At 54.3% G+C, this 69,481-nt stretch overlaps 1 protein-coding gene across 2 annotated transcripts; it reads left to right on the top strand.

Annotated features, from left to right (window-relative positions):
• Positions 1-10,808: 10,808 nt before the first annotated feature.
• MID2 (midline 2) lies at positions 10,809-69,130 on the top strand. 2 transcript variants are annotated; one of them, XM_083876290.1, is made up of 10 exons: positions 10,809-10,872; positions 25,738-26,459; positions 49,848-49,943; positions 53,431-53,538; positions 55,844-55,992; positions 56,663-56,790; positions 57,740-57,883; positions 61,292-61,453; positions 66,148-66,355; positions 66,529-69,130. In XM_083876290.1, the coding sequence occupies exons 2-10, from the start codon at positions 25,794-25,796 to the stop codon at positions 66,929-66,931; spliced, it is 2,064 nt and encodes a 687-aa protein (XP_083732416.1). In that variant the 5' UTR covers positions 10,809-10,872; positions 25,738-25,793; the 3' UTR covers positions 66,932-69,130. The 2 variants fall into 2 exon arrangements, with proteins under 2 accessions (XP_083732416.1, XP_083732417.1); XM_083876291.1 differs by lacking the exon at positions 10,809-10,872 and adding an exon at positions 11,516-11,533.
• Positions 69,131-69,481: the final 351 nt, after the last annotated feature.

Here is a 69,481-nt window from a genome sequence, read left to right as displayed (position 1 = left end):
AAGGAACTTCTCCACGGAGAACTTTGTCCCAGTGAATCCCCCTGGAAGGAGGTGGCCATGAGGCACAGCTGGATGTTGGTGAAGAGCAGCACTTCCAGCTCCCTGGAATTTGCTACTGAAGAAGGAACGAGCTTGACCCAGATACATGAAATAACACGGTCCCTGACAAAGCACTGCAGCAAGAGCTAGGATTTCACGTTTATTAAAAAAAATAATTTACTTGCTGTCCACAGGTGCACAGCCCAGAACTAGGGATGCACTGGGATAAAACAGAATCAGCTGATGCCCTGCCATGGCTCTGTGCAGCACCAATGCTGCTCCACCTGCCTCTCAGCAATGCATTTTTTTCCCCTTAAATCCAGTTTGGGCAGGAAGCATGGAAAGCATTTGGCATCTCCTGTGCCAGACACCTGACAGCCCTGGATTGGTGCTAGGGACACATACTGTGCGCTGGAGCTGCAGACAAAAAGTCCCTCAGATTAACTCCTCAAACCCCAGATCCTGGAGTTTGCAGCACTGGAACAATGATAGTTCCTGGACATTTGTGCTCCATGTCTGGAAGGGATGGGCTGCCCATGGCACAAAGGATTTCTGAGAGTTTCATCCTGGCCATTCATATCTGGTGTATTCACCCACTGTGCAGATCCCCAGGACACCAACCTCCCCTGACCTGAGTCCACTTTTTATCTTCTCTGTAATGGCTCTTCCCTTAATTAGGAACCATAAATATGATCCTACAAAAATTTATGTTATGCTCCATGTGTGATGCAGGGAGGGCTTTGCACAGACAGATCAGAGTGAGAAGGGATCTTTGCAGGGATTTTAATCCCGGAATGTTTCGGTTCTTTCCAAAGAAAAGAGAGAAAAATAAAGAGACAGAAACATCAACACGTGTCTTTTAAAGCCACTAATGGAAGATTCCCTGAGGCATCCAGTCGAGCTGGAAATCCTCCTGCTTCACTTCTTTCTTGACAGCTTCCTGTCTCTGCATGAGTTTTTAGCCTGGACACCTCTGGTTTTTGGCACTTAAGAGCTGACAGAAACAGCAGGACATTGCTGGGACCCAGTGGGACCTTGGGGCCATGCAGACCCCCAGCTCTGACCCATCTTTTCCCCAGGTGTGCCCCAGGACAGGTGAAGGGTTTCTCTTTTTAATGGTGTAAACTCTGACTTGCACGGCTGTGGTTGGTGATGGAGCCAGCCCGGCTGAGATCTGAGCCCTGTGTGATGCAGCCAGAGGTGCCCACTGAGGCCAGCAGGGAGGGGCAGGTCTCTGCCATCCCAGCACACCTGAGCTGACACAAAGGCACAAACCGTGTCCTGCTCCTGCCTTCCCTCACCATGAACTGTGGGGATGTGCACTGCCAGCTCTCCAAATTGCCAGAGGGCTCATTTTATGCCTTTTTGGCATTTCCTTGGAGGGGTGCGTTGGCCTAAAAAAGTGTTTTTTACAAAAAGTGATCAAAATGTGTCAGAAAATTTGCAGAGATGAGCTTACAGCCTTTTTATACCATGAGTATGGGGCAGACCCAACAGTCCCACGATGCACCCGCGGGAGATGGATACAGAACAGAGCTGTGAGTGCCAGCAGAGCAATGTCTGGCACACTGAGCAGGTGTGTGAGTCCCACCACAAGCAAGTTCATTAGCAAGCGAGTGGCCCATCACTTAGTCACCAGTGTGGTGTCATTGACCTCATGTCCAGCCACAGGGAGGGAGGACACATTGCTTCCAGCACTCTGCTTTTGGAAAAGTGTGTTTGAGCACTGGGAGTCAGGAGTAAAAGCCTGTGGTTGCTCATCTTGGGCGCTGCCAGCCAGGCCCAGACAAGAAGCCTGTTAGTTCTTGTCTAAAGCCAGAGATCTGAATGGAAACCTGAAAGCAAATAGCCCCATCCCTTTGAAAAAATGCCTGGAACAGCATCAGAGTGTTTCCCTCTCCAAGGCAACAGCCACTGGGAAACAGGTATAGCAATAACAAATGGAAGGTGTATCCAAGAGAGAAATAGTTGAGTTTCTTTGCCCCAGCAGCTCTGCCTCACCTCCTCATGAAGCCAGGACTTCATCTGAGGTGGCTGGTGGTACTGGCAGGAGATGCTCAGTCTGCACAGAACCATCAGGGGAGGATCCAATGGTGATTAATGCCTCATATTTCACCCCAGAGGTCCCCAAAGCCTCCTGTTTGGGTGAGTGTTCCAGCACCTTTGATGCTGCTCTGGTTTTGTTCATTTCTAAGCTGCAGTAAAACTCTCAGAGATGGCAGTGGAACACCCCTGGCCCTGCTGTGCTGCTCTGGACTGTGTAGGACGTGCAGGGCACTTGACTCTGTGGGGAGGCAGCATCCCTATCTGCCACCAGGATAGAACCAGAAGATGTGTCTCCCAGGCAGCTGCCATGGGGAAGGATATCATCTTCACGTATATTTCCAATAGTTCTAAAAAATAATTCTGAAGAGGTCTTGGCATCGTCCTCCCTGTGTTTGTGAGAGCTGTACCACAGCAGGGCCCCTGCACCATGTGCAGCCTTTGGTGTGGCCAAAGGGGTGGGGAGTGGGGACATTCCTTTTTATCCACAGGCAGAGGAGCTGCACTGGGGGACCCCATCCAGCAGCTGTGGGATGTGGTCTGTTCTCCTGGTCCCCTTTTCCAAGTGACTCAGCTGATTCCTCAGAGCCACTGGACACACGGGTTCCTGTTCCCCACAGCTGGCATTGCAGCATTGCTCCCTGTTCCTGCCAGGGCTGGGGTTCCCCAGGGAATCCCACATCTGCCCTCCAGCCTTTTGAGCATTGAGGATTTTGGAGAAAGGATTTTACCTGCTGAGGGCAATAGGAATGGGACCACAGCTCCTGGCTGGGCGGCTGCACTAGCGGGAGGAAACGGTGCATGTGGTCACATCACATGTGCTGCCTCTGGAACAGGCTGTGGAGCACCCTCTGCCCAGAGGGGAGCAGGAGAAGCAGGTTGATGCTGTGGAGAGCAGACCTTTAAGCCCTGATGGAGCCACAGACACTGAAGTTAAGTCCTGCATTGGGATATGTGGTTGGTTCTCCAGGCCTGACATCATTCCCAGAGGTGAATGTGCCCTTCAGGAGGCCACAGTGACACCTGCCCAGCCAGGGGCAGAGCACCCACTGCTGCTCATGGTGCAGGGCTGCTGCAGACCCTCTGAGCCCCCCGTGCCCCACACACACAGAGCTGGGCAGGGAGGGACCAGAGGTGCTGGGGCAGGGTGGTTTTTATCCCAAAGTCCCCACGTCTGCCCCTGACTTCACACAGATATGCTGCTGACAGCACAGCAACATTTAGGGATGTACTGCAGGCTTTCCTAGGAAAACACACTTGAAAATCCTAATCTGAGCCTTGTACTCATCTGACCTACTCAGCACCACACGATCTGTGCAGCAAATCATCTGGATACCAAGTAATTACAGCCTGGCGCTAATAAATGAGCGACAAACTCATAATTATCTGCGCAAGTTTTGATGAATGATTTTTGGAAAACACTTCGTGAATCTTGCTAAGTTTGGAAGGACTCGGATCTATCTGTGCCTGGGGGAAGGAGCCAGTGGGAAGGACGATCCCTCCTGGCAGGGGAGGGTTCTGTGGGGCTGTTGCTGATGTTCTGGCTGGCAGGGGAGGGTTCTGTGCCCCGTGAGGTCTTTGGGAAGCTCCAGGTTTTGGTTCTTGTGGAGCAGGGCCTGTGCTCTGTGTGCAGGGAGAGCAGAGGGACAGTGGCAGTCGGGCTGGCCCCAGGGGTGGTTCTGGTGGCCACCCAGTGCATCCCTCTGGTGTCCCGTCCAGCCCGAGGGGCCAGGCAGGCAGCACGGCCCAGGTCAGTGGAGAGGGGCTGGCAGGGTGCTGCTGCCCACCCTAACCCTGCCTGGCTCCCAGCACGGCTCCTCTGTGGCGCAAAGCCAGGAGAGCTGCCTCCCATCCAAAAAGGGGCTTGGCCTCACCTGATCCCGGCCAGAGATAACAGCAGCACCGGGTAGGAACCCAACCAAGGCTGGTTCTGGGGCAAGGAGCCTGCAGGGCTTTGCAGCACTGCTCTGCAGGAGTCCAGGGGCATCCCCAGGGTCTGGGGGAGTCCTGCTGGGCAAATCCCACTGACAACAAGGAGGGAGTGAGGCCACCTTTGGCCAGACCTTCTGCAAATATCCACTCTGCAGGAAGGGGCTTCCTGCCATCCTGGACTGGTGGAAATACCTTTTTCAAACCTGCAAACCTTTGTGAATGGCTATAAAGTCGCAAAAACTCGCCAAGTGCACTGCAGCACCCGTGAGGATTGATCCAGGCACTTCCTGGGGCTGCCTGCAGGAGGCAGTGTGTCTCCCAACGTTCTGCCCAGGAGGAAAATGAATTAAAATTGATTTTTTTTTCCTCACTCTGTCGAGCCAGCAATGTGTTCCCCATACACACCACTCAGCTGGCTGATGGGTGTCTCAGAGGGCTCCTCCCCTGACAGGGCGAAGCACCTGAGGCAGAAGGGCTCTCCAGAAGTCCTCGTACCCCTGATTTGTGATGATTTATCCTTGGCAGTGAGTCAGAAGCCATTAGGATGCATGTGTCTCTGAAGGAGCACATTTCTCCTGCCCCTGAAAGCTGCAATTACAATAATGAGCTGTGTGAGAGTGAGACCAACTTTTCCAGCAGCAGCAGCAAAGCAGCTCCACAAACCCTGGGATGGGACCAGCGTGAGGAGACAGTGTTGGGAAGTCTCCTTCCATCAAACAAGCATCACATCTCCTTAAAACCTTATACTGACTTTCTCTTTGTATCTGTGAGTTTCTGGGAAGGCAAAAAACTTGGTTTACTTTAAGTAGATGGTGAGGCACAACAATCCTCCCATTGCTCCAGGAACTGGAGCTTTAAAAAAAAAAAAAAAAAAAAAAAAAATATATATATATATATATATATATATATATATATATTTTTAAGTGTGAGTTCCCTGCTCTGCAGGAATTTTGTGCCAGCTGAAAACTGAGATCCTCTGATAGCTGCACAGTGGTTTAGACTAGCAGGAGCCTCTCTGGAAAAAAAAGTGAGATAAACCACCTCCACAACAACAGTTCAGAGCTCTTAGATGTGAAGTTTTTACCTTTTATCTCCATCCAAATGAAAAATATTTTTGTTCTGCCGTGTCAGCTGGACGGACCATCCCCAGGGCGTGGGGGCAGCTGGGATGACCACACAGCTCAGCTCAGCTCTGGCCCCATCTCTCTGGGAATGGAGGGCAGGCTGGTGGGCGTTCAGAGCTGGTGGAGCAAACCCACCACAATCCCCAGTAAATGGTCTGAGTAACTAATGGCCCTCCTAATGAGCTGTGTGGTGTTTCCCCTCTCAACTGCTGGGTGAGACTCCCAGCTCTGATCTTGAGCCAGACCTGTGCTTTTAACCTTTCCTTGGGTGAAAGAAGCTTTTTCCACTCGGTGTCAGCCCCCTGCACAGGTTTTCATGGACTGGACTGGTGTCACCATGGCCTTTGCTACAGGAAGTAGCTGAAATTTTGAAGACTCACTTTTAAGGTTCTCTGCATAGTTTTAGCTGCCACATGGGATATCCCTTTGCTTCAGCAGCCCCAGCAGCAATGGAGGGGACAGGACAGCGTATGTGCTCACCTGTGCATGGCTCCATCCTCCACCTCCTCCTCTTCCTCCTCCAGACTCCAATTTCCCACCGAGCCTGAACATCACTTTAGTTTCTGAGCCAGCACCCACCACTCTGCCCCCGAGCCCCACGCCCTCTGAAGGAGCAGCTGAGAGGCAGGCAGTGCACCCTGCAGGACCTGCTGGGCCAGGTGCCTGTTCCACAGGGAATTCCTGTCCTGGTGCTGGGGAGCCACAGCTGGCTGTGTGAGGGGGGTGGAGAGCAAGGGGCTGGAGCTCAGGGAGGCTTCACTTGAACCTCTCATGTTCAGACCCGAGGTCTGACAACCCTGTAATGAGGTGACAACCTTATTCCTGGGTGCAGGGTCTTCTCCCTCCAGGCTCAGCCACATCCATCACTGTCCTTGTCACCTCATGCAGCCTCCCCTGCTCTGCTCACAGCTCTTCCAGCTCTTCCAGCACCTCTCACTGAACAGCAGCACATCACGTTATTCTGGAGATAAGCTTCTCTCTCTCTGATTTTGTTCCATTCTGCGTGGCCTGCCCCTGTCTCATCTGACTGGCTTGTTCCAGCAGGACACAGTGGGGCAAGCTCCACTCTCCGGGCTGCCTAAAAGCTCTTGGCCTCCCTCCCTGCTGGAGAGGGACCAACTCCCATCCCACGTCTGTGTCCAGCTCTCTCCCTGGGTTCCATCCATAAGACAGACTCAGTTCCCAGGGTTAGCTCCCTCCCAGGAGGGCTCCCTGCTCCCAGTGCACAGATAAAAATCTGGGCTTCATCCTTCCCACTGGCCAGATAAACATCTGGGCTTCATCCACTGCAGTCTGGCTCATCCCCACAGCTGTGCCTGGGTGCAGCTCTGCCTGTGCCAGCCCTGGGCAGGGACTGTGGGCAGCCATCCCACGGTGCTGTCCGAGTCCTCACAGCTTTTATTTCACAACCTCCTTAATAAATGCCTGCAACGTGCCTTTGCTCCCCCCTCTGCCTCAAGAACAAAGACGGTGCTGTTTAGGGGCACAAATTATTTACTGAGAGTGGTCAGGGGGCTCAGAACAGCCTCATGTGCCCCACACACAGGGATGGGCTCCTGCTCAGCCGAAACAGGGATCCTGCTCTGGCAAACCTCAGCCCTGCCTCCCCAGTCCCCTGGCAGCACTTGCTCCTACACAGAGGTGCTGCTGTGAACCCCAAGGGGAGATCTGCTGTCATTTGTCTCTCCTGAAATTCCCTCAAGCTCAGCATTCATTTTCTCTCTCACCTTCCAGCTGACGAGTTGTGAACAGGGAGGAGGAATCACTGCCTGGGTGCTACAGGCAAGGGGGTGGGAGAATTTGCAAGCTTCGAGGGCACATTTTTCCTTCTTGCAAAGTCTTTGATGTCCTTTGAGTGCAGATGATGATTGTTGAGGGAATTTTGAGTGCTCTGGAGTGAGCATATTGCTTCTTTCTGGTTATAAGCCTGACCTAGGTCTTACTAAGTGCATATTTTCTTTGGGGTTTTTTAATTTGTTGGGGGTTGTTTGTTTGTTTGTTTGTTTTTGTTTTGTTTTGTTGTTGTGGTTTTTTTGTTGGTTTTTTTTTTTTTGTTGTTGTTGTTTTGTCTTTTTTTTTGTTTGTTTTGGTTTGTTTGGTGGGGGTTTTTTGTTTGTTTGTTTGTTTGTTTTTTGCTAAGGTAGCCTAATGCTGGGGTGAAAAAACTATAGCAGTTTTATATATATATATACATATATATATATATATATAACTATACCTGTTACCTGTCAGTGTGTGAGCCTTAAAGAAAGAGGGAGAATCGCATGAATATTCAAGAAATGCCCTGAGTGAGTGTGAGCTGTGAGCCAGGGAGAGGGAATGTCCCTTGCAGCACAGTGAGTCAGGGCAGCTCTGGTGATTCCACGAGCTGCCTGGGGTTGAGGGAGGCTGGTTTGGCTGCTGAGAGTTTCTTTTTTGCACAGCACAGGGGTTACCTGGAGCATTCTCCAAGCCAAACTGGTCACTGTGGGAGCCCCTTGACAGCAGCCTTGTTTGTTTGTTTGTTGTTTTGGTTTGTTTGTTTGTTTTTTGCTAAGGTCGCCTAATGCTGGGGTGAAAAAACTATAGCAGTTTTATATATATATATATAAAAATATATATATATATAAATATATATATATATATAAATTATATATATATAAATATATAAATATATATATATATATATATATATATATATATATATATATATATATATACATATATATAAATATATATTACCTGGAGCACTCTCCAAGCCAAACTGGTCACTGTGGGAGCCCCTCGACAGCAGCTGAGCCAACCCTGGCCAGGAGCTGGTGAATGCAGGTCTGGTGGAACTTCCCTTTGTGCCATCACAGGGATGTGTGTGCGCAAGGTGACATTCACAAACGCAGCTTGGGAAGTACGTCAGGGGAAGGAGAAATAACCATGAAAAAGCTTTAGAAATATCTGTGCTTTGAGAGCCAATGTTCCCCTTGGATGCTCCATTTAGCAGGTCCTGAAATCAGGTTTGTGGGGAACACTCCAGCAGTGCTGCCCTGCCCCTTGCAGTGTGTGACTGCAGTCTGTGACCTTGGGAGTAACTTCTGCACTTCCTTCTTGTTTTATTTCTTACTGAATTGACTGTTTAGGGGTCAAAATCATGTCATTGGGTGCAAGGCTGGGTGGGCTTGGGCCCCTTTCCCATCTGAGGCTGGTACAGGTGCAGCTCTGGCTTTGCCTGGGGGATGTTGTGCCAAATGCAGAATTACAGATGTGTAACACTGACCCCTGTCTTTCCACCATGAATATGTGACAGCAGGGCCTCACAGCCCAAGGATGGAAGGCAAAAGTGCAGGCAGCATCTCATTCCTCTGCCTGCCTGACCTGGGGGAGTCAGGAGCCTTTTCCTCAGCACTGCAGGACTTTGTGAGCAAATCTGTTCCTGAGCTCTGGCACGGGGAGTGCAAATGGCATTGGCAGTACAGAGACCTGCAGGAGATGGCTGGAAACCTGGCTGGATGGTTCTCACCTGTCAAAGGCTCCTTCCCCTCTTGAGGGTCCTGGGGAGGGGAGGCAGAGCAGAGGATTGATCACAAACAGGGTGACACCAAATCCTGTGACCCCTCTGAGAGAGCTGGGCTGGGCTGGGAGAGCACCCAGGGTTGGTTTGAGCGCAGAAAAGGGATGGACTTGGGAAAACAGACTTTCCTCTTCAGAAATCAGCCCTCAGAGCTCATCTGGCTGCTGGGACTTTGGCGGGTCTGCCAGAGCACGGGGCTTTAGCAAAGGACAGGGCACTGAGCCCTTGTGTGAGGATGCGGCATCGCTCTCACCCAGCAGAGTCAATCCCGGGGCAGATAAACCCGAACTGCACCTCCCTGGCCACAGGAGAGAGCTGGAGCTGGTACCGGGCTCTGAAATTCCAGGCCTCAACATGAGGTGGAGCACAGCATCCGCCTCCATCCCCGCTCTGCCGCTCCCCTCGCGGCGGGAGGGAGCAAAAATGCCTTTGGGGATGAAGGAGGTGCTAATGAGAGCTAGAGAAATGAAGTCATCAAAATGTAGAAAAGAATCGAGAAGAAATTCTTCGGGGGGAATTGATCCATCCAGCCCTGCTCCTCCCCACGCTGCCTGCCTGCTCTTCAGGAGTGGGAAGAGGGATGCAGAACTTAAAAGGAGATTTTTTTTTTTCCCCCTCTTTGTTTCTTCCTCTGTGTTTTGGAAGAACAAGTTTTTGAGGGGGAATCCTGCTCTCTGACCTCGCGTTATTCATTCAGCCGGCACAACTCGAGTGTTCCCATTCCTGCCTGTGCAATGTGGATTGCACATCCCAAGACCAGCCCTGGGCAGGAAAATCGCCGTTCCCCGAGTCCAAGCAATGCACTCGCAGCCGTGTGATGCAGAAACCGGGACGGTCCCTATTCAAACCCACAGTTCCTAGAAGGGCTGCTGAGCACTTGCCGCTCCAACTCCGACACGCCTTTGTGGGAAGATGAAGATGATTTCCCCGCCCTGGACTGCTGGCCTGGACTGCTCAGGCACCAGTGAGGAGCTCTACCCTCCTGCAGCGCACTGAAATACCATTGGAACCCTTCCCCTCCTGCATTTTGAGTGCACGCACAGACACGACACCGCGGTAATTGTAAATATTGGCCCAAGGTCACCTCTGCCACCTCTGCCGGTTAATGCAGGATCCAGCTAATCCAGCGCCCACCGGGCCTGAGGGAGGCTGGCATCTGCAGTGGCACAGGAGGAAAACTGTCTGAGGGGACACACACTGCTCCCCACCCAGAGGAGCACACGGTGTCCTCATCCCAGGGGAACATCCCATGGGAACATCCCAGGGGAACATCCCAGGGGAACATGCACTGCCCCTACCCCAGGGGGACACACAGTGCCCCCCACCCAATGGGAACACACGGTGCCCCCACCCCAGGGGGACACGCACTGCCCTGTACCCCATAGGGACCCACCCTGCCTCTAAACCCGCAGGAACACAGAGTATTCCCGAGCTTACGGGAGCACACAGTGCCCCCCACCCCACGGGGGCACAAAGTGTCCCCAGGCCATGGAGACCACGCACTGCCCCAGTCTCAGAGGGACACACACGCAGTGTCCCCAGGCCATGGGAACACGCACTGCCTCGACCCCACAGGGGCACAAAGTGTCCCCACGCTCCGGGACCAGGCACTGTCCCAACCCTACAGGGACACACACAGAGTGTCCCCACGCCCTGATCCCATAGAGACACATACACAGTGCCCCCTCCACGGGCTCACACACTGCCCCGACCCCACAAGGGCACACAGTGTCCCTATCCACGGGACCACGCAGTGCCCCGACCCCACAGAGACCACTCACTGCTCTGACCCCACTGGGGCACGCACACGCAGTGTCCCCACCTCATGGGACCAGGCACTGCCCCGATCCCACAGGGGCACAAAGTGTCCCCACGCTCCAGGATCACGCACTACCCCAATCCCACAAGGGACACACACGGTGTCCCCAGACCCCGGGACCATGTACTGCCACGATCCCCCTGGGACACACACACACACTGTCCCCCCGCCCCATCCCCGCTGTCGCTCCCGGTGTCGCTGTCGCGGCCTCACCTGCGGAGGGGGCGGAGCCCCGGGGGTGTGGGCGTGTCCCGTGAGCGCGCGCGGCCCCGCCCCGCCGCCCCGCCCTCCCCGCGCGCCGCCGCCGCCGCCGTGTCCCCGCGCCTTCCAAGATGCCCGGGCAGCGGCGGGGAGGCTCCCGCGGGCCGCCGGTAACGTTCTGACAGCGGGGCGGGCCGAGGGGCCCCGGGGCGGGCCGGGCCGGGGGGATCCCGTGGGTACCGGTACCGGCACCGGGGGTGCGGCACCGGGCCGGGGAGGGGGCGCCGCGGCCCAGCGCTGGGACCGGGGAGGGAGAAAGCCCCGAACCGGCCGTCGAGGCCCTTCCCGCGGGTTTGCAGCGGTGCCGGGGCGGGGGGACACCGTGTGTGTCGCTGCCGCTCCCCCCGGAGCCGCTCCCGGCGCTGCCCCCGCTCCCCGCCTGTGTCTGTCCGTCTGTCCGCCCGCCCCGGCGCCTCCCGCCGCTCGGCGGGGACATCCCGGTGCCTGAGCCCGCCCGGCGCTCCCCGCGGCCTTCCCGGTGCTCCCGGAGCGATCCTGCTGCCGGGAGCGGCGATGCCTCAGGGACGGGGCCGGTGGGGACTCCCGGTTCCCCGTTCCCGGTTCCCCGTTCCCCGCCCGCGGCTTTGGGGATCCCGCACCCCCCTCGCCATCCCCCCGCCGTCCCCCTGCCCTGGGGTTTGGTGTGGAGAGAGTGCGGTATCCCTCCCCAGCCCAGCCCAGCCCAGCCCAGCCCAGCCCAGCCCAGCCCGGTGTCCGCGCTCAGATCCCGGCGGTTCGTGGTGCCGGGTTATTGTGGCTGCGGCAGCGCCGGTGCGGGGCCGGTGCGGGGCCGGTGTGGGGCCGGTGCGGGGCCGGTGCGGGGCCAGGGGCCGGTGTGGGGCCGGTGTGGGGCCGGTGCGGGGCCGGTGCGGGGCCGGGGGCCGGTGTGGGGCCGGTGCGGGGCCAGGGGTCGGTGCGGGGCCGATGTGGGGCCGGGGGCCGATGTGGGGCCGGTGCGGGGCTGATGTGGGGTCAGTGCGGGGCCGGTGCGGGGCCGGGGCTGCCCGGATCCTCCCGGCCCTCCCCGCACTCCTTCCCCCAGCGGGCTGGAATCTGATAAACTCCAGTTCCATGGAAGTTCATCGGTACCGGCTCCGTGACCGGCGCAGAGGAGAGACACCATCACCACCAGTGGGGCTCTGCCCCCCCGCCCCGGGGGCCAGGACACACTCCCCGCGCCCTGGGGTGTCACTGCCGAGCGGCAGCCCAGCCTTTGCCTGCGCCCAGGATCTGTGCGGCTGCTGCAAGACGTGCCCCAGCGACACCTCCTTCTGGCGCTTTATTCTCGCGTTTTGCCTCAAAAAAACCATCCCAGGCGCGAGTTCATTGCCCCTGTGCCGCCCGGGGAGGGCTGAGCGGGTGAGGAGCCGCTCTGTGAAGCTTCTGGGGAGGGCAGAGGGCTCCGGCTGCTCCGTCACCGCCTCAAGCCCGGACACGCCGGCGTTAATGGCTCTGCCCTTTCCTGGCTGTCGCCCAGCTCTCCCCAGCCCGCCCGGAGGTTTCGGCTCGGCTTTTGTTGTCGGAAGGCGGCTGGAAGGAGACCGGCTCTGCCGGAGGAGCTGCCGCAGCCGGGCGGGAGCTGGGAGAGCACAGGGAGCTGCTGCCTGCCCGGGGAGCATCACCGGGCACTGCCCGGCACACCTGGGGGTGTCACACACCTGGGGGTGTCACACACCTGGAGGTGTCACCCACCTGCCGGAGCTGCTCCTTGACCCCTCCGGTGTGGCCAGCAGTGCCTTCCCTCCTGTGCCCGGCTGTGGTGGGCAGTTGATACATTCCCTCTCCTGCCCTCCTCCCGGGGGCTCAGCCAGCTCAGGTATTAGGAGGATTGGGAGAGAATTATATCAAGGACGAGGTGAGATATCTCAGAAGAGGCCCTTTCCCCAGGACATTTGTCCCAGGTGTTTATTCTTCGAGTTTCCAGGGGGGAAAGAGGGCGAGCAAAGGGAGGGGAGACAATTTACAGCCTCCTGCTCAGAGGAGAGACAGCTGGACCACAGCCAGGGGGGTCAGAGAAGGGAGTAAGGGTCACTCTAAGTGGTCAGGGAGTCCAGGGGGTCAGGAGGGAGAAACCATTTCCCCGGAGAATTACAACAGGCAGTGACCCCCTGTCTGTGCTGGAGGGGTTGTGCAGAGCTGCCTCTGCTCCCCTGGGTGCCCAGGGCTCTGTGCTGAGGTTGTGGCTGCTGCTTTTCACCATCGAGGAGCAAACTCGAGGCTCCACGCTCGGCTTGTGCCCCTGGGCAGTGGGTGGTAAAAGTGGGCACAGCACAGAGGGTGGGAAGGAGGGAGGCTGGCCCGGGCCCAGGCAGCAGTGTTGGACTGCTCTTGCACTGAGGGGATGTTCCCTGAGGATGCTCCTTGGAAAAGACAGTGAGTGCAGCAGGAATACGAGGAGGAAGGATGAATTGATGCCAGCGACAGGCATCAGCTGTCTGGGTTCAGGCAGGTGGCTGCAGAGCCCTGGGTGTGCCTGCTGCTGCCATCCACGCTGGGTCTGCCCTGTGCAGCCTTCCCTGGCAGCTGGGAGGCCGTGCCTGTGCACAGCCCACATCCTGCCTGCTCGGGAAACGCTGCTTTGCCAAAGGAATGGAGCTGCAGCGGGTGATAAATCCCTGCCTTGCAAAGCTCACTGTGTGAGCTGCACTGGCCTCCGAGGAGCAGGCACAGCTCAGGAGGGTGTGTTGTGTGTGTGTGAGTGTGTGAGCAGGGTGGATCAGCCCTGGGACCGTGTAGGATTGCTGAATTATTTACTTTTAGAGCCGGGTTTGTGTTGTCTCCTGCTCCATCCCCTCTAGGGATGGATAGGTGTTTCCAAACCCATGCTGCGACTCCCCTGGGCTGTCTGTGGGTTTCTGAGCTGTTTATTGGGGCTTCTGTAGTGGGGAGGGGGGCGTTGAGCCTTTTACCCCTTGAGTCAGGCTCTCACTTTAGGGGGTTGGTGTATCCCAAAGCTGGTCACTGGAGGGACCAGAGCTGTCCCATCAGAGGTGCTGGAACCAGAACTGTGGCTGGAGGCTGCACAGCTGGTTCATTAAATGAAGCTGATGAGAATTGTGATTATTTTGTTCCTCTGGAAGGAGTTGCTGCTGCTTATTCCGAACATCTTCTATAACAAACCCACCTTGGCCTGCTCAGAACCCCCCTGAGGCTGGTGCTCCCCTCACTGAGGTGAGAGAGGGTCTGTGGCTGCTCCCCTGAGCTCCCTCTTGGAGAGGGACAAAGCCTTGGGGAGGCTGGAGCCTGCGTTGCTGCTTTCCCTTGTTTTTTAGTGTTCTTTGCCTGGAAAGCGAGTGTGTGCTGCAGCCTAATGAGTGCCTGTACCGTCATCCTGTGCAAAGGGCAGCCCTGGCAGCCCCTGTGATCAGCAAACACACCCGTGGGGATGCTGGTGCCCGGCCTCAGGCTGCTGCTTCCAGCGCCATCGCTCGCTACTGCGGAGCCCGGCTCCTAAAAATGCCAGGGCAGGGAGGTCACCGGAGGGAGAATGGTGTGTCTGTGCGGCTCTGAAAGGCGCCTTGTGCTGTGCAAGGGCGGGGGCTGCAGTGGCGTGCAGGGAGTGTCTCACCCCTCGGGTCCCGGGCGCCTGTGTCTGTTCCTGCACAGTGCTGGAAACATTGGGGTGGACCTTTGTGTCAGCAGCCCCAGGCCTGACTCTCATCCCTGGGTGCAAAGAGGTTCGTGGTGCTGAGCCCGGACCTTGTGGCCCTGTCACTGGGAGGATGTGGGGCAGAGCCAGGCCATAGTGCAGCCCTGGTTTTTGGGGTGCCAGTCGTGGGGACGTGCAGCATCAGCAGGATGTTGTGGCTTCAGCATCTGCCCCTTCCCCGGCTTCATCCCAGCCCCAGGCCCAGGGAGCGTGGCCAGTGGCAGAATTGCCCTTTTTGTGTCTCTGGATGCGCTGCACTTTCTCAGGAAACAGCCAATTGTGTTCTCTGGCAGTCCATCCCTCTGCCTCAGTCTGGCCCCCTGCCCTGTGGCAGGGGTGGGGACACCCTTGTCCTTGTTTTCTGGGGCTCCCAGCTCCCTGCAGCCCCCAGCCCCCTGTAATGCCCATCAGCACAGCAAGGACAGGAGTGGGGTGCTGGCCCCCAGGACTGCTCCAGTGTGGGGATGGGGCTGGGTGACAAAAGTCTGGGATGCTGGTGGGGAGGGTCAGGCTGGACCACTTTTTATCTCCTTTTCGTGCTGTCTCAGCTCTGTGGTCCCATTCAGCCTCCATGCAGCTCACTGATCTCTGTGGGCTTGGCTTCCTCCCCCAGCAAACACACCTGGAGTGCCCTGGGTGCCAGGAGGGCAGGGGACACCTCTCTGCTGGGGCAGTTCCCTGTGTGTCAGAGCTGCTGTCATCCCTCTCACTGAATCACAGACTAGGCTGAGATGGAAGGGACCCATCAGGATCATTAAGTTCAATTCCTGGCCCTGCACTGATACCCCAAGAATCTCATCACCATCTGCCTGAAAGCATTGTCCAAGTGCTTTTTGAGCTCTGGCAGCCTTGGGGCCATCATCACTTCCCTGGGGGGGCTGTCCCAGTGTTCAATCACCTGCTGGGTGAAAAAACATTTCCTGATATCCAACCTAAATATCATGTCCCTGTCCCCCTTTCCTTCCTGTGATGTCCCTTTCTTCAGTGCATGTTTCCCTGTAGCAGAGCTGTCCCCAATGTCCCCTGGTGCTACTCCCAGAGCCCAGGACTGGGGAGGGGACACTGCACCTCTGCCGGTGCCATCAGGTCCCCCATTCCCCCGGTGTGTGGGAAAGCCTGGTGTGTTCTGTGCTTGCTCAGCCAGGGCTGCCCTGGCACGGCCCAGGAGCATTTTGGACTGTGCTGAGTCTCTTAAATTCAAAGTGGAAAAGGCTTGTGCTGATTCTCATGGAAACTGTTTATTATTGAAGCTGTGCTGGCTGGGAGGTCCCAGTGAAGAGCTGCAGCAGGAGCCCAACGCCGCCAGGTCTTCCTGGCTGGGTGGTGGCATCTGGTTTGCTTCCTTTTGGGCATTTCCCGTGGGATTTCCGCCCTTGGACAGGAAAAGGGTGCGGAGGGGATCCGGTTGGAGTGGAATTTCAGCCAGAGCAGCCTGTGAATGAATGAGGATGCTGCTGTCACTGGGTGGGTTAAACTGCTTCTGAGGTTTTTCACTCTCAAAAGAGTCGAGTGACCGAAGGGAAGTGGGGGAGAGTTGTGTGGGGGTTTTGTTTGTTTGGAGGAGTTGGAGTTTTTTATTTTTCTGGGATTTATTTTTTTTTACAGATGTTGCAGTTAGATGCTGCAAGCTCTCAGACCTCGAAACTGTATTTTATAGATCTCACTGTCTGGTGACGCTGCGAGAGGGGGAGAAGGAAAACCCACAGGCTTGTGAAAAGCCAGTGTGGGAAATAAATGGGAACTTGCTGCATCACTGAGACTGTGAGGGCAGATCCAGGGGACTTGTGCTGCACCCGTGTGGGAACACACACCATTCCCTGTGCCAGCTGCGCCAGGGGTCCCCCAGCCCCAAACACTTTCCAAGGGATTCCAAAATGAAAGGGCTTCGTGCCTCTGTGGAATGCCGTTATTGTTGTTTATAACTGAGATTCCCTTCTAAGAGGGAAATTAATTGCTCAGTCTGTCTGTTTCTCCTTTTGCGGATGCAGGAAATAGACCGCGCTGGGGTAATGGCCTAGAAATTAAATTTTGCTTTAATACACAAACTCAATTTTGAGTTGGTTGACTGAAGAGGAGGAATTACACTCGGGCAGGAAGCAGAGGCTTGGCTGGAGTGGGGTTCTCTGGGGGCTCAGGGGAGGTGGGAACGTGCTGGCTCTCCAAGGTGCAGCCTGCAGCATCCTCTGACAGCACAGCAGCGATACTGAGGAATAAATTAGCTTTCTGTTTCAAAGAGACACAGAGCAGCCTTAATGCATTTTGTGGATGATCCCCACAGAACCCCACAAACCTGGCTGTGTAACAGAACTGAATGCAGTGGGGCAGGGAAGGGTGGTCTCAATGCTCAATAACTCAGAGCAGGGCTGGGCTGGGGAGGTACCACCAGCCTTTGAGCTCCAGGTGTGGGGCTGTGGGCAGCTGTTCACTGCCCCCTGGGCCTCCTGTGGGGGCGTTTTGAGTTGCAGAGTGACCTGGCCCAGCACTTCTCTGAGGAGCAGGCTGGAGTTTTGGCTGGCTGCTCTCCTGCCTCTGGCCTCCTGCACTGTCGTGCTGATGATGCTGAGACCCAAGGTGACACTGTGATGGTGGCACTGCTGGCTCTGGTGCTGCTCAGTGCTTCTGGCACTTGGATGGCAGACCACGGGCCTGCCAGAGTGAATGTATATCTGTATACATAACACTTAATTTTTTTTAGGGCAGGATTTTTTAAAAAACTCTTTTGCTCCTGTCAGTACTTTCCCAAGCCTCTGGCCGCCGTTGTGGTCAGTGCTGGAGTGACCCTGCAGAGTGCTGTGCTCCCTCCACCACCCCAGGAATGTGTCCCCATTTGTCATTCCCCAGCAGCTGAGATTTGCCTGTCTGTGGAGCTGCTCCCAGGTGGAATCAGGACTGTCAGGTGCTCTTGGTGTGTCAAACCCCCAGGGAGGCTCTCGAATTGTCTGTGATTGTGACAAAAGCAAAATTCAGGCCGTTTTGGGCTCCTTTCAGGTCATTAAAGAACTCATCAGGGTGTGAGAGCAGGTATTGTCCATTCCTGCCTCTGGTCACCAGGAGCCTCTGCCTCCCTCCACAGGGGGGGAGCAGAAATGGCCAGAGGAAATTACCTGTGTAGTTTACCTGCTTCATCCCCTGGACTGCAGCTGAGCAGAGCTGAAAAGGATGGCAGTCAGATCCACAGCTTCTGCGTGCTGCCAAAATTACCTTGGCTGCCCCTCAGAGCAGAGAGGAGACCTTTGGGGAGGTGCAGTGTGGTGGAGCCAGGCTGGCTGGGAACGGGGTGATGGAGACAACCAGCGTGGTCCAAGTCCTCCACCAGCTGGGTGGGGATGGTGGATTTTGTTTGGTGTGCTCTGGGATGCAGCCTGTGCTGGGTTCAGAGGTGTTTCCTGATCCATGGCCACAGGCTGATCCATGGGATGAGCTCTGTGGTTCTCCCCAGGCTCTGTGAGCTCCAGGCCTGCCTTTAGCAGTTAATCCCCATCCTGCCATGAGCCATGGGAATCCATGTCCTGCAGTGACACGGCTCTGCTGGTGTCCTTGGCTCAGGAAACACCCCTGGGTGGCTGGGGATGAGCTTGGGGCTGGTGCCAGAGGATGCAGTGAGGCATTGCCAGTGGAGCATCCTTTGATGTGCTTCATAAAGTGTGAAGGACACCACTGTGACACTCAGAGCAGAGCATGGGACATGGGGACAGCCAGTGGCTCTGCCATACCTGTCTGTTCTGTGTGCTGGAGCCTCCTCCTCCCCTCTCTGGAGACCCCTCCTCTCGACAGGGGATATTGCAAGGGGAGGCTGAGCCAAAGGGAATTGGTGCTTTTTTGTTTATAAATGTATTTCATGTATTTTATTGTGAGATGACGGGCAAAAGCGCTCCTGTGCAGCAGTGGACAGGCCTCCCCAAAGAGATGCTAATGGCTTTAAGTCACCTCAGGGCTCAGGAGCATTTTGTCTTGCAAGGCTTTAAATGACCTGTGTAATGCACTGGAAAAGTGTCCAGGGAGCACTGGGTCTGTCATTCCACACACCGGGAGGAGGACTGGAAAAATCTGGCTGGTCTGTGGAGCGCTCCCAAGGGACTGGGGTAGGAAAAAGGATTTTAAATTGCTGTGGTTTGAAAACAAGCCCTAGTTGGGCCTTCTGTGGAATGAAGAGGAGGTAGCTGTAGGAGGAGCAGATCTCTGGCTGGCTGTGGAGGGAGATGTGGGACATGGAGTCCCTGTGGGACACAAGTCCCTTCCTGCAGCGTTGTGGGATCTCTCCTTTTTTGTGGTTTGCTCGTGGCTGATCTGGAGCAGCACTGGCATCACTGGCTGTGCTGGAAGAGAAGCACAGGTGCCAGCTCCATCTCCAAACCTCCTCTGCTGGGACCCTCAGTGTGTGGGCCCCACAGCCCCCAGCTTGAGCTGGGCTGGCTCTGGGAGAAACGTGTCTCCAAGACTTGTCCCTGTGCTCCATGGAATGGTGAAGCCCCAGGCTGAACCCTCGGCAGCACCAGCAGCTTCCCTCCTTTTAAATCATTCATCTCTTTTAGCTGGCCAGGGAGCCCAGTTGCATCAGTCTGTGTCTCTTTCTCAGCATTGCAGGGGGGTGTGGGGCAAGGAGGGTGTAAAAATCCAAAATATCTGCGACCTGCTTTGTTTCTGCACTGGGCATTAGCACTAATTATCTCCCCATTGTCTCCAGTTCCTGCAGGAAGTCTTGTTTATCCTTCGAGCCTTCCAGGAATGCAGCCCGAGGAGCTGTGCAGATATATTTAACCTTGCACAGAGCAGCACAATGGCTCTTGGATTTCCCGGCTCTGTGGTATCTGTCGGAAGTGCAGCTAATCTGTCATTTTGGGGCAGGGAGGTTGGGGAGGGCACTGGGTCTGGACAGCGACAGGGCTCTGGGCTGACTCCAGAGCACAGCGTGAGGCCAGGATCTGCCAGGGGGCTGGAACTGCTGCTTTCCTGCAGCAAAATGGGGCTGAACCGATGGCACTGACAGGGAATGTCCCCGTGGACTGGGGACTGTGTGGTGCTGGGCCACACGTGCTCCTTGGGGCTCTGTCAGGACACAGGGCAGCCCTGAGCCAGCAGGGATGTGACAGAGCCTTTGGTTCAGACAGGAGCTCCCCTCCCCTCTGGAGCCCTTCTTGATCCCTTGGCCCCATTCACTTTTCTCCCTTCCCAGCGTGGGTTGGGTGGTGCAGGGGGGCAAGGCCCAGAACAGATTTGAGGGGCACCATGGTGGGCTGCCCCTCTCGGGCTCTGTGCCTTCACTGGGGTGGGATTGTGCCATGCAGAATCCCCCTTCTTTATTTGAGGATCTGTTATTTCATCCCCCCAAAGTCATCCCTGCAGCAGAGCTTTGACTTTTGCACATCAGGGGGATCCTGGGGAGTGCTGGTGCAGGGCCAGCTCCTTGCCCAGGTGCACTGGCCCCTCACCGTGGTCACACTCGTGTGGCAGCAGCACTGGCACCTTCCCTGGTGTGGGTCTGTGTCTCCTGGCTGTTTCCCATGGTGGGCTTCACTGGCTGTTTCCCGTGGTGGCCTTCACTGGCTGTTTCCTGTGGTGGGCTTCACCACGAGCCCAGCCTTTCCTTCACTGTGGTCATGTCTCTGCACCTCTTTGAACTCCGTTCCTCTGTGGGTGAGTCGTGACAGTGTCCTGCCCTTGGTGTCTTCTGGGAAGGACTGGGGTGGGGATAAACCTGGTGTGCAGACCCTGAAGGATGCTGGTCCTCTGGTACAGCACCGGGGCTGTGAGCTGGGACCTGGCTGCTGCTGCTCCAGCCTCTGCAGGGGTTTGCCATCTTCCTCCTCCTCAGCAAGGTGGATCTCTGTGCAGAGCTGGATGATCTCCTCCATCTGGGGGATAAGATCCAGGACTTTCTCTGGAGCCCGAAGGTTATTCCAGAGCACCAGCTGCCACTGCAGCCGTGCCCTCCCTCGTCCTCGCTGGGCCAGGGGCTGGTGGCTGTGGTGGGGATGAGGCTGGGCTGGAGCCGCACTGCAGGCGGTGGCTGAGGAAGGGGGGAAGGCTGCGGAGCCACAGGATGCGCCTGGAGATGGGCTCAGATCAAAGGGCTGCTGCTCTGTGTGGTCTGGCAGGAGCCAGCTGGGAGTGGGACTGTTCTCAGGATCTGCTGGTGCAGACACGAGTGCTGGGTCTGCTTGCCTGCTGCACAGGGGCTGGCAGAGCAGGGTGGCAGGAGAGCACAGACCTGCAGGAGAGGAGAGGAGAGGAGAGGAGAGGAGAGGAGAGGAGAGGAGAGGAGAGGAGAGGAGAGGAGAGGAGAGGAGAGGAGAGGAGAGGAGAGGAGAGGAGAGGAGAGGAGAGGAGAGGAGAGGAGAGGAGAGGAGAGGAGAGGAGAGGAGAGGAGAGGAGAGGAGAGGAGAGGAGAGGAGAGGAGAGGAGAGGAGAGGAGAGGAGAGGAGAGGAGAGGAGAGGAGAGGAGAGGAGAGGAGAGGAGAGGAGAGGAGAGGAGAGGAGAGGAGAGGAGAGGAGAGGAGAGGAGAGGAGAGGAGAGGAGAGGAGAGGAGAGGAGAGGAGAGGAGAGGAGAGGAGAGGAGAGGAGAGGGAGTGGTGAGACCTGGAGCAGTGCAGTCCTGTGGCAGCAGGGGAGGGATGATTTGTGGGGGAGTGGCAGGGGAATGGCAGTGCTGCCAGGGCTCTGTGAGTGCTGGACGTGCCAGTTTGGTGGCATGCAGCCTCCTGGCCCTGTCCTTCATTTAAGAGATGCAGGGAGAGCAGTGGAAATTATGTGGAGCAACCTTGCTTTAGCACCAAGCAAATTGGCTGGGAAAATAATTAAAGCTGATATAAAAGTGCTTGTTTCAGTTTGGTGGATTTGGGGCAGCAACACTGATTTTATAGGGGGAATCCAGTTTAACTGCAGCAGGCAGTGTTCTTCCTCCAGTATGGCAATAAAGTGATTAGGGAGGGCAGCTGGGAGATGGATCGTTGGGATTTTCAGAAAGCCTCAGACAAATTTGTGGAGTTATTAAGGTGGGAGTGGTGGGAGGAAAGGTCAGGTTCTGTTTGGTGTGTTCAGGTGTGCTGGGAGGGAGCAGGAGAGGTGATGGTGTGGCCAGGGGGGGCTCTGTGCTGGCCTGGCTGAGGGATGCTCTGTGCTGGCCTGGCTGAGGGATGCTCTGTGCTGGCTGCAGCTTTCAGCTTCACGTTTGGTGTTAAATATGCATAGCTGATGCAAATAAATCACATAAAAAATAGGCAATGGTGGATGTGAATTGGCTGGAGGAGCCTGAAGGCCTTCCCTCTCTCTGGGGTGCCTTCCTCAGGGCAGAGGCTGGGGCTGTGTTCCCTCCTAGTTCTCCTGGACAGGCCCATCCCAAGGGCAGGTTCAGGGAAGTTGGTTGGGAAGACTGAGCTGGCAGAAGTGCAGGGTCAGTGGCAGAGGGGGTATCTCTCCCCCTGGAGCTGCAGATTGTGTCCCTGCTGCCATGGGGGAGATGTGGCTGCTGCACGGGCTGTTCTGTCCTCCCAACACTGATCCAGCTTTGAACTGATTTTCCCGAGGACAACAAAAAGCACAGAGACAACTCCTGCCCTGATTTTGTATCCTGCTGTCACTGAGCCAATTAAGGAAAGGGTTGCCATATTTTATTACTTTTTTTTTTTTTTTTTTGTTAATGCACGGGTGGAGCAGCATAGCTCTTCTAAAGCCTCATTCTTGGAAGGGGCTGAGCAATGTTGGCTGGAGCTTATTTTGAGGGGGAAGGGAAAAAAAGAGGGATAAAAAGGGAGAAGGGAAATAAATAATCACACTTGGTGTGGAAAATACCAACCTGCAGAATTAACATTTGTCTGAACAGGTCAGATGTGGGGCTCTGAAGTCTGGCCAGGATTGGTGCTGGGGGAGACCAGAGGGAATTTTCCGTGGATTTGGAAAACATGGGTCAAAAAGGGGCCTGGATGTTGCTCGAGGGGGGAGTGTGAATTTTGGGTTGGCTGCCTGTGGCCTCAGATGATGTACACTGGGATGTCCCCCCTCACATGGTGAGGGTGATGTGGGCAGCATTTCTCCTTCCATGTCTCTCCTTCCACCTTCCCTTGGTGCCAAACCTCTGCATCTCTCCTGATGAACCCGTGAGCTTAAGGCAGGGCTGAAGTGCTTTGATATTGTGAAAACATTAATTTGGGAGAAGAGATGGGGGAACCTTTGTATCCGAGAGCCCTTAGTGTAACTTGTGCACCCTCCCCACACTCCTGCTGCTCCAGGCTGGGATATGGGTTTTGGAGACCATCTGGGCTGGAGGTAAAAGCAGTGGTCACTGTGTCCCAGAGAACCTGGGAACTGGCCCTGCATCAGCCTCAGCTCTGCCCACCCTGGGGTTCACTGCTCTTCCCTCTCCCTTCTATTTCATTAGTCATTTATTCACACACACCACCCTCACCCCCCTTCCCTCGGTTTTGGGCAAAGCTCAGACCAACACAAAAAAATGCTTGGTTGGATGGTATAAATTGTTATCCTGCTGCTGCTGCACATCCTCATTGCAGGCCAGCATGGACAGGGCCACTGACCCTGGGGCACGAGTGACACGGGGCTGTCTGTAAACACTGTTAGTATTTTATAACTTCTATATTTAGGGAGTTAATGACTTTAAAGAAAGCAGATTTTAATCTGAACAGCTATTCTTTGTGTTGTGTCAGTCCTGGACATCAAAGAGAACATCAAAGTGGGAGGCATGAAAGGCTTTGATGGCAGCATGGCTGCTTTGCCAGGTGTAGCATCTTGGAGCAGGGCTCCCCTCCCTCCTCCGAGGGGCTCCTGCACCTCCAGCAGGGTTCCTGCACCTCCAGCAGGGTTCCTGCACCTCTGGGCAGCTCCTGTCCCTGCTGCTGTCCTGCCTTTGAGCAGACAGGCTCCTGTGCCTCCCCCACACCTCTGAGAGGGTTCCTGCTCCTGTCCTAGCCTGAGGCTCCTCTTGGATATGTCACAGGTAAAAGCTGTTATCCCAGCAAGGAAAACAGGATTAATGTACCAATGTGCCTCAGTAACAAAACTGAAGGCTGTTTAAACTTTGTGCATGGTTTTCCCTTGGATAACAGTGGGACTGCGTGTGAAACATGATGTTGGACGTGGGACTGTGAGGTGTTGCTCCATGGGTCAGCTAGCTTTGGCGAGGTGTTGGGGAGCCTCTCACACCAATCCTGATCTTTAAATTCTTTTCCCAGTCTTGGTCAGGCTATGAAACAAATCCTGTTCTTGTCCTTTCTTTTTTTTTTTTTTTCATTCATCTTTGTGTTTTCTGACTGAAGAGAATCCGTGGATAATGTGGGGAGGTGGGAGGGGCTGCTGTGCCCCCTCAGCTGGGCTCCTGCAGTGGGATGTGGGGTCTTAGGGCCAGGCAGGCTCTGTGTGTCCAGCCCCTGGCACAGTGAGGGACTGGCAAGGCAGCTTTGCCTGCCCAAGCCCCAGGAGGTGCCCGGAGCACTGGGGGTGCACTGGGACCCCTCATCCTGCCAGGTCTGCAGCATGGGCAGCCCGGTGGATCTGGGGCAGCCCAACAGCAAGACACAGGACCAGGAGTGCTTCTTCCTCTCTGCTGCCTTCCCCTGGCTGCAGCAGCTCTGAGGCTTCATAACCCTCCCTGGGCTGTGCAGAGGAAGCTGCTGGGAGCCCTCGTGCTCCTCTGCTTGTTTGGATCAGTGACTTCACCACTGTCTCTCTCGGGGAAAAGAAAAATAATTTTAAATTAGTGGATGTGTGTGCAAGGCTGCATTTGGCCAGCGAGAGCTGCTCCAGCATGAATGTATCAAAATGTCCAATGGATTTGTTTTATAAGCCCCCTGAGCTGGTGCAGGGAAGAGCTCAGGGTTTCCTGCAGGCACTTGCAAAGCCCATTTCAGACAATAGGGAAGAGATGGTGGGGTGGGATGGGGGTGGGCAGGTCCCAGTGTGGCACCTGTGCAATTTGCCATTTGCAGGTGCTGGCAGCAGCCTGGGGCTTCCAGCAGTCAGACCCTCTCCTGCTTCTGGGTCACCCCCTACACTTTGGTTACAGCCCAGGCTGGTTTGGGTTTGAAGGATCTTAAAGCTCATCCAGTTCCATAGGCAGGGACACCTTCCACCGTCCCAGGTTGCTTCAAGCCCCTTCCAACCTGGCCTTGGACACTTCCAGGGGTTTGGCAGCCACAGCTGCTCTGGGCAACCTGTGCCAGGGCCTCACCACCCTCACAGGGAAGGTTTTTTCCTCTTCTCCCCAAGCAGAGCCACACCAGGGTATTCCTGGCTTGAAAACAGGGCTGGGCTGGGCACCACATGGCTTCCTACAGGGTCAGTTCCTGCAGCAGTGCCAGGGTGAGGGCTCCCTGTGGCTGTGACTAAATGGGGCTCATCCCTGATGGGGGGCACCACAGTGGGCATCACTCAGAGCCTGCCTTGCTGTGGCTGAGGAGACCAGGAGTTACCACTTGTGCACTGGGTGGTGGGTAAGAAAGGAGAGGCTGGATCTGGTTCTGTGTCCCCACGTGTCTGTTTGGGAATTTGCTGGGATGTTGGCAGAGCCTGGGCAGCACTCGGGGTGCAGGTCCTGGTGCTCTGCACACCAGCATTGGGAGCAGCAGGTTGAGTCGCCTGCTGGGGTCTTGTTTTCCAGCCTCGTGCAAGGGAAAGGAGCTAAAAATACAACTTGTTTGCCTCCAGCTGGAATTGATTTAGGCATCCCTGGCTGTTGTGGAGTGCAGTGGAGGACAGCCAGTATAAGTTTGCCGACTATAATTTCGCTGTTCTGCCCTCCCCGCCCTGCTCCAAAAAGCAATGGCCAGGAAAAGCAGGAGAAGGATGAGATGTTGAGAGCTCCTGATCTGCTCTGCTCAGTTTCCACAGCTTGATTTGCCTTTTCCCCTTCCCCAAGAAGCAGGCCTGGGGCTGCTGGAGGGGATGTTAAGAGGTTTATCTGTGCCATGCAGAGCAGCCCTTCTGTAAGGAATGGCAGCACAGCCCCACCCCGCTCTTGGCAGCACAAACCAAGACAAACATGGAATCATGTGGTTTCTCCTGGTTTTGTCTCCAGCCTTATGGTCCAGGTCCTGCCCTGGCTGGGCTGGAAGGTGTCAGAGGAGCTGCTGCTCCTCCTCTTCTGTCCCTTCCTTATGGCTCCTGTCCTGCTGCAGCTCTAGACTCTGCTCCATGTGGGGTGAGACAGCTCCAGCCTGTGCCTGCATGGGGCTGGCAGGGAGTTGGCAGCATCAGAGTGCAAAGGATGTCATGGTGTTGGGGAGGTGATGTGTCCGACACCCCAGACCTGCTGCTGGAGGAGAGGAGCAGCCCAGGAATGCAGCTGTGGCCTCACATCTGTGCCCTCCTTCCTTGCAGGTTCCTCACCACCTTCCCCGGTTTTTGAGGCTGAATCAGGATCGTGTTAACTAAAGATGGAAACACTGGAGTCAGAACTGACCTGCCCAATCTGCCTGGAGTTATTCGAGGATCCCCTCCTGCTGCCCTGCGCCCACAGCCTCTGCTTCAGCTGCGCCCACCGCATCCTGGTGTCCAGCTGCTCCTCCAGCGAGTCCATCGAGCCCATCACCGCCTTCCAGTGCCCCACCTGCCGCTATGTCATCTCCCTCAACCACCGGGGCCTGGAGGGCCTCAAGAGGAATGTGACCCTGCAGAACATCATCGACCGCTTCCAGAAGGCCTCCCTGAGCGGCCCCAACTCCCCCAGCGAGAGCCGCCGCGAGAGGACCTACCGCAACAGCCCTACCATGTCCGTGGCCGGCGAGAGGATCGCCTGCCAGTTCTGCGAGCAGGACCCGCCCCGCGACGCCATCAAGACCTGCATCACCTGCGAGGTGTCCTACTGCGACCGCTGCCTGCGGGCCACCCACCCCAACAAGAAGCCCTTCACCAGCCACCGGCTGGTGGAGCCCGTGCCTGACGCGCACTTCCGCGGACTGACGTGCCTGGAGCACGAGAACGAGAAGGTGAACATGTACTGTGTCGCTGACGACCAGCTCATCTGTGCCTTATGTAAACTGGTGGGCCGACACCGGGACCACCAAGTGGCATCGCTCAGCGATCGCTTCGAGAAGCTGAAGGTAAGGGTGGCAGGGTTCCCTCCAGAGAGCTCTGGAGCTCGGTCTTGACGTTGGAGCTGAGGTTGCTCAGTGGATGTGATGTGGTCTTTACCTGGGAGCTGAGGTTGCTCAGTGGATGTGATGTGGTCTTTACCTGGGAGCTGAGGTTGCTCAGCGGATGTGATGTGAACCTGCGTGGATGACGTTTGACCTGTGTAAAGTTTGAAATCCCTCTCTGTCCCCTCTGCATTCAGAATGAGCGTGCAAAACACTTCTCATTCCTTTTTTTTTTAAATAAAAAAACCTACAGCAGGCCCATCTGAGGTCGTGCTGGTGAGGCCGTGGCTGTGGCAGCAGTCGTGTTCCCATTAGAACCCCGCTCATGCCTTTCTCAGCTGCTGCTTCCTCTGGCCTTTCTCCCTTCATGTTCCAGGTTCATTCTGCCCCGAAAGTGCTTTTCCTGGATCTTTGACCTGTTCATGTTCAGAACAAAACCACTCTCTCTGCTCTCATGTATTTTGAGGGCAGAAGGAATACTGCATTGCTCCAGCAAAAACGCAGAACACTTTGGGTTGTTTTGTGAAGACCAGATTATTTTATTTTTTTCCTCCTTGTTTTTAAACAAACTGGTACCTGGAAAGAACTCTTCCTAGATGACCAGTTTCCTGGGCTGATTTCCCATCTCCCCATCTCCAAATTCTCCTGAACCTGCTGTGAGGTGCCCAGTGCTGTGACTAAACACCCCTGATGGCACAGAGAACAGGATGGGATGGGATGGAATGGGATGGCCTGGGTGTTTTTTCCTTATGTTCCAGCCACCAGGTTTGCCTTTGGGTTAGTGCTGCAAAATGGGGCCTGGGGAGGCTCCCTTTGCCTGCCTATCCCCCACCTCATCATCCTCACCTCAGCCTTCCCAGAGTGCAGAGCTGCGCCAGCAGCACTGTCCATAGTCCAGGACATTCTTTTTCCATGAGGAAATGTCTCAATTAGCAAATTGGAAACCTTCGAAAGCGATGGCCGTGTATGTTTGCGTGCAATAAAACCTGGGCAGAGAAATTAAAGCGCTGGAATATTCCTCCCTGGTCCAGCCTGTACCAGCCAGGCAAATCCATCTGAGGGAGCCTCACAGGTTGCCAGAACAATATTCTTCTCCCTTTTAAATAAGAGTCTGAGGTGATTTTGGCCATGGAGGGAAGCTCTCCTCTGCTGAAAGCATTTTTCCTGTGCTGTTGATCCTGCCCAGCTCCTCAGTCTCTGCAGGGATGAGAGTTGGTGCAGCCGCCTGGAGAGCACCTCAGTGTGTGTCCTTCTGGTTCATCCTCCAGCACATTCCTCCTCTGGCTGTGCATTGGTGGGGCTGGTTTTGGGTGTCTCTTTTCCTGACACTCTGTCTCGGCTGCAGGAATTGCTCAGGGTTGATTCCGGGCTTCACCAGCAGAGCCAGTATTTGTTTTGGCATCTTGTGCCATCTCCTTACGTGGCCCCCATCCAAGCTCTGACCACCACGTGCTCCCTGGCAGTGATGAAAATCCCTGCAAGTACCTGAAATACTTGAAATCCTTAAATAAATGGTGAGAGGATGCTGCTGCCTGGGAATCTGTCACCAGTGGGGGAACTGCTGCCTCCCATGGGCCAGCCCCATGTCCCAGGCTCAGGGCAGGGCTCTGCCCCTCTGTCCCCTCCTCAGGACATCACTGCTGAGCTTGGTGGCTGCTCCTGGAGCTCTGCAGCGCTCTCAGGCAGCCAGCAGTGAGCAGATGCACTTAATCCCTGGCTTTGATCCCGCATCTTGAGTGAGCTGGGAACGCCTTTCAAGTCAGATTTTTTTTTTTGAAGGAAAATTGGGTTTTTGAAGTGAGTAACTTCCTGTTGTCAGAAGGACTGTGATTTCTGCAGAAATCTTTGGTGGGGAATTTTTTTTTGTCTCTTAGAAGGCCTGAGTGCCTGAAACTGGACTGATGTGTGTAAATGAGAAACCTCCTCTCAGTGCTCCCCTTTCTTCCAAGCTGGTTTTACATCTAAAGTCTCCAGCATGTGCCAGCAGCCTGGCTTCCCTGTGGATGCTCTGCAATCATCCATCCATACTGCTTTATACACTTCCAGATGTTTCGGGAACCATTTTTAATCTCTTTAATGCACGTGATGGGTTTATTTTGTGCATCTTCAACTCCGTTTGTTTGTGTCGTAAATTACAATTCCAGCCCGTGTGAGCAGTTTTCTGGGATTTAAGCAGGGACCACATGGCAGGATGGGGCAGAGGATGGAGGGCTGGACCATATCCAGGAGCTGGGATGTCAGGGATGGATGCAGTGATGTTCTGTTTCCCTGGGAAGATTCATGTCAAGGGTTATCAGCTGCAGACACCATTCCATGGTTCTCTGGTTCCCCAGTCCAGCAGGCAGTGCTGCCACTCCTGCTGTGTGAGCGTGGCTGGGAGCAGTCACAGCACATTGGGAGGGATGGTGCTGCTTCTTTTCCCTCCCTGTGGGTTCAGGAGGGGTCGAGATGCTGAGCACAGTCAGTGACAGAAGTCGTCTGCTGGCTCAGCTCACTGCCTGCAAGTCGACGTTAAAGAAGAAATTAAAACTGTGTGTGGATTAAGAGCAAAACTAATGGCCTGACCTAGATACAGCCAGTGCCCAGGACAGCGGTGCGTTATCTGCCGCGTGAAATCTCAGCCAATTATAAATTCAGATTGCTTGAAACTTGTAATTAACATCCTCTCCGTGGTGCCTGCCTGGGTCCTGCTTGTGCTGCTGGGGCAGGGCTACACTGGGGGATACAAGAACAGCTCTGTGTGCAGAGCTCTACCCGTGATTTGTGGTGGAAGGAGTGTTTGAAGGATTTTGCTTTAATTACTGGCCACTGTCGGTGGCTTTTCCGTGAGCTCTGCTCCCTTTAAAGAGCCAGAGAAGGGCCAGCTCTGAGGATGCTTTTCCTTTGCTGGTGCTGATTCTTCCGTAGATTGACAGGGTGGGAATATGCAAAAGGAAGAGAAAAGTGGTGTTTTGTAACAATTACATCTGCTCTCTGCTGGAGAAGGAGCCACGAGCCAGGTGGAAAACCCGTCCTCTGTTACCTGTCAGAGCAGCCCTGCCTCCCGTGGGGCTGTGGGAGTGAGACCAGGACTAACAAAGCCTCTCCGTGCTGACAAATTGTGCAGGGGGCTGGTAGTGATTCCAAGGCTTTTAGGAGAGTGGTGGGGTAGAAAATTGAGGAACACCCTCCATCACTCCCCTACGTGGGACCTGTTCAGCTGGGAGCTGCCAGTGTGTTCCCACCAGTGCAGGGTGAGTCACAGATTGCTGCTTGGTTCCTCATTTACTGCACTGCCATGGGGCTCAGAGGAATTTTGGTGTGTATAGCTCTTGTTTCTTCACACCAAGAGGAGTCAGCTGAGGACAAGGGCTGCAGTTGTGACTGCTGAGACTCCCACACAGCAGATGGGGGCTGTTCCCAACTGGAACAGAGTTCTGGTGATGTCAGAGCTGCTGGCCTCTGAGCCCTGAAGCAGGGATGCTTTGGCTGCTTTATTTTCAGAAGGGGAGAGAGAGAAGGGGCTGCAGCCTCAGCCAAGGCTCACTCAGGTCAGTGGTGTGGAACCTGGAACCCCCCACAGGTGTCCCCTCAGGTGCCACAGCCTCAGCTGTGGGACAAGGAGGGGGCTTTGGGCCACCCCAGCTCAGCCAGGAGCTTCTCCACAGCTCTGTGTGTTTTAAGTGTTATCTCGGGGTTAGTTTGTTATCTAGTGACCCCCCTGAGCAGGGGGACCTGTCCCCACCTCAGGTTTCTCATCCCCGTTGTTGCCCTCAGTGGCAGAGCAGCAAGTGCTCAGCTGGCACTGAACACCCAGAAAATCATCCTCATCCCTGTTTTAATATTGATTGTTTGGTGACCACAGGGGCCAGGAACCAGCACTGAGGGCTGGGATCTTCCATAATTTGCATTGCTTCCCAGAAATCTTTTTAGGGAGAGTTTTCCTTTTTTTTTACCTTATTAATAACTAAGCTGTTATGGATATCGAGATAGCAGAGCTGCAAAACTGCTTTGATTAGATGAATCTCTCGCTTTTTCCAAACTTACATGCGCATCCAAGATGATTTCAGTGTTGCTATCTCAAGAGCAGCTTGAGCTGGAAAAGGAAAGCATAAAACTGTGATAATCCCGTGGTGACAGTATGTTTGGGATGAGGCTGGAGGATTCATCTCCAGCCTTTTCATCCTGGAAGGTGGCAGCCCAAAACTGGAGTCCAAGCTCTCTGGAGGGAGAAAGATGGTTTGCAGATGAGGTTATTTTTAAATAACAGGTGTCACCTTCTTTGATCCAGGTCCCCGTGTTCCTGCAGCAGGGTGTGGTTACCTGTCTGCTCCTCCCCTGTGTGTCTGCAGGTTTTGGGCTGCTCAGAAGGGCCTCCCTTGCAGGTGACTGACCCTCCTGCCCTGAGGAGCTGTGGAGGGTGTGAGTCTCCATCCTTCCCCATCCAATGGCTGCATTTCTGAGAGCTCACAGCTGCTGCATTTTCTGTTCCATTTGGTGTTTTTCCTTCTTTCTGCTCCTGGCCCTTCAGCCAAGCCCTGCCTGAAGGCAGACTGGGGTGGGCAGAGCTCAGTGGGGTGGGACAAGAGGTCTCGAGCTGCTTTTGTTGGAAGGTGCCACCTTGTGAGCACCTCCCTTGGGGGAAACAAAGTCTATTTTTGCTTTTAAAAAATGCATACCCAGCAGTTTTGCAGAGCATAGCCCCACCTGAAGGCTGGGCAGCACTTGGGGTGCAGGGTTGGGTGGAGTGGGCTGTGCCTGCAGGACATGGGGCTGTGTCCCCGTGCAGTTCCTGGGCTGCTGTGAGGCCACCAGCCCTCCTCCCCCAGCAGCACCTCCCTCTGTCCCTCTCCCCACAGCTGGCAGCCCTCTGTTCCCAAAACAACCAGCAGCTTTGCTGAGGGATTGATATTCCTGCCCCGAGTAGCTGTTGTTTAATATTCAGGATGTATTGCGTTTGGGCACGATGAATATTCAGGAGTTGGGATGAGCAGAGCTCAGCTGGAGCTGCTGCCTGACCGCTGGGGGTGACTCTGCTCAGTGATTCCTGCCATGTCTGTCCCTGGAAAATGGGTCCCAGCAACATTCAGTGGTTTTGAGTCATTTGGAAAGTCGACTACGTGCAGTTGAGTGTCAGATGAATTTCTCCGCAGGCTCGAAACCCTGCTCTGTGATACTGAATATTGCTATTATTATCACATTAGCCCGTGAAACACCTGACAGGTGTAATTAAGTGATTTTTACCTTGACAGTTGATGTGGTTTTTTTTTTTTTAAAAAAAAACAACTTTGAATATCCAATTGAAGCAGTTTGATGTGCCTTTTCGCAGAAATCAATGTGCAGTAGCAGCACATTTGCTGGTAAATCCTCCTGTGTCAGGAGTGGAGCTGGATCTCAGGGACCTGGAGAAGGAGGAGTGGGGGCTGTGGGCTGGTCCTGTGGAATGTCCCAGCCCCTGCTTTGTGCTTTCAGGATCTCCAGGGCAACAATCCCCTTGCTGAAAGGTGTTTGTTGGCTTCTGTGGAGCTGAGCACATCCCCAGAGCTGACAGACTCTGCTCCCCATGGGAGCTGTGACCTTTCACTTGACCTCAGAAATCTTTTCCACCCCAAAGGATTCTGTGAGCAGCAGCAGATTGGCCTGCCTGGGTTTGATCTTTATCAACACAGGTAGGCCTGTGACGAGGAAAGCAGAGGTGTGTCCCCAAGATTTCCTGAGCTGGCCTGCAGATGAACAGGTTCCTGCACCTCTGGTATTGTTTCCAAGCTCTTGGCTGGGTGGTCTGTAGGAGGGCACATCTGGAGCAGCTGGAGGGCTCTGTCTGTCCTCGCAGGGTGTCACACACCTGTATGATGTGCTGTATGATGTATGATGTGCAGTGCTGTAGGATGTGCAGTGGGGGCATATGAAGTCTGTGCATGTGAGGTTTGTGTCAGGAGGTGGAAGGGGAGGCTGGGTGGCAGCCCTGGGTGGGCACCAGTGTGAGTTCCTGTTACACTCATGAGGACTCAGTCCCCCTGCCCTGCCTGTCCCCTGGGCTGGGCTCTGGCCATGCACTGCAGGATTTGGGCTGTCTTAGGGTGTTCACAGTGTCTGGGGGAGCCAGGCCCTTTGGGGCTTAGATCAGTGTCCTTGGCTGTGCTGCGTGGAGCAAACAGTCTCAGATATGAGGAGCAGGGACATTTCCAATCTTAGTTTCTGTGGCGTGGATTAGGCATTTCCTGGTCCTGCCTGTTGCCTTCCCTTCATTTGGGTGGTTTGGGAGAGTATTTAGCTTTGATGGGAACATGCCCAGGAGTGTTCTTTGGAGGGAAATCAACCACCAGCACTGGTGTGAGCCCCCCTTGGCTCTGATCTGTCAGCTCTGTGCACGTGGGGCTCCACCAAAGGTGCTCCAGGATGGGGAGACCTGGGCAGCCAAGGGCAGGAGGGGCTCCCACCCCATGGCCAGAGGTGTGAGCAGCCAGGGAATGGGGTGGGGTGTCCCAGCAGGACACACCTTTTCCTCCTGGGAAAGCTGTTGGCTGAACCTGCATCCTGCTACCCCCTGCTCCTCCTCTGAGCATGGCCCTCGTGGAGCCCATTCTGAGCCCTCCAACTTCTCCAGGCACTCACATCTTGTGCAAGGCTGGGATTTGGGCATTTTAATGTTCAAAATCATCACAGGATGCAGCCAAATACTTGTGAACCCCTTTGTGCTCTTGTGGGCATCTCTGGTTTATGGATAAGCTCAGCAAATAACGTGGAAAAAGGTGTGTGTCATGGGGGATATGCCAAAACAATAAATCCAGATCCTTCCCTTGTTTCTCCAAAGGGCTTTTGGGAACCAGACATCCAGTATCCAAAAGCAAACACGCATGGGTTATCTTTCAGCAAGAGTTCTTTGGCTTTGTTTGTTTATTTTTATGATGATGGCGATTGGAAGCTGGAAGTGGAGAGACAAGAGAGCCTGATGGGTGTGCTCTCTGCAGCTTTGTGTCCTGGCTGGAATCTCATGCTTGTGGTAGAATGATCCATAAAAATCCAGCTTATAAGGGCAAACATGAAAAAAGCAAACCCCTTCTTTGGCCTCCCAAGGAAGGAACCATGTCCTGCCTGAAGCTCTCCCAGTAATGTGGAGAAGGAGGAGTTTCCCAGTGATTCAGGGGTAATGGAGCTGCAGCATGAGGTGCCTGACAAAACCCAAACCTCTTTCTGAAGTGTGTTTGTAAAGTTTCATCTCAAAATAACTCACCCTGAGTACTTCCCTACTGCTCAAGATGGTGTTTTTCATGAGTAACTGGTGCATGGAGTCATTTTTTATTAACGCTGGAGGAAAGGTTGTGGGTTTATTGGGTGCAGAAGTTGAAATCTGGCTATTCCCTGATGATGCCTGCGGGCACAAAGCTGGGCCAGGGTCTTGGGGAGCTGTGAGCCCATGGTGGAGTCAACAATGTTGATGTTTTAGGAGACTCATGGCTAGGCTAAAGGCAGGAGAATCCAAATTTCTCTTCGGCCACATCTGCTCCCAACAGCCGTGGCTTTGTTAGCAAAGGCTCCTGACAGATCCAGCAGGAAGCCACGCAGGCTGGAGAAGGGAAGGATGCTTGGAGAGGGTGTTGAGGAGAAAGCAGCTGGAGCGGGGGGGGGGTTAGGAATGTGTTTTAGGAATGCTGTTTGCAACATGAACTTACTGGTTTTGTTTGGAATGTGCCAGGCGAGGACAGAGCAGGTTATTTATGCATTGCAGGGGTGGAGGTGGGGCACGTGGGGTGGCTTTCATTGCATCCTCCTCAGACACTCCCAGGCACCAGCAGAGGGTCCGTGAGGTGTTGTCCTCCAGGGCTCCATCCTCAGCAGGGACCCCCTTCACCCCTTGCAATGCCCCTGCCTTGGAAAGCCCAGGTCTCTGCCCAGGACTGTATTTGCTCAACCCTTTTGCATCATCCCCTGTTCAAACCCAGCACTTCTGTTTCATCTGGTGCCGCTCAGTTCTTAAATCTGTGATAATGAATTTCACAGTGTTCCTTGTCAGTCCCAGTAGGAAATATGTTTGGGACCAGTTGGGAAACAGAAGGGGGAAAAAAAATTACCAGAAGGAGTTTTTTTTTTCACTCCTTTGATCTGTGTTTATTAATTTATTTATTTATTTATTAGCAGAAAGCACAGCGAGAGCACAACTCGTCTCCCACAATCTGTTTGCTGCTCGCTGGGTGTTAGAGAATGACACCAGCTGGGCTGGTAAAAAAAAAAAAAGTCTTAAATGAGAATAATCCCAAAGCCACATTAGCAATTAAACATGTCACTCCCTGAACTCTGGAGTTTAATCCATTTTCTTCCTGCTTTTTCTCTTCCCTCTTTTTTTTTTTTCTTTTTTTTTCTTTTCTTCTTTTTTCTTTTTTTTTTTTCTTTTTTTTTTCTTTTTTTTTGTTCTTTTTCTTTTTTCTTTTTTTTCTTTTTTTTTTCTTTTTCTTTTTTTTCTTTTTTTTTCTTTTTTTTCTTTTTCTTTTTCTTTTTTTTTTTTTTTTCTTTTTTTTTTTTTTCTTGCTTTGTTTCTGGGTTCTGGTCGGAGGCCGTGCCAGATGGGGGCTGTGCCTCAGACTGATGCTAAGTTATTTTATATTCTCCTCAGGATTAATTATTGGAATGCATGGGCGACCCCTGAGTGATGTCTCTGCCTCTCTGAGGGGCACGGGGTGAGCAAAACTGAGTGTGGGGTTTGAGATGCTCAACCATGGACTTGTTAAGTTTGGAAAAGACCTTTAAGATCATCAAGTCCAACCATCAACCAGCACCATCACCTTGTTCATCACTCACCCACATCCTCCCAAACCATTCCGTGGCTCTAATACAGCAGAACAGGCAGAGCCCCTTGTGTAGGGTCCAGAGCCTTGGGAAAGACATGGGGAGCTGATGGAAAAACCACTCCCTTCCCATTCCGGGGCAGCAGGAAGGCAGGAGAGGCTGTTCTCCAGGGGCCAGGCTGGGGGTTCCCCATCTTTTCATCTGAGCTGAGTGTGGGCAGAGCAGAGCAGGGGGTGCCTGGGGGGCCCTGCCTGAGAGGCAGCCCTGGCACTGAGCTCCAGTCACTGCTGGGCTGAGGCACAGCAAGAGCGAGGAAAATTAAGGAGAATAGGGAGTAATAAACGTGACGGTTTGGGGATAATTTAAATCCAAGTCATGCCCAGCCAGGGAGTTTATCGTTCAGGTTGCCCCACGGCTGAGCTTTGTGTAACCTTGGGTTAGTGAAGGGATCCTGCACACCTCTGGTGTCATCTGTGGTGAGTTATTTAGTGCTCAAAAGCTGCTTTTTAATTGTCGTAAAACACTGCGATCAAAAAATAGATATTAAATTGTAATGGGGCTGTTGCAGAGCCCAGGCCGAGGCCTCTCGTGGAAGCTGTTGCTCACAGCAGCCCTGCCAGCACATAAATCTCCGGCCTCAGAGGGAACAAAACGTTCCCATTGGCAAAGATAGTCTCTAAAGAAAGATGAGGAACTGATGGGGGGGAAGAAAGGGAAGAAAAGCGAATTAGATCAAGGTTCAGTGGGTGACCCTCAGGGCTGGGGTCTGCCAGGGGGATCAGTGTGTTATTCTTGTGCCTTGACACTGTTCAGTGTTAAAAGAGTCTTTTGACCCACTGGTGGATGAGCAGGGAAGGGGCTGCTGGAGCAGAGGGAGTGGGCAGGGAAGGGGCCAGGAGCAGGATTCCTCTGTCAACCTTTCATTAAATTAACTCAGGAGCTGCTGCAGAGAACGGCCCAGGTGTCCTGGCTGCTGCAGCTGAGCTCCTGCTGTGGTGGCAAAGGGTACAAAGAGGTGAGGCCCTCCACGGTTTTTGTGGATGTGGAAATTCCCGTTGTTCCTTCCATGTGCACAGTCCTCCTGAGGCGTTGCTGCACTGCTGAGCTTCTTTGGGAGCTGCTGCAGAGACCTTTGGGGTTCCCAGGCTCTTTCTCCCTGCCCGTTGGGGTTGGGAGTCAGCTCAGGACACCGAGGAGCTGCAGTGCTCTGTGGCTGCTCCCTGTGCTGGTGATGCCCACCAAGCCAGGCCCCAGTGGGGTTTACTGGGCTGAAGGGAGCCTCTGGTTCAATCACCATCCCAGCTATCCCAGGGAATTTGGGAAGCCCCTCCTTTGGGAGCAGAGGGGATGTGATTCTCAGCTTTCATGTCAAATGAGGCATCCCAGGGCTGGTATGTGTGTTATGCTGAGACTTTGGAGAAAAGCTCAAACGTTGACTCAAATCCACTCCAAAGGCTTGGGAAAAAAAAAACCAAAAAAACAACACCAAGGCGAACCCACAAGGTGTTTGTTTATTTTCTGGCACTCTTGGGATTTTCCAGCCAGCCTCATGACTCCCTCGGGCTCTGACTCACTGGGATGGAATGGAAGGGCCTGCACTGGGTGGCTGAGGGTTGGTGGGCAGGGGCTGCCAGGGGACTCAGGGGCTCCCTGGGCTCTGCTGTTTGCCCCTCGAGAGCCCTTGTCCTGCTGCTGCCACACCAGTGCTGGTGGCTCCAGCCAGACCCAGGGCTGTCCCAGTAAAACAGCCAGATCTTGGTGTGTGCTGGGAAACCTTGTGCATGTGGAGATGGTCTGCATGTGTGCAGAGGGGGTGACAGTGACACTGCCCCGTTGGCAGCCCCACTGAGGGTCTGTGGGGGGCCCTGTCCACAGTGTTTGAGGCTGCCCTTTACTGGTTGTGTCAGAGAGCAGGTCTGTTTCCTTCCTAGTGCAGAGGAGAGAAGGAAATTTTTCCTTATGTCAGAAATGGATGGGATTTTTTTCTGGAGACACGAGCAAGGGCTGATGGGAGCTTTGCACTTCACAGGGTGCAGCTTCAGCCAAGTTTGAAGCAGCTGGAGCAGGTTTTGGCACAGGCACTTACCCTGTGCTCAGCACAAAGGCTCCAGTGGTCCCTCCACTCTTCCCAGATGTTCTGACTCTTGGAAAAGTCTGCCTTGGGTTGGTTCCCAGTCTCATTCCTGAAGGTGGTTCTGCAGAGAGGTTTGGGTGCTCCTGCCCCCATCCAGCAGCCTGGCAGGGGTAGGTCACTCCTGGGGCACTCAGCACTGGCATATGGTCATGGTTTTGGGGGAATGAGGAGGGCAACAGGGCTGGGCAGATGGGCTCCCCCTGCACTGCCCAGACCCCCTGCCTTTGGGGCACCTTGGGGCACCTTGGGGCACCTCCAGCAGGGCCGTGTCCCCAGCCCCAGGGCAGCGGGCAGGGCTGTTTGCTCCAGGAGGGAAAACCTGTTCAGGCGTTTTCTCTCGTGCCCATTGCCGTAAGACATCGGTGCTTGAGTAATCCACGGGGCTGGTGCCCAAGATGTGCTGGATAAGCTGGCACTGGAGCTGTGACAGGGCAGGCCAGGAGCTTTGTTGGGATGTTCTGGAGGGGGCTGTGGGCTCCCATGCCTGGGCTGGTGGGGGGCTCGTCCCATCAGAGTCACCAGTGGTGCCCTGGCTGTGCAGGAAAGTGCACAGGCCTTGTTTGCCCAGGATTTCTGTGGTAGCCACAGTGCCACGTGCTCTGGTGGGGCTCTGGGATACAAAGGCTTTGGAGGTGCAGTGTCCCCTCCACATCTCTGCAAAATCTCCTCTAACATCCCATGCATTGCAGGGGCAAAAGGAGTCCCCAGGCAGCGCCAAGGCTCTGAACACAGCAAAAACTCTGAAAATGCTGTTTGTGCCACTGCCTAGTGACAGTTTTGGTGACTTTTTTGGTAGGTTTACGCATTTTGTTTACTTTTCCAGAAGCAAAAGAGCAAAGGGATAAAGGCAGAAGGACTGGGACTCTCTACATGGTGTGCACAAGGGGTTAAAGCCTTCTCCAGTTGGCGCGTTCACCCCGAGGCTCAGTTTGTACCGAGTGCATCTATCTCAGCATCTCCAGCGCTGGTTTGAACAGCCTCACCGTTGCTTTTACATAAGTCCAAATAAGCCCCATCCCAGGCAGTTGTTGGCACGTTGGTTCTGCTTCCAACAGTGAAACACCCAGGAGTTTGTTGCGTCCTCCCTTTGGCAGCGCCCACACAGTGACCTGCCAGCCTGGGCATGGCTGGGCTGGCTGGGAGGGAGCAGGGAATGCTCCTTGTCCCAGCTCCCAGCGTTCCCAGGATCCTGCCTGCTGCCCCCGCAGCCAGGTGCTGGGGCAGGGAGCCCGGAGCTGCTGCTCACCTCACCCAGCCCAGCAGCTCCTGCTCCCCTGGCCTGGCTCGGAGCCAGCCGGGGAGAGACTCGGGGCAGGTTCCCCAGGAAATGTGGGGTGGTTCTCCTGGATGTGGAGGGTGAACGTGCCCCTGGCAGCTCTCACACGCTGGTGCTGGGGAGGTGGAGAAGTTGGTTCAGTGGAGGCACATCCAGCAGGAAGCAGGAGTCTGGGAGGAGGATATTTATTAAGCTGCACTCTCCATGGGCATTGCACTTCATAGGGTCACAGAATATCCTGAGTTGGAAGGGCCTCACCCCTTCTGGACACCTCCTCCACTTTTTTTCCATCCAAATTTGTTGTTCTGCCTGGGGAGGTGAGGAAGGCAGACACTGTGGTGGTGTCACCCTCCAGCCCAAGCCTGATGCTGTTCCACGAGAGCCTCTCCACAGCTGTGGAGAAGAGGGGGGGTCTCCCAAGGGGCTCATTGGGCTTCACTGTTCCCATTTACTCCTCTCCTGCCTTTCCCAGCAGTGGGCTGTGGGTTTCTACACCATCCTTGGGGGCTCTTCTTGTTTGATTGGCAGGAACACAGCAAGGTTTTAATGGAAGAACATTTCCATCAATGGCTCCTAACGCTGCTCTGCTCTGTCTTCAAGGTATCAAGGGAAAGCAGCAGGTTGTTTCCTTCAGACAGGCTGTTCCTTGTCAATCCAGAACAAATAAGGCTGCCAGGGCTATGTGGGGACACGCTCCAGGATCATCCTGGCTGTCACTGGGGGGTTCAGGCATTTTCAGGGTAAGGGAGGACTTTGTATTGCTCAGTGCTGGGCTGTGCCTTCCTGCTGCTGCTGCCTCCTCATGCCAGCTCCCTCCATGGGGGTCAGGTGCTGCCAGGGGCCACCAGGTGCCACCAGGAGCCTCTGGGTGCTGCCAGGTGCCACCAGGTGCCACCAGGAGCCTCTGGGTGCTGCCAGGGGCCACCAGGTGCCACCAGGACTCTCTGGGTGCCACCAGTGCCAGGTGCTGTCTCTGACTGCCCCAGTGCCCAAGTGCTGACAAAAAGGTTTGCAGCTGCCTCTCGACCCTGACACCGATGTTTTGTGACAATTAATCTCTGCTATTTATATCAATCTAATTAGCAGCGTTATTAATATTATCAAGGCGCCACAAGTGGTAATTATATGTCTGCTTAACACGTGCTATCAGCGCTGTTCCAATCCAGCCTGATCCCAGCCTGACATTATCCCGCCATCAGCATTGTTTGTTGTGTGCTGCAGAGGATAATTTGATGCTCCTGATCGCCGCAATCCTCATTAGCAAACTGTCCCCACGTGCCCGAGCTTTTGAGGGTGATGCCACCAAGCGGGGTGGCTTTCCCAGCCAAATTTCTCTGGGAAATCTTCCCCGTTTTGGGGTTTTCCTGTCCAGCAGAGTCTCCTTCATAAGGGAGATCCTTGGAAGATCCTGTCCCCCCAAAATAAATAAAGCAAGTAGATCTTTGCTCTGGCACTCTGCATTTTGCCTGGAAAAGGTTTTAAACTGAGAGGAACCCTTCAATATGGGACAAGTGAAGAGATGCATGTGATTCCTGACATTCTCAGCCTGCTGTTCTGCCTCAACCAACCCTCCCATGGCTCCAGCTCCTCCAGCTGCTGCTGCTGCAGAGATGGGGGAAGGAATGGAAAAGGCTCCTGAGTGTGCGCAGGAGCTGGATCAACAGGGAATTAAAACCCAGCTGCTGGAGCATTTGATCAGCTCGTTTGATCGTCGGAGCTGGAAGATGAATTTTCAGGGCATGCTGGGAGAGGGAAGGCTCCCGGGTGAGGGCTCTGTGTTCTGTTATCAGGCACTGGCAGCCAGCTCAGGGCCCCTCTCCTCCACAAACCCCTGATGGGGAGTGTGGGGGGAAGGCTGTGGAAAAGGAGGGCTGAGGAATTAATATTCAGGAGTCTTGGCAATGCCTCGCCCTGCGTCGTGCTAGGAGGGGCTTGGAGGGGCTCCCTGGGGCAGGTGGTTCTGATGCTTCTGGCTCCTCAACTCAGTTCCTGCTGGTGGGATGCGCCCCTGGAGATGGGTGTCACAGCCCAGAGATGGGTGTCACAGCCCAGAGATGGGTGTCACATCTTCCAGACAGGTGTCACAGCCCAGAGATGGGTGTCACATCTCCCAGACAGGTGTCACAGCCCAGAGATGGGTGTCACATCTTCTAGACAGGTGTCACAGCCCCGAGATGGGTGTCACATCTCCCAGACAGGTGTCACAGCCCAGAGATGGGTGTCACATCTTCCAGACAGGTGTCTCAGCCCCGAGATGGGTGTCACAGCCCTGAGATGGGTGTCACAGCCCCAAGATGGGTGTCACAGCCCCGAGATGGGTGTCACATCTTCCAGACAGGTGTTCCAGCCCAGAGATGGGTGTCACAGCCCTGAGATGGGTGTCACAGCCCCAGAGATGGGTGTCACAGCCCCAGAGATGGGTGTCACAGCCCTGAGATGGGTGTCACAGCCCCAAGATGGGTGTCACAGCCCCAGAGATGGGTGTTCCAGCCCAGAGATGGGTGTCACAGCCCCAGAGATGGGTGTCACAGCCCCAGAGATGGGTGTCACAGCCCCGAGATGGGTGTCACAGCCCTAGAGATGAAGGTAGGCAGGGTGGTTTCCTTCCCTTTGTGTGTCTCACTGATCTTTTCCCATCAGATGGAAATGTCCCTCCCCATCCTTGGACATTGTCACCCAGCACAACCTCCTCCTCCTCCCTCATTCCCTGTCCACTTCCAGCTCTCTTCCCTTCCAGCATGGACTGTCTGATTTCAGGCTGTGCCTGTACCCAGCTCCCAGATGGAGGAGCTGAGGAATAACCCACAGGGAGAGGAGCTGGGTCAGTGCCATGGCAGGTGACAGGGGAGGGCTGATGGAGCCAGTAGGGGCATGAGGAGGATGAGACACCAAATAAACCTCAGGCTGGGACAAACAGCCGGGCTGGAGCCTGAGCCATTTGCAGACATAATTTATGCATTTATCGCCAATTAATATTTTAGACCAAAGCCATATTCTGCGGTGTAAGGTTTTAGCTTAAAACCGTGTTCTGCAGTGTTTTAGCTGAGTATAGCTGAATCCAGTGTCGTGCTCACAGCACAAGTCGGGCTTGGTGTTACCCCTGTCACTTGTCACCGGCCCCTGGTGCCGGGTCTGGCTGATCTCTGCAGAATTCCCCGTGTCTCCTGCCATAATTTAAAATGCAGGAGCTTTAGCTTTGCTCTCCAACTAATTTTGTATTTGTAATTCAAGCTATTTCGTCCCGGTGTTGAGGTGTGAATTCTGCTTTGCAGCCACTTTTTGTGTTTCCCATTCAGTTTGGGAGCAGCCAGATCCCAATTCTGACATGCAGCCCAGATAGTGAGGACATGGGGAACAGGTTCCTTCTTCAGGATTCTTCCTTACTTTTTGCTTGAATCTTGCTAATTTGGTTTGGGAGGTGAGATGGAAATTGAATGAAGTGATTAGTAAACCTTTGATAAACCCCATTATCTGGTGAAAATCACAAAGTGGCTTTTTTTGAGGTTGAATGGAACCAGGTGTTCTTTGGGAATGTATGAATCTTCCATGAGTTTCTCTCTGGCACTGAACCTACTGCTCAGTGCTTTCCCTTTGAATTGCATCTCTTCACTTCTGCCACAGACACTTGGTCGTTTATTAAGTGGGGACAGGAATTTGCATAAACGATTTGCCAAATCCCAGATTTTCTGTAGCAGCCTCAGAAGGGTGTTTGTGCCCCTGAGATGATGTCGGTGCTTGGAAAGGCTGTTGGAGCTGTGGAACCCCAGGCATGCCCTGCCCCAGGTGTCACAGGTGCCCGTGGGATGGTCCTGGGGATGTCACACATCACAGGGTTCTGCCTAATGAAACTTCCCTGGTTGTGAATCACACAGAGATCCTCAGAGGGTGAGGTGGAAACCTTAATGGAAAAAGTGTTTTGCTGATGCTCTTTCAGGCAGTTTGTCCTCTTGTGCCTTTAGTAATTGTTGGTGACACTGAATATCTCCTGCTGTTCAGATGCACCCCTGCACCTCATATCAGTCTGTGCCAGGCTTTTCCCTGGAAGTTCCATCTCTGAATTCTCACACACCCTGTGAGTGTTCCAAAGGGCTCTTCCCAGCCAGACAATTACCTGCAGCAAGAGCAGGTAACATGATTACAGTGTCCTTAGAGCACCCCTGGAGACTGCTTTTCACTGGAGTTAGTGTTCCTTTTACCTGCCCTCCTTTTCCCACCCCTGCCCTCCTCTCCTCTCCACTCTTCTCCTCTCTTTTGTGAAAAATTTTGATGGTGTTCTTTGCCTACCATGTATTCACAGAACTCCTTCAAAAGATGCATCTTCTTTCCTCCAGCCAGCTCTTCCAAGAGGGATATACATATCTATGGAATAAAGCATTATCCATCTTTTATATTTGAAAGGGTTTTGTTCGCTTTGGCTTTGGAGCCAGCAGTGCCAGGGCACTGGTTACACCTGGCAGTGAGTCCTCAAATGTGGGGCTCTCCAGGTGTCTCATGGTCTGGTCTCTGCTCGAGCTGTGTTGTTGTTGTTGTTGTTGTTGGTTTGTCCTCTGGTTATCCCTCTGCCTCCTGGCAGCTCCTCCAGGCACACACCAGGCGTGTTCTGGTTTCTAATCCTTCCCCTGAGATTGTTGCTCTGTGTTTCAGGCTGTGGGTTGTGCCTGTCCTTTGGAGTCTCTGCCTTCCCAGGGTTGGGGGTGACTCGGCCTTGCCCTGCTGGGCTTCTCTCCCCTGAAGAGCTGCTGGTGGAGCTCTCTGGGCATTCCACCCTGTGAGCCACCCATCCCTGGGGGTCCTGCAGACCCCAGACCTGGCAGGATGTGGAAGTTCACCTGGGTGTCCTCAGGACATTGAGGGTCTGGGAGAGGACCTGCACTGCTGCCACCACTTGGATCCTCCAGCTCCAGCAGAAAGAAAAAGGAACTTGCCACCTTGCAGCTTCCACAGAGTGATTCTCCTGTGCAGGGAGGCTTTGGGCATCATCCCCAAGGCCACAGTGACCCAAAAGGGTGACAAATAAATCCCTTTTGCTGCCCAGGAGAGACAGAAATCTGAGAGGCTGGAAGGTTGAGACTGAAGGAGCAGGTGGGCATCTGCAGCATCTTCTTTCATTTTTTTTTCTCTCCCCAATTTTTGTGGTTTCATCACCAAGGCACAATAAAATAAGATCATTGTTAATGGCTTGCTTTTCTGACAGAAGGGATTTTTCAGGGAAGCAGGAATTCCAGCAGCACTCAGCTCCACTGGGGACAGCAGAGCTGCTTCTTGGGTTCCTTCCAAAATGACCCCTGGGGTTTTCTGGGGCTGGTGTGGGGAGACAGTTGGTGGGAACCTCTGGGGCTGCTGCCAGCACTGGTTTTGTTTGCTCACCATCACCCATCCTGCAGTGAGCTCAGAGGGGGGAATTGGGGGCTGTTCCCCAGCCCTCCCACCCCTCAGGCTGTGCAGCTGTGGTGGTTATTACAGCAGAGCATCAGAAAATGACCCCTCCATAACTCCTGCTTTGGAAGGAACCAGGAATTACTCACTGGAGAAAAATTCCTGGAAAAAAAGGCATTGCTTGCAGCGCTGGAAATCTTCTCCTTCCACACTGTCCTTTTAAAGGAATAAATAAAAATAGTGGGAAGTGCACAAATACACTCCGGGCTCTCTGTAGTTTGGGAAATTTTTTATAGCAAATGTAGCATGCATAATAAGATGTCTGACAATCACATTCTTCTAAGCTGAAAAACGCATGGCCTGAGCTGGGGAGTAAAATCTCAGTGTTTAACTAGGACAGCTCCGACAAGCAGACCGTGTTTAGGTGACTTCAGGAATGAAAACTGGCTTATCAAAGTCAGGGTGAATTTAATAAAATATTTAAACAGTTCTCAATATTTCTGTAATGATACGAAAAATCAGGATAATATCCAAGCAGAGAAGAACAGCTTTGGAGAGATTAAAGGATGTAAAGACTGAAGGACCTGGGGGATGCTCTGCCCCATGTCCTGCCTTTCCATGGACTGGAGATAGGGGTCAAGATCTGTCTCCGGATGTGTTGGTTGATAAGGAAAGATGCAGGAGAGGGGACACCCAAAAGCTGCTGTGTTGTCTGTCACAGAAATTAAGGGAACCAGCCTCTGCTGGAAGTGTGTTTGGTGGAAGTGTGGGAGCTGAGCTTTTCTTTGGGCAGCTCCTGGTTTTCCCTTCCAGTTCCAGGAACTGCAGGAATGTGCTTTGCCGGGCTTCTGCCTTGTGCTGACTTTCTGGTGGAGCCTCACAGTTGGGATGTAGGAGAAGGGCTGGTCACCCACTAACAGGGAGGGTATCAGCAGCTTTATTCCCATCCTTTTTCTTATCTTAGCCAGGAAAATGGCTGTTGGGAGGAAAGGGTTAAAACCAGGACATTTGGTGAGGAGCAATACTTCTGCTCAAAGTGACCTTGCATCTGGGAACGCTAAGATCATCAGTGTGGGAAAATTCCGTTTATTACGCCGAGTTTTGTTCATCCTCTCTGCCTGTTTTGAGAAGTAGAATTCCTGTGCAGGGGTAATACGCTCTGACAGACATGCTGGAGCCTCCTGCTGGGAGACAGAGTGATCTTAAAAAACACAGCCCTGTGATAAACTGCACAGAGCTCTCTGATCTGCTGGGGCAGGCAGCTCTGCCTGCTGGGATGGGCTGAGCCTGGAGGAGCAGTGTCAGAGCAGTGTCCCTGTGTGTCTGTGGCTGAGCTGAGCCTAAAGCAGCAGAGTCCATCCCTCTATGTCTGTGACTGCTGGATGGGCTGAGCCTGGAGGAGCAGTGTCCCTCCCTGTATGTCTGTGGCTGCTGGATGAGCTGGCAGTGTCCCCATGTGTCTGTGGCTGCTGGATGAGCTCAGCCTAAAGCAGCAGCAGTGTGTCCCTGTGTGTCTGTGGCTGCTGGATGAGCTGAGCCTAAAGCAGCAGTGTCTATGTGTGTCTGTGGCTGAGCTCAGCCTAAAGGAGCAGAGTGTCCCTGTGTGTCTGTGGCTGCCTGATGAGCTGAGCCTAAAGCAGCAGTGTGTTTATGTGTCTGTAGCTGCTGGATGAGCTCAGCCTAAAGGAGCAGAGTCCCTCCCCATGTGTCTGTGGCTGTGGCTGAGCTGAGCCTAAAGCAGCAGTGTGTCCCTGTGTGTCTGTGACTGCTGGATGGGCTTGTGCCTAAAGCAGCAGAGTCCATCCCTGTATGTCTGTGGCTGCCTGATGAGCTGAGCCTAAAGCAGCTGTATCCCTGTGTGTCTGTAGCTGCTGGGATGGGCTCAGCCTAAAGGAGCAGTGTCAGAGCACTGTCCCCATGTGTCTGTGACTGCTGGATGGGCTGAGCCTGAAGGAGCAGTGTGTCTGTGTGTCTGTGTCTGTGTCTGTGGCTGAGCTGAGCCTAAAGCAGCAGTGTCAGAGCAGTGTCCCTGTGTGTCTGTGGCTGTGGGATGGGCTGAGCCTAAAGGAGCAGAGTCCATCCCTGTGTCTGTGCCGCCCAGCATTGTTTAGTAAAGTAATAAAATCCATCTACTCCTGGCGTTTCCGCTGTGGTTTGGTGTCACCCTGGTTACCTGTGTGTGTTGATTCCCACAACAGCCTGGCCTGGCTTGCCAGGGAACAGCTCGTTCCGAGGGATGTGTGTGTGGCTCAGCTCCAGCAGCAGAGGTTCTCCACCACCGCCAGCCGTTCCTCTTCTCCTTGCAGTGAGGAGAGTGGCTGTGCCAGGGACTTCCAGGTGTTCGGGCTCATAAAGTATTTTGCCTGAAGGAATATTTTTGGAAGCAAAGTCTCCTGCTGCTGTTAAGTAGCACAGGGACAAACGAGGAGCAGGGAATGTGCACTCCGGAGCTGCACCAGGCAGCCAGACACAAACCTTGCCAAAACAACGCTCAGACCACGTCTGCAACTAATCAGTGACTTTGGAGAAACAACAACATTAAACTAATTTGTGTGACTTTTCCCCCCTTGTGACTTTTCTCCAGGACAGCTTTGATTTACAGGAGAACTAGTGGCACTCCCTGCCCCTCAGGTTGCCTGTAGGAGCAGGAACATTTGCTCACATTTCTGAGTAACAGAGGCCAAGGAGTGAAGCATTGGGAGGAGGTGAATGAGACCCTGGGTCGCTCCATCAGCAGGTGGCTGAGCAAGTTTTACCCACAGCCATTTCTGTCCCTCTCATTTCTTCAGTTGAGGTGTACCCCAGAAAGGCAGGTGTAATTAAATGCTGGAGATGTGTGGCTCTGGTAGTGGTGTCCCATAGGAGTAGGGTACGAGTGACACCTCCCCATGGGTGAGGCAGCTGCATGACAGATCTGGAGTGTGCTTTTAGCTCATGAGGTGGGACAAGCAGCAGGTTTGCTCCCCCAAAACCAGGCAGGTTTGGGCGATGCTGGTTGGCTCAGCCCAGGAGAAGATGCTGCAGAAGAGCCGACAAGACTCAAATGCAGGATGTGCTGATTCGGCAGCGCTTGTGCAGCGGCTGCAAATCCCACGCTCAGCTCAGCCTGTTTACTCGGGGTTTTCTGCTTTAGTTTTTCTCTCCTCAATTTAAATTCCCAAGGAGACACAAGGCACAGTAAGTGCTGATGCAGCTCACGCTGGAATGCTGTGTGGAGGAGCGTGCATCCCACCTGCCTGCCTGTCCCCAGCCCTGCTCCACCCAGCACAGCTGCTCCTATGGGCTCCTGACAGTTCCTTCCCTTCTTTCATCCCATTTACAGATTGGAGTGTGGCCACTGAAACGGTGGATTTACCCCACTGTGAGCAGGATCCAGCTCTAGGTCTTGTCAGGCTGGGATTACTCTGTGAGGTGAAGGGGAGGTGCCACCCCAGGCTGGGCACTGGGGACAGCTGGAGCACTGTGTGACACCCAGGTAGCACAGGTGACTCCCACCACATGGCTCATGATGGATGTGGCTGGGAGCCCTGGCTGTGACAAACCTACCCATGAGCATTGGTGCTTGCACAGGCCAGTGCTGTGTGATTACTTTCCTCTGGCTGGGTGGAAATGGATTTATTGTACATCTGGTCACTGGTAGCTAAAGGGGTGCAGGTGCTGAGCTGCTCTTTTGGAGTCATGGGAGGGTTTGATCCTGTGGGTCTTTGGCACTCAGGATGAAGGAGGTTCAGTGCCTCCCAAGGTGCCTGAGCACTTCCCTCTCTGGTCCTGTTATCCCCTGGTGATCCAGGCCCTTCTCCCCAAGCAGCACCAGTGACTCCTGCTCAAGTTTTATCACTTTTTTCTTATTTCTCTCCCGAGTTGTAGAGAAATCACCCATTTGTATTTCAGGACAGAAGGTGGAGGTTTGGGGAAATGACGGGCATTTTATAAAGCAATTAAAACCCAACCCCTGTAATTGCTGTAATTTATATACACCTACAAAATAACCGGCTGGTGCGATCCAGGCTTCAAGCCCATTGTATTTGTTTCAGCCTGTCAAAAAGATGGAAACATTCCATCTGTGTTTTTTCCTGGGATGCAGAAGGGTTGGCAGCAAGGGTCTGTGGGTGCAGTGAAGAGCAGGGACGCAGCAAAGGCTGTGGAACCATCACTGATACCAGTTTTAGCACCTCCAGTTGCCTTAGCATTGCCACAGAGATCTGTGATGAAGGGATTGGTGCTTGGGCAGGATCTGTGTGTGTTTGTGGATGGGAGAAGTGATGCCATCCCCTAGAAAACTTGGTGTGCTGCAAACGGGGTGTGGGCCCGTGTGCTTCAAAGCTGTACCCCAGCCCCCTGCCCTGCCCTCCATCACACCCTGGGAGATGAAAGCAGATTGGTGTGAGTTCAAAGCTTCAAACCTCAGTGCAGCCACGCTGGTGACGAGGGAGGTAATTAGCAAGTGAAATGTTAGTTGCTGTACTGAAATGATGTTTATAATGTTGGGCTGTGAGGAGAGGGGGGCGGGAGCAGCTGGGCTTTGCCATTATCCCAACTTCACTCTGCAAACCCTTTTGGTATAACCAAGGCTCCCTGGATTTTATTCCATTTCTCCAGCCTGTTCCTGTGTTCTGCCTTACTCGGCCTTGGCCAGCAATTTTCAGGGCTGCAGATGAGCTTGGAGTATTTTAGGAGGCGGTGTTTTATCAGGAGTGAGTGCTCTGCCTGTGCTCTGTGCCTTTGATTCAAGTTCTCCTGGCTCAGCAGCCCCCAGTTACCCACCTGTGTGGAGAGGGGCCATGGTTATGGCTCTGCTGGAGTCAGATGAAAGCCTCAGACTGAAGTTCCTACCTGCGGGTGAATGAACCACCTCAGGGACCCTCTTCCAGCTCTGGAGTTTAAAATATTAATGGGATACCATTTCCTGACAAGCGCTGCAACAGGTAGCGAGTTCTTTATTACAAAGAATTCCCCTTAGAGCACATGGACAACAGGTAGTGAGTGCTTTGTTACAAAGCATTCCCCTTCACAGAGTGCATGAAACAGGCAATGCTGTGTCTCTGAAACTGTTAACACCCACAAACTGTGTTCCCCCCATGGTCAGGGATATTGATATTCCCTCAAATGGGGTCTTTATCTGTGCTTCACTGGATCCCCTCCTTCTCCCTGTGGGCACCAAAGCAGGCCCAGGCATCCCTGTGCTCTTGGGTTGTGATCTGCTGGTCACAATCCTGGTCAGGACTTCCTGATCAAGAGGAACTGGCTGGCACGTTTACATGGCACTGCCCACGCTCCAGTGCTCAGTGTTCTGGCCCAGATCCACTGGCTGTGATCTGCTGGCTGCAATGAGATCTGCTCTGGTGAGCAAAGGGCAGCGTGGCTGGGCACTGAAGGCCAGCACAGTGCAGCTGAGCTCTCCCTGCCTGTACCATTGCAGCTCCAGCAGAGAAGACATCCCTCTCTCTCCCATGGCTCATTAGGCTCTTGTTCATCTCCCTCACCCTGTGCAGAACAAAATTGATGATGAAAATAGTCAAAATTTGCTCTCCCAAGGAGTGGCAAAGGGCAGACACCCCGCAGTCCTCTCCAGCTGGTGACACCCCAGGGTGACACTGGTGGGCTCAGCCCCATGTCACAGCCCCCTGGCAGGGGCAGGAGCTGCTGAGGACCCCCAGAGCCCTTGCCCAAAGTTACTCCAATATCCCTCCTTCAGGCAGTGTGCTGGGTGGCAGAGGATCTCAGTTCCTGGCAGGGGACTGGGGACACTCCAGCTTTGCTGATCTCTGTATTTTTCCTCTCTCTCCCCTTTCTGGACCTGCAGCAAACCCTGGAGACAAATCTCACCAACCTGGTCAAACGCAACAGCGAACTGGAAAACCAGATGGCCAAGCTGATACAGATCTGCCAGCAAGTGGAGGTGGGTGAGGGCCAGGAGGGGCTGGGGGAGGTACCCGGGACAGCTCCCAGCTCAAGGGGGGCAATCCACCCAGAGTCCTTTCCTGGGGCTCCCCTGGGAGCAGAGATGAGTGTGGGTGGTAACTCCAGGACACGGGGATGGTTCCCAGGGGTCTGTAGGGGTTGGCACAATTGGGAGCCACTGAAAAGAGAGATGGGCTGGCTCCAGAGCTGGCTCCAGGCAGGAGGACCTGCAGCTGCTTTTGGTGGAAGACTGAGTGAAACCGAGTGTGGAAACGGGGCTCAGCCAGGTGACACTGAGCCAGTGAAATGGCACCCAGCATGCAGCAATTCCTTGAACCAGCAGCTTCCCACAGGACTGAACCCCAGGCTGCTGCTGGGTTCACAGCCATGGATACAGGGGGAGTTTGGCAGTTCCTGAGGGAACACAACAGTTGTTTACTTCACCCTCGACACCCCTTGTGGGGTGTGCAGTTCCTGTGCCTCCCCTGCACTTCCCCAGTCCATCCCATGGGCCCAGCAGGATGCAGGAGTGCTGTGGTGGGATGTGGGGATGTTGCCAATAAAACAGAGGGATGCTGTGGTGGAATGCCCTGGCGGGATGCAGGGATGCTGCAGGGGGATGCAGGGATGCTGCAGCAGGACAAGGGATCCTCCTGTGCTGGAAGGAGCTGTTTGCCCACAGCAAAGCATCTCTGATGGATTTGCTCAGGGAACTGCAGCTTGTCCTTCACTACCTGCATCTCAGAGCAGCCGGCGTGTGGTGCTTCAAGCCCTGTGGTTTCTGCAGGCAGCATCAGTGCTTTGTTCTTGCCTTCCTCAATAATGTCCTGATGGTCTGGTAAGAGGAAGTGAGTGCACAAACCCTTTTTGTGAGGGTAGCAGGGCCAAGTGTGCCTCCAGCAGCTGGCAGCCACTGTCACAATGTGCAAAGAGAAGGAAAAGGGGGCTGAGGTGCTCTGAACTTCCAGCCAAAATGAGGAGCAGAAAAACCCCCCTTGGCTCTGCAGCACTGCTGGCTGCCTGTGTCACTGGTGTTGTCCTGCTCCTCTCTGCCTGTGCATCACTCTGCAGCAGGAATGCCTTTGTTGGAGCTTTGTCTCCCCTGGGCTTCCTCTTCCCCAGGGCTCAGTGGATTTGGGCAGAGTCTGGGAACACAGATAGCAAATGGATGTGTGGCAGAGAGAGAAGGAGCTGGGATGCCCTTGAAGAGCTCTAGTGACAGTCACCAGCCCTTGCTGGTCTGATGGGCCGTGCTGTGGCTCTGAGACCAACCAGAGATGGAGCAGGGATGTGGCTGGATGTCCTTCCAAACCCCTTCCTTTGAATCCAGCTCCAATGTCTAAATGATCTGATATAGGCTGAATTGAAAGATGTTTGGTATTTTTGTCTGGCCCTCGGAGTCTGAGACCTCTGAGCTATCCTTTTTTGACAGAGTTTGGGAGTTCTCAGCTTTGTCAGATGCTCTGCTTGAAATAACAATTCAAGTAGCATTTCCCAGCTGTGTTGGATGCACAGCCAGGCCCTCGGAGGCACCTTTGCAGAGAGCACAGTAAACTGTGGAGCAGAAAATAATCCGTGGTGCCCATCAGTCTGATTCCAGGGAATTTTGCTTTTGAGCTGTTTGCAGACATGGCACACAGGCAGGCACATGCAATCCCCATGTACAATGTAAATCTCATCACGTGTCCAGAGGATGGTGCCACCAACACCTTGAGGGCCAGGGGCTCACCCCGAGAAGGGCACTGCAAGTGGAGAGACAATGGGCATTGGAAGAGATAAAGAATCTCCTGGTTTTAACAGCTGGCCCATCTCCAGGAGTTGTGAGGAATGGAAGAGATAAAGAAACACTGCCCCACCTGTTTTTAGCAGATGGCAATAGGATACAGACTTTTGGTTGCATCTTGCATTAGAAACTCAGACTCAGTTGTGGAGGTGGGATGGGGTCCTCTGCTCCATCCCCAGGCTGTGGGGGTGTGCGGGAGGAGATTTGCCTGTGTGTGTGTCAGGCTTAGATGTGGGCTGATAGTCTGTTCCTCATCTCCACGAGGTGCAGGGCAGGCTTTTCCCAGAGCTGAGTTTATTCCAGGACTGTTGTTCCTAGCACATTCTCCCCCACCACTGAGGTGGGTGAAATGTTTTTTTTTCTCTCCCTTGTTACAACTAAAAGCTGCCCAGCTTTCCTGCAGCCATAGCAGAGTCTTCATCCCCAAACCCAGCATTTACCTGGGAGCTGGTTCATCCCTACAGTGGTTTGGCCAGTGTCCAGGTGTTCCTGAGCCAGGGGTTTGCCAGTGCTGGTCTGCAGTCTCCCCTCCATGCTCTGCTGGCCCCTTGGGGGAACCCCAGCCTCGAAAATGATTATTTTTTAGCAGAAGGCAACTGGGAAAGGGACTGTGGTCTCCTTTGCAACTTCACCTGCCTTCAGCCCCCCAGAACATGAATATGGTCAAGAGCAGATTTCTTGCCTTTGGCAGGTTTTCAGATGTGGGCTATGGATGGTTACAGATTTATGTTGTCCTGTTGCCATCCTGGAGGGGGAAAGCTCCAAGCCTGAGCTGGACCATGGGACAGCAGCTGGAGGGATGGATCCAGGGCTGAGCTGAGATGCCCCAACCTTCCCTCCTGTCCCTTGGCCCAACATTTCCTTCCTGCCCCTTACTGTGCACAGCCTTCAGCCTCATATTCCCTCACCCTCCTGTGACCCAGAAGCTGAATGAGAGAGGGAATCCAGGTTTGTGTTCTTGGGAAGTCGGGGTGACAGCCATCCCTGTGGGCACACAGCTTTCAGGGACCAGGATGCTGCCAGCTCTGCCACAGCAGCTCTGCCACAGCAGCTCTGCCACAACAGCTCTGCCAGAGCAGCTTGCTGCAGGCTCCAAACCCTGGAGGGCTGCTCCCAGCCCCCACCACATGCAGCAGATTGGGAAGATTTTCCGCTGTTTTTCCTCAGTGGAGTGAGTTCTCTTTGCAGACCATCAGCTGTCTCCCACTCCAGTGTTGCATAATCTGCTGGCCAGGTTTAAAAAAAGATCCTGTAGCAAAAAATGTGGTTCACTCAAGGCTGTCTTGTTTCAGAGGGATTTGGGAAGCATAAAATGAGGGAAACTTATTTCTGTCCTGTAGTGTGCTTTAATGAAGTGCTAGGGCTTGATTCCTCTTCCATGAAGTGCATTCCCTCTGTCCTGTCCTGTCCTGTCCTGTCCTGTCCTGTCCATCCTCCCATGGGTGCTGGTCTGCCCTGAGAGAACTGAAACCTCTGCCTGTGCCCCCACAGCACTCTGTGTGTGCACACCGTGAGCACAGCCCTGAGAGTGTGTTGTGTGTCCTTCCTAAAAACTTTGTGTTGTGTGTCTCCCTCCCAGCAGCTGTGGGTCGTGTGTCCCTCCTAAAATCTTTGTGTGTCCCTCCTAAAATCTTTGTGTGTCCCTCCCAACACCTGTGTGTTTTGTGTCCCTCCCAACCCCGTGTGCTGCTGTTCCTGTCAGGTGAACACAGCCATGCACGAGGCCAAGCTGATGGAGGAGTGTGACGAGCTGATGGAGATCATCCGCCAGCGCAAGCAGGTCATCGCTGTCAAGATCAAGGAGACGAAGGTGAGGGGTCCCAGCTGGTGTGTCCTGGGTCACAGGTCCCCTCCTGTGCCCACGGGGTGGCTGCCCCAGGGTCTGTCACTCCTGTGACACTGGGATGTGCCAGCCCCCGGGCAAAGGGGCTGCACCAGGGTGTGTTCTTGCCATGAAGGGTTTGCTTTGGGCAGCATCTCCTTGTCCGGACCTCTGGGTGTCCCCTGGGTCTGCCCTCTGTGCCACCCCATTTCCAGGTATCTGTCACTGCTGCTGTCCCAGGGCTCCTCTGCCAAGGACAGAGAATGTGCTGGCTGAGACTGGAGGAGGGACAGTGTGTTGGTTAGCGTGACAAGTTGGTGCAGAGGCTTGGATCACTGCAGACAGCTTCCTCAGGGCTCTTCACCCACTCTGGTTCTAATAGAATAATGTGGAATTAATACTGAAGGACTGTAGTCCAGTGCTGCAGAGAGGGCAGAGGCTGCACGCTCTGCATTGCAGCACAGCTGGGGGTGAGCTGCTTCTCACCCTCATCTTTGTGGGAGTGTTTGGACCTTTCTTCCGGTGTTTCCTGGTGGTTTCTGTGTGTAGCATCCCACCCCAAAGGGGAAGGGAGCACCCAAGATTCATAGATGCTCATGGTTGAAAGGAATGACAAATGTCAGAGGGTCAGCAAAAGCTTTTGAGTTTTATTAGACAATTAGAAATAATTTATTTGGCATGGAAATTGTTATATACTGGTCTCCCAGTATAAGCACACAGTGGTGCGTTTTGGATGAAGGGAGGGTGAAAGGGAAGAGAGAGAGGGAGGTGGATTAAAGCAGGAGAGAGAGAAAGAAAGAATGCAGATCATCAATCCTGGTTCAAGCATCAATCCAGTTAACAGGGTGTCCAGGGTCCTGGGGGCACTGCCTGTGCATCCTTTTTATAGATAAGTTCTGCCTGCCCTGAGGAATTCTCTCTTTCTCTACAAATCAGTTCTCATACACAGTCCATTCTTCCAGATTTTTCAGGAAATGGATCAGAGGCTTCAAGTGTCTTTGGTGGTCTTAATCCCCCTGCAGTCCATGCCACTTCTCCATCTCACACCTGTGCTGTGCTTATCACAGCAAGGATGTTTGTCCCAGGACAGTGCTGCCCTGCCTCCCTGGGGCCCTTCTGCAGCCCCAGCAGCCCTCAGCTGGCTCTGCAGCTGTCCAGCTGTTGGTGTTTGACATCAGCCTCACCTTCTGGGCTCTCCACGTGCAGCAGTGATGGGCTAGAGGGCTGTAGCTCTGAGGGTCCAGGGGAGCCTGCATGACCCCACTGCTGTTCTCACCAAGTCTGGGTGAGCACTGGGGTCCCACCACTGTGGCCAAGCCCCAAATGCAGATGCAGCCCAGGCAGTTTGGGAGTGGGTCCCACTCCATTTGTAGGCAGAAGAGCCACTGGCATGGCTCCAGGACACCCTGGCAGCACTGGGAGCTTGGAAATTGTGCTTCTACCCCAACCACTCCAGGGAACATATTTTATGTAACGGTACCGTCTGCCAGTCCATCTGTCTGTCTGCTTGCTCTTCCCACCCTCTCCCTTGACTGTTCCAGGCTCTGCTGTCCAGTTCCAGCCACGCTTAGAACGACCTGGTAGCTCCAGGGTGTTGTTTTCCTACAGTTGGCAGCTGGGTAGAGGCAAGGGGCACAGATGAGTGCCCAAACCCTCTGCAGAAGCAGTGGAGAAAGGAGTAACCTCTAGAGGCTGTGGCTGGTGTGAAGTGCTCCAGCTGAGGAGCGAGGAATTCTGTTTTTCTGCTGGATTGCCATTTGGTCTTCCATTTGTTCTGCCCTGCTTTTCCTGACAAATGGCCCAACGGATGTGTGGAGCCTGGGAGAAGGGGAGGGGAGAACATACAGATTCCCTCATTCATATCTTGATCACTCAGCAATTCAGTTCAGCAGTTGTGACTGTGATGTTTTCCATCAGCTCTGTAAAGCTTCCCCTGTTCCTGAGGTTCCCTTGCCCTGTGCTGAGTGACTGGCAGGAGTCTCATGGCAGGCTGGCACGAGGGCTGACATTGATTTGCATGGGAGGAACAGAGAGAGGATGTGTTGCTCTCCAATGTCCATCACACATGGGACCCTCAGAGCAGGCACAGGCTGTGTGTGCCCTGGGACTTTCCCACTCCCAGCAAAATTTAACACAGAAAGTTCTTTACTCTACTTTCTCCCCAGAGCCATTGGGACATTGCTGTGCCATTTCACTGCTCCTTGCTCGCCATGATCATCCCCTGGCCAGGATGGAGTTCCCTCTATGCCTCCCAAGGCCCTGAGCACTGACTCCTGTCTCCTCTCCCCGGCAGGTGATGAAGCTGAGGAAGCTGGCCCAGCAGGTCGCCAACTGCCGGCAGTGCCTGGAGCGCTCCACAGTGCTCATCAACCAGGCCGAGCACATCCTCAAGGAGAACGACCACGCACGGTTCCTGCAGACTGCCAGAAACGTGGCTGAGAGGTGGGCTGGGCTCAGGACACTGCTGCTGCTTGTAGATCCCTGCCCAGACATGAACCAAGTCCTCTCCAGTCACTTCCCCGGAGATCTCCAGCCATCCCTGCAGCCTCCACTGTGCTGTCCTCAAATAAACCCCCCCAGGGTCTGGTTCCCTTCTCTCACTGGACAGGTGCTGCCTGGCAGGTTCTAACAATATTGTGGGAGCAAACCCCCTTCCCTGGGGTAGGAAAGTGGTGGAAATTCCAATCCGAAGGGAGTTCAGGGGCCAATCCAAGCTGTAAAGCCTGGGCATGGAGCCCCCCTGCTCTCAGGGAACCTGTCCCCAGGCTGGGCCATCCTTCTGGGTGGGTGCAGTGGTCTGCAGGTGCAGGTTTCCTGACAGCAGGTTCTAACACTATTGTGGGAGCAAGCCCCCTTCCCTGGGGTAGGAAAGTGGTGGAAATGCCAATCCAAAGGGGGTTCAGGGGCCAGTCCAAGCTGTAAACTCTGGGCATGGAGCCCCCCCTCTCTCAGGGAACCTGTCCCCACCTGTCCTGGGTGGGCACAGTGGTCTGCAGGTGCAGGCTGGTTTCCTGACAGCAGGCGAGGCACAGTGAGGCTGCCCCCATCCCTGTGCCTCACTCGTGCGCCCTGTTCTGTACTGATGGTCCCTTCCTTCCTTCCCTCCTTCCAGGGTCGCCATGGCAACTGCATCCTCGCAAGTCCTGATACCAGATATCAATTTTAATGATGCCTTTGAAAACTTCGCTTTGGATTTTTCCAGAGAGAAGAAGCTGCTGGAGGGGCTGGATTATCTAACAGGTGAGTGCTCAGGTGTGCCCCACTCAGTGTCTTCCCCTCAGCCCCCCTGCCCTGTGCTCCACCAAGGGCTGGCAGATCTATTTTAGGATTTAACCAGTAACAAGCACCAGGTCAGCTGTGGCAGAGCAGGGCCTGTGCTGCCCCAGGACAGTGACATGTCCCCAGCCTCCTGTTTCACCCTGCAGTTCCTGGAGGACCCACAGAAGAGTCCAGAAAGATTAAAACTTTTGTTCTCCGTGACCTGGTGGGGGAAGCTGGTATCCATAAGGATGCAAGAGGGATAAGGATTATGTAAGGGTCCATAAGGATTACAGAGGAGGAATGATGAATTAACCAATTATTATACTTCTAAGACACACTGTGCTTTAACATTTCCCTTTTTCTGGGTCACTTGGTCCTGAATTATGAACCCTGGTGGGCAGGACATCAGTGGCCCCTCAGTCCTGCCCTGATGCTCCAGCCCAGACTGATGGCTGCCCTCAGGGCTCTGGGACCAGCCTGTGCTGGGGCACTGGAGGGATCGACAACAGCTCTGGGGAACTGAGAACATCCTGGCTCACCCAGTTGTGATTTTAGCATCATGAAGCAAATCAGCTTTCAGTTAAAAATTAGCACAAGCATGTCCAGATCAGTTATGGGATAAAATACTTATTCCACAACCAGTGCAGGGAGATGGGTGGATTTGGAAGTGGTTTCTCAACCTATTTCAGGGTGGAGGTGTCAGACCTGGTGGAGCAGCAGTGAAAACCCCGTGCTCTGACCTCTGCATGGCTTGTTCAACTAAAAAGTTTAGTTCAGTGTGAAACACAATGACAGATAAATGAGGGATTTTTTTGGTGTTGAGAGACTACTCCTGCTACAAGCCCATCCCAGTCCTAACGTGATCCCTGGGTTTTTAAGGAAGGAAAGCCCAGACTGACCAAGATCTGTGTTCTGTGCCATCCCACAGCACCAAACCCGCCGTCAGTGCGAGAGGAGCTCTGCACGGCCTCCCACGACACCATCACTGTGCACTGGATCTCCGAGGACGAGTTCAGCGTCAGCTCCTACGAGCTGCAGTACACCATCTTCACTGGCCAGGCCAACTTCATCAGTAAGTCTTCACCCTCCCCTCCAGCAGGGAAACCCGTGTAGCCCAGACAATCTGTGGCTGCTCCATCCCTGGGAGCATCCAAGGCCAGGTTGGAGCAACCTGGGATAGTGGGAAGTGTCCCTGCCCGTGGCTGGGGCATCACTGGATCAGCTTTAAGGTCCCTTCCAACCCAAACCATACTGGGATTCTGTAAGGAAAAGATTCTCAGGTTCATCAATGGGTTTAAAGGCTGAGTGTTTGTGGAGGAAACAGCATCAAAGGATCTGCCAAGGGCTGGTGGATCAGAGCAGGGGACACCTCCCGTGCTGGGGGCCATCCCTGAGGTGCTCTGGTCTGCACTCTGAGGTGTCATCAGCCCTGCCTTGATGAAGATCATGAACATTGGAGGCTCCTGTTGATCTCCCAGCTCCCAGATCTGTGTCCCTGGGATCACACACCAGGCAGTGCTGCCTGCTCTGTGGCTGATAACTAACGTGGTTTACAAAACCCTCTGGAGCAGCTCTGAGGCATATTTCCAGGTAATTCTTCATTAAAATTACTGCCTCACCTAGTTGTTTTTCCACACTGCCACAGATTTGTCTCACGGGGATGGGATTTGATTTGAGGGCTGAGGACAGAATTACTGATTGGCTTGTGAGAAAGTTTTATTCCTGGTTTTCCTATAGCAGCTCTTGCCAGTGTGAGAAGTGCTGACAGGGAACCTCAGAGCGGGTGTTTGTCAGTCTGTCCCGCTGGGTGGAAGGAGTTGGCTCCAGCCCCGCGGTGTCGTGGCTCCGGAAGGCTGCTCAGTGCACTCTGAAATGTGCAGGAAGCTGCCAGAGAAAGTTCCCAGTGACTTTCCGAGCTGGATCTCACCTCCCCAGCCCTGGCCCAACCTTTGCCCGTGTTTTGCAAAACAAGATGATGCGTTTCCTTTCCATGGAGGCCGTCAGGTGCCAGTGCTGCCACAGCCAGACCCGCCCTGCTTGGCCCTCCTCTCCTTCCCAGCTGGAGCACTTTGTCCTCTGGAAGCCTGGAGAGCTCAGCCACCTCTCTGCCTCTGCTTTTGGATGGCCACCAGCTCCATGTCCCCTGCAGACAGGATGGGGACTTGCTGGTGTCACTGAGTGTTTTGGGAGGGAGGGATGTCTGAAGGTCCCTGTGCCAGCTCTGTGCAGTTTGGGCTGGCAGGTTGTTCAGGGTTTGCTCCTTGAGGAAGAAGGACTGTCCAGGGATGGAGTGTCTAGTGTTTCCTCACCCTCATCTAGGAGGGTTTTGCCCTTTTCCACTCAAGATTTCCCCTGCTGCAGCTTGTGCCCTTGCCCTGGGATGATGCCAGGAAGGATCTGGCTCTCACCTTTCCCAACATGCCACTCTGGACACACATGGCTTGCAGTCCCACACACTGAGGGCCTTGGGAATGAGGCACCTGCCCACCTCTGGGGTCTGGCACAGGAAAGGAGCACCACGAGGGTGGGGAGCAGTGAGGGTGGTGCTGGAGGAGCTGGCAGGTCACATATCAGTGATGTCCTCCTTGGCCAGCCAGCAATCTCCAGGTTGCTCTTTGTAGGAGGAGTGAAGAAATCAGTTAAACCCCTGGGAAGAAAATTAATAACTTACTGTCCCTTGGAATAGCACAGTTTGGGTGATGGGACCATGTGAACCCTGGCTGAACCCGTGTGAAGAGACACTGGAACACTGAGCAGGAGCTGGGAGCCTGACCAGGAGAGGAAATACCTTTCCAAGGTGTGCAGAGCTGGCCTGTGGAACCCATCCCCTTCATGCTTCCATCAAAGCCAAGAGCTTGGCAAGAGCCAGACGTTTTTATGGATGATGAATGCTACAATAAAAAGGATTTTTTTTAAGCTTTGGCGAGGGTAGGAGTGAGGAGGTTGGTCTTCAAGGCCAAGCAAAAGAAACCTACTTGGTTGTTTTGCAAAAGAAACCTACTTGGAAGGTCAAGTCCTTCTTATTGCCATCTCTCAGCCACCTTGTTCTTCCCGATGGAACATCCCCAGCTGGTCCTTCCTGCAGGAAGGTGACACCAGCCAGGCCAGGCTGGAGGCTGTGTGCTCCAACGAGAGCAGCTCTGTGTGCAGGCTGCAATCAGCATCACATCTGTTTTATTTTCTGCTTCACATCCCACTGCCCCGTGCCCCTCGGCCATTCCCATGTGTATCCCAAACCAAATTCAGGATGACAGGGACTGCAGCCTGGCCTTGTCCTGTGCCTGAGCCAGCCACCAAAGGTAAATGAATTGGAAGCTGTTGCAAAAGTGGTGTGTGGAGTGTTCCCAGCTGCTGCCTCCCGGCCCTAAACATGTTGAAACCCCCCCTCCAGTCACCCCAGATTCACAGGGCACTCCTCACCAGATCTAGGGAGTCTCCAGCTACTTTCATGCTTCCTTATTTCTTTCAGCCTAAAGCCCTGCCCCTGTGCTGGGATACCTGCCCTGGTTTCCCCTGAGCCCCACAACATCCTTGTCCCCCAGTTCAGCTGCTCAGGTGCTCATGGCAGCTGCAGGTGATCCTCATCCCAGCCGTGCTGGTGGCAGGAACAGCCTCAGTGGCACCATGTAAGGCTTTTCCCCTTTCCTGGAACGCTGTGTCACCCCACGTGAGGTACACCACTGCATTTCCACACATGCCAGGCCCTGCAGCTCAGACACTGCAAATCACTGCAGCAGTCAGCTTGGCATCTCCACGGTCCTTGGACTCTTCATTCCTTCCCATTTCCAGAAAGAGTTCGGCCTCCTGAATGATTTCCAAGCATCTGGATCCCTTCACTGGGAGCTCATTTTCTGTGAACCACTCTGCAGAGCAGTCTGTTCAGGGAGCCAACCATCGGCCTCCCTTAGCCATGGATTATTAATTCCCACTCTGGAGCACTAAGGACTGGGCAGGAACAAGATTCAGTTGCAAACACATGGATTTGGGTGCAAATACATCCCTTTCTGCTGCTGGGATTGCACGGTGGGGCCCTGGAGCAGGAGGGAGGGTGTCCTGTGGGAGCAGAGACATGGGAGACAGTGGTGGTGGGGTGGTGGTGGGATGGTGGTGACCATCACTCCCTCCCAGGCACCAACAGCTTCCTCTGCCATCTGCCCAGGCCAGAAGATGCTGCTGGCTGAATTTCCCTTTCTCTGCACCCTTTCCCCATCCCTTCCCATGGCAGCATCCCAAGGTGCCAGCACTGCAGGCCTGGCCCTGCCTTACCAACGTTGCCTTTGTGTGATAACAAAAAAAAAAAAATTCTGTGTTGCTGGGATTTATCATCTCTGGAAATTTCCCTGCAGACACTCTGAATTCCCAGGCAGGTGGTAAATCCTTATGAGGGACACGCGGTCGTGAGCTCTGCATTAACAGCACTGGGGGCTTCGTATTCTGCCTTTCCCTGGGAATAAATCTCTGCCCCTCTCCTGCACTGCAGGTCTCTACAACTCCATGGACAGCTGGATGATCGTCCCCAACATCAAGCAGAACCACTACACGGTGCACGGGCTGCAGAGCGGCACCCGCTACATCTTCCTGGTGAAGGCCATCAACCAGGCGGGCAGCCGCAACAGCGAGCCCGCCCGCCTCAAGACCAACAGTAGGTGCCCAGGCACTCAGCTGGCTGTGCCAGGTGCAGGGGGAGAGTTTTCTGGGCACTGGGAGGCCCAGGGTATGGCCGAGTGCTCCCTGTGTGCAGGCAGGGGCTGGCAGGGGGATGGAAACACTGTGGTGTTGAATCACTGGAGTGCGCATCTCCCCTTGTGTCTCTGTTCCTTCTCTGCCTCAGGGATGGTCTCCTGTGGTGCCAGGGGCTCCCATCAGCTCTCTGCTCCTGTCAGCACCCATCCCTGGGGTCTTAGGTTATTAGGGTCCATTCTTGTGGTGGCTTTACATCCCTGCGCTTTGTGGGGCTGATGGAAGGAGTCACAGAACAGCTGTGTTCTTGTGTGTGGCTTTGCCTGCAGAGGGTTGGGATGTGGAGAGACATAAGGTTGAAAAATGTCTCCGTGGTGGTGGATGGGGCTTTGCAGCTACACACAAAGCAGAAGTTTTTCTTCCCAGTGCCCTGGGGATGCCAAGGAAGGTTTGGGGAAAGCTGAGCTCTGAGGGGAGTGAAGCTAGACCTGTCCTGGCACAGACAGAGCTCCAGGGTTTGTGGTGGGAAACATTTCTCTGTTGAAGGACAGCAAAGGCAGTAGAAGCACTGGCACCCATGGCCTGAAGGGTGACATGGGAGGGACCATATGAGATGTTGGGGGAGGAATAACTTGGCTCTCCAGGCTCCTGCCTGCCCCAGGCCTGTGCCTTCCCAGTGCTTGCATGTCTCTCCAGGGTCCTGGTGAGCACAGCCCTCCCATCTGTCCCTTTCCTAACAGCTGCTTCTGCCTGAGCAAGGCTTTCATAATGATTTATCACCTCTACCTCCTCCTATTCTTCGCGCGACAATAAACTGAATAAAAACAACATTGAGGCTGTGGGGCTGAGGGAGCTGCTGAGGAGCAAACTCCAACCCAAACCCGCCTGTTCATTAAAAATTTATCCCTCCTGCAGCTGCTGCTTCTTGGTGCTTCCCTGGCTTTGAAAGGCACTTGCTCTGGGAGTGAGGAATGTGTGGCTTGGGAAGCTGGGGGTGAGGATGGATGGCCGTGGTGGCAGCTCCTGTTGCACAGGGTTTGCTCTCTGTGATTTTGGCTGAGTGTCAGTCACCAGACCTGCCAGCACAGCTCTGAGAGCTCCTGCCTGGGGATGGGCTGGGTTTGATCAGACTCCAGTCGGGTGTTCAGCCCCCTTTGCTGCAGGGATGTGTCTGCAGCAGCTTCTTGCATGTTTGAGACCTGGGGCAGCCCCACCTGAGACATTGCACGGGTTATGTGTGATTGTGGTTTTGTGTGTGCTAAAGCCCCTTCCACAAGGACCTGTCCCTCACTTCCCACTTGGGCAGGAGAGACATGGGGCACTGAGGGGCACATCCCTCTCTGCCACCAGTCTGGTATTCCTCTGCCATCTGTGTTTGTGGAAACTTCTGAATTCATAAAAGTTTGATTTAGCCATATATATGGATATAATAAATATTGCTGTATTTCCTTCTGCGACCAACCTCAGGGGACAAGGGCTCCTTTGGGTGTCCAGTGGTGCTGCTGCCCTGTGCTGCAGCCCCAGCAGGTCCCCACTGGCTTTTCCTCCTGCTGGTATTTGGGACCAGGGTTTCTCCTTTTCCAGTGGACAATATTCCAGAGGATATCACACCCACACTCTCCCAGTGCTGTAACCTTGGTGGAAGTGTCAGCAGCTTAGGGCAGAAGCGGCCCATTAGCATATTTCCCAGCCTGTTCTGTTCCTGAAGGGATGTCTGGGGAGATCTCTCCATTGCCAGAAGGTCAGTGTCAGGACACATCGATTTCCGCAGATCCGCGCTGTCAGTGCTGGCACTGACTCTGCATTCCTGAACAGGGGACCTTTGGGAGACCAGGTTTGGTTTGTGACACAGAGACCATCCTCTGCTGAGGCCAGGCCTGAGCAGGACTTATTTAGGAGCGAGTGTCCAGAAGTTGCTGGAAGTGCTGGAATGCAGGGACAGGCCCAGCTCTAGCCATAAATAAAGTGCAGGGAAATGGGTTTTACAGCCCTTGCCTTAGCCACTGCATCCTGGCCTTACTTTCCCTTGCAATTCCACCTTTTCCTGATTTCTGCATCTCTTGGCAAGACCTCAGTGTGCTACAGGATGACTCCACCCACATCCCTTGTGGGATGTCAGGAGTGGGTTTGATGTCTGAGCAATGGGCTGCAGGGTCACTATTGCTGACTGAATCATGTCAGTGCAGGTGTTTCTAAGGAGCAGGATGATCCCTGCAGAAGCTTCCCAGCAAGGACTCTGTGAAAAGATTCATGGATATAGATGGATTTATGGCTTTCCCATGACTCAGCAGTACAGTGCTGCACCTTTGTTTCTTTCTTTGGTGATGTCTTCAGGGAGGTCAGGATGGTGCTGGCAGCCACGCTCCATGAGTGTCCTGTGCCCCACAGGTGGCATCTGGGATGGCTGGTGGAAGTAGGGACACTGCCACTGGAGGCAGAGAGGAGTGACAGAATGCAGGGAGGGCTGGCTTTGTGTCCCTGTGTCCCTGCAGCTCTGTTTGCTCTCTGGGTAGAACGTGGTGGGTGCCTGCAGCATCCTTGGGAGCAGAGTTCGTATCCATCCCTCCTTTCTCCACACATTTGCAGCCAAATCCAGTCACCAGCTGCCCACCCTCTCTGCTCTGCCCCATCCCTGTGCCCCCCAGCCAGAGGAGTGAGGCCCTCAGGAGCTGCTGTGCTGCAGGGCACTGGCGGCACCAGTGGCACCCCTGCACTGACCCCCCTGGGGTGGGCTGCTGCTCCTGGGTTTAGCTGAGTGTTGGATGTCGTCTCCTGCTCCTGGGAATCTCATTCCAGTTATTTCCACAGCTGTTATGTAAAGCAGCAGGGCAGCCTGACCTCGCTGTCTCCCTGGGTGGGTGACAGGAGCATCCCAAGCTGGTGAGCCCCTGGGATGGGCGCAGGAGCCCCTCCATGAGGTCCAGAGGAGTGGGGTGGATCTCTGGGATCCTGCAGGGTGGGGATGCAGCTCCAGCACACACCTCCCTCTGCCTGGCTCCATCCCTGCATTCCACTGACTTTGACCCTGCTCCTGGCTGCCTCCCCTTTGCTCCCACACACCCAGTGCCAGACAGGATTTCCTCTGCTCTGCTCACTCCAGCTCTGCAGGGCAGGGAGGGATGATCCAGCTGATAAATGCCCCAGGGGTGAGCTGGCTGTGTCCAGCCCTGAAAACAGCTGCAGCTCCCAAGCCTCGTGCAGGGATGAGCAGCAAAAGGCTGTCAGGAATATCCCAGCAAGCTGAATTTGTGGGATAAAGGTAATCTGAGTGACCAGCCCAGGAGATACACATTAATGATGAGAGGAGACGTTAATGGTGAGAGGAATTGTTAATGATGAGAGGAATCATTGCAACCCTCAGCTCTCTGCAGGGCAGGGCTGGGGGCTGCAGAACAGTGACTGGGGGGCACAGAGGCTGGTGATGGGTGCTGGGGGAGCAGGGGGTGAAGGCTGCATTCAGAACCTCCTCCTCCTCTGGCAGCTCCCATGCCAGAGGGTTGAGGTTGGGATTGTCATGACCTCTGTGAAATTTATGTTTTTTCCCAGTGCTGGAGTGATATTTTGGGAAGGGGGTTGATGGTAGCAGGTGCCTGGCTGTGTTCTCTGAAATACTCTGTGACCCCTCTGAGCCTGCCCATCGCACACACTGCCTGTGGATGCAGCTCGGGTGCTTGCTCCAGGACACGCCTGCACAAACCAGTGACAAGGGCTGGGCTCCAGTCCTTCACACTGACCTTAGCGAGGGGTTGCCTTCAGAAACAGAGCTGTGAGTGTCTCTCTCCTGATGGAGCCAAGTATTTTTATACCTCACTTCCTCAGAGCTTGTCTCTTTGCATTACTGCCAGGAAAAGATACGGCAGGAAGATCAGAGCAGCCAGAAGAAGGAGGGGGCAGGTCACTCCCAATTTGCAGCTTTACTTTCAGGCTTCTCAACTCAATTATTCAGCAAATTGGGCTCTGAGGAAAAGCAGCACGAGCTGCAGTCAGGTAACAGAGCATGGCACAGATGAGCTCTGCTCTGCAGCTGCAATTGCTGCTGATGTTGCAGCACTTTGCAGAAGTTCCTGGCTGTCCTGGGGTTCTCCTTGTGTGTTTGCAGGGTTTCCTGGCTGTTCTGGGGGTCCCCAGCCCAGGCTCAAGACCCCATTGCCGTGGTGGTCTCTGTGTTTCTCCTCGCTGGGACTCTGTGTCTGTAGCCAAAAGTGGGAGAGTGCAGGAGGACACAGCTGGTCATGCCCCATGCTGGGTATCAAAACATGAGGGTGACAGTATTGGCAGGACTTGGGGTGTTCTCTGCAGCTGTCATTTGCTTTGTCCTGAAGCAGGTGAATCCCTGTGGAAATGCTCTCCAGTGCCTGTGTGCCCTTTACTGCATCTCACATGAAAACACAACAGCAAAACCCACCTGAACTCAATTGGCTTCTTTGTACCATCTTGGGGTTTTATTTGCAAATCCAGGGATAGTCTGAGGACTTCCATTGACAAACAAGGGGAGGTTGGTTGAAGCTCTGGGACATCTTGTCTGGTTTGGGAGAATACACCCAAGCAAACCAGAATTAAATACACAAAGCTGAGAACACGGGATGTGAAGAAGCCCCTTCCCTGCACCGTGATGCTGATAACACAAATCCTAATCCATGTGTCTCCTCCCCGCAGGTCAGCCATTCAAGCTGGACCCCAAGATGGCTCACAAGAAGCTGAAGATCTCCAACGACGGGCTGCAGATGGAGAAGGACGAGAGCTCCTTGAAGAAGAGCCACACTCCGGAGCGGTTCAGCGGGACCGGCTGCTACGGCGCGGCCGGCAACGTCTTCATCGACAGCGGCTGCCACTACTGGGAGGTGGTGGTGGGGTCCTCCACCTGGTAAGGCACCACCTGTGTGAAGGGGGGATGCTTTCCCAGTCTGGCCTCTGCCAGAGATGCCCACCCTGTGCCCTTTTACAGCTCTGAAAGCACGAGGTGCCCTGGCCGTCAGGGCTGGGCTCGGTGCTGTGTGAGGCTGGAGGGTGCTGAGCACAGCTTCTCCTCTCCTGCAGGTATGCCATCGGCGTGGCGTACAAGTCAGCCCCCAAAAACGAGTGGATCGGGAAGAACTCCTCCTCTTGGGTCTTCTCCCGCTGCAACAACAACTTTGTGGTGAGGCACAACAACAAGGAGATGCTGGTGGAGGTGCACCCGCAGATGAAGCGCCTTGGCATCCTCCTGGACTACGACAACAACGCACTCTCCTTCTACGACCCCGCCAACTCCCTCCACCTCCACACCTTCGAAGTCTCCTTCATCCTGCCGGTGTGTCCCACCTTCACCATCTGGAACAAATCCCTGATGATCCTCTCGGGGCTGCCTGCCCCGGATTTCATCGATTACCCCGAGCAGCAGGAGTGTAACTGCCGGCCCCAGGAGTCCCCGTACGTGTCAGGAATGAAAGCGTGTCACTAGGCTGCCCAGGCCTGCCCGTGCCCTGTGGCAGTACTGGCCATGCCAGTGTGTTTGCAGGTGGCCAGAGCTGCCCCCTGGCAGCTGCAGAGCTGCTGTGGCACCTGAGGAATTGAGCACCGTCCACACCCAGCTCCATCTTACTTTAGTGGGAAAGTGGAAGAACCTCGAACCACGTCTGGAGAGTGAACTGCTGTTGGCGAGCTCCAGAGTGCACGAGAGTGGCTGGAGCAGCTCTTTGGCGGTGGCTCCCATCTCTTCCCCAGGAAGATTGTCACCTGGATGGTTCTGTCTTCCCTTGGGGGCTGGAAAGGCCAGGGCGGGTTTCAGAGTGACCTGAGGTGCCGTGGTGGGTCGGGGAATGGCTCGTGTGCACCATGAGGTGCAGGTTGGGACAGGAGGGATGGGCTCTGGAGCCCTCTCACAGCTGGTGTGGGCACCCAGAGCACTGAGCAGCACTTTTCAGGGAGGACTTTCTGTGTGGCTGAGGCTTGGTAGTTTCCCTGGTGGGATGGATAAGGCTTGGAGCCCCTGGGTTCAGTGAGCACTGGCAGTGGTTGTGTGGTGGATTGGTGGTCCCATGGAGGGAGGGAGGTGGTCTGTGGGGGTGAAGATGGCACTAAGGCTGTCCATGCTGCAGATGGCATGCTCTTGATACATTTTTGGGGTCCTGCAGCCCACCATCTCCTCTTTTGAGAGCTCCTCAGTAACCATGGAGCCCTGCATCCTTGAGGAGCTTTGGCCCCTGGTGCAGAGGTTTGGCAGCTGCTCCTTCCCAGTGCAGGGTCTGGGCAGCTCTCCCTGCTCCACAGAGGCCCCCATTAGTGTCCTGTCTGGTGTCCCAGCAGCAAAAACTCATCTTCCTTCTCTAAGCCCACAGCAGAGTCCTGCTCAAAGATCACCTCTACGCTCCATGACTCAAAATCTCAATTTATGACCCCAAGTCTTGACTTCTGGTTTGTTCTCCACCATGCCAGGGGATTGGACTGGGTGCATTTTAAAGATCCTTTCCAGCCCAAACTATTCCAGGATTCTGTGGCGGTGTGAGTGTGGAGCCTCCTGTTTACTCTGTGCCAAAGGACTGAGCCTGTCCCAGGGGCTCAGAGACCCTGGTTATTGAGAGCTGTCACCAGTGTTCCCAGTAACCACAAGCATCGAGTCCCCTGGCCAAGCTCCAGTCTCCAGATTTATTTGAGGCCAGGAGGAGCTGGGCTAGCACACAGTCCCTGTTGTCACCACGGGGGTCTTTGGCACAGTTTGGGGCCAGTGGGGATGTGAGTGGCTGGGACATTGTGGGGACAAGGATTTCAGGCATTAAGGTGGCCCAGGGCAGGTGGTGCTTGGGCTTTGCTCTGTGGTGTTGGAAACCCATTTTCCTCCTCCCTTCCACGTGTGCTGATCCCGTGGGGCTGCTCATCCTGTGTCAGGCTGGGGGTGCTGGGCACTGGAGGTGGGTGCTGGCCCTGGCAGTGCTGAGGGTGGCACACTCAGCATCTTCAGCTCAGAGATCATGAGCCCTGACCATGGCATTTGCACCTGATGAAATTGCACTAATTGTGGGATCCCCTGGCCCCTACACGTGTCTCGTACTCGGCCAGGCAGGGGCTGGGGAAGACCCACACCCCAGGCAGGGGCTGGGGAGGACCCACACCCCAGGCAGGGGCTGGGGAAGACCCACACCCCAGGTAGGGGCTGGGGGCCTTTCCCTTTCACCCACATTGTCCTCTTGTGGTACTGAAAGCAGAGCCCACCCAATTGTCATCATGGTTTGGGGGGCAGCAGCCCCATCTCTGGGCCCTGCTCAGGACGTGGAGGGGGGCTCAGAGTGCTGCTGCTGGTTCCTCTGCTCCTGGTGACACCAGTGTGCAAGTTTGGGATGTGTGGACTCCTGGCTCCCCTCAGCCTCCCCTTCCATGTGTAACATTCCTGCTTCTGTTTTGTTTGGGGGGAGGACTGTTCTTCCCATTGGGTTTTTTCCCTTTTTTTTTTTTTTTTTTTTTTTTTTTTGGCAACTTCTTTGTTAATGTATGTATATATATATATAAAATATATATATAATATAATATAATATAAATATATGTTACTGGGTACGTCTGTGTGTGAGGGAGGGCGTGTGGTGAGGACAGCCCTGGGATCTTCTTGCTGGCCATCACAGTGTTCCCCAAACGTGGCAAAGCACATGGCCATGGATCCACAGAGATATCACCCAGCAGCAGCCTGGAGAGCTGTAGTGGTGTGAAATTCTCCGGGAACGGTGATAGAGAGCCTGTGGGCTGGCCAAGCACTGGGTGTGCTAAAGCTCCATCTAAAAACATCTGTACACATCAATATTGAGCACCCTGCTGCCTGCCCCTGGATGATGTCTCATTATCCAGGACCCTGAGTGTGCCAGCCTGCCCTTTCCCCAGTCCTGGATGGCCACAAGGATTCTGGACATCTCTGAGTGCCAGCCGTGTCCTCCTGGTGCTCTCTGCACGCCCCCAGTGCCTTGGAGAGGGTGGGGATGAAGCTGGTGGTGGGGCTGAGCCCTGGCTGTGACAGCCCTCTGCACAG

Source organism: Zosterops lateralis, assembly GCF_965231275.1.
Source record: "Zosterops lateralis genome assembly, chromosome: 21".
NCBI lineage: Eukaryota > Metazoa > Chordata > Aves > Passeriformes > Zosteropidae > Zosterops > Zosterops lateralis.
This window is presented reverse-complemented; position numbering and strand designations above follow the sequence as displayed.

Excerpts from the sequence above, each read along its gene's own strand:
- MID2 (XM_083876290.1), top strand. The coding sequence starts at position 25,794 with ATGGAAACACTGGAGTCAGAACTGACCTGCCCAATCTGCCTGGAGTTA. Across the intron at positions 55,993-56,662 it reads GCCAGAAACGTGGCTGAGAG|GGTCGCCATGGCAACTGCAT; the intron begins GTGGGCTGGGCT and ends CCCTCCTTCCAG. Across the intron at positions 66,356-66,528 it reads GTGGTGGGGTCCTCCACCTG|GTATGCCATCGGCGTGGCGT; the intron begins GTAAGGCACCAC and ends CCTCTCCTGCAG.